Source organism: Cyrtonyx montezumae, unplaced genomic scaffold, assembly GCF_038088225.1.
Source record: "Cyrtonyx montezumae isolate F1298 unplaced genomic scaffold, pur_monq_1.0 scaffold_29, whole genome shotgun sequence".
Lineage (NCBI taxonomy): Eukaryota > Metazoa > Chordata > Aves > Galliformes > Odontophoridae > Cyrtonyx > Cyrtonyx montezumae.
Window position 1 is genome coordinate 6,487,878 of NW_027072033.1, and position 62,342 is coordinate 6,550,219.

The 62,342-nt window shown below is 47.3% G+C and overlaps 4 protein-coding genes across 7 annotated transcripts; 1 reads left to right on the forward strand and 3 right to left on the reverse strand.

Moving 5' to 3' along the window:
* Positions 1-3,179: 3,179 nt before the first annotated feature.
* SLC25A51 (solute carrier family 25 member 51) lies at positions 3,180-9,086 on the reverse strand. 2 transcript variants are annotated; one of them, XM_065740631.1, is made up of 3 exons: positions 8,999-9,086; positions 6,933-7,024; positions 3,180-5,846 (listed from the first exon to the last, which is right to left on the reverse strand). In XM_065740631.1, exons 2-3 carry the CDS (start codon positions 6,972-6,974, stop codon positions 4,932-4,934), a joined length of 957 nt encoding a protein of 318 aa, XP_065596703.1. In that variant the 5' UTR covers positions 6,975-7,024; positions 8,999-9,086; the 3' UTR covers positions 3,180-4,931. The 2 variants fall into 2 exon arrangements, with proteins under 2 accessions (XP_065596703.1, XP_065596705.1); XM_065740633.1 differs by lacking the exon at positions 6,933-7,024 and having other exon boundaries at positions 8,999-9,066.
* An 11,866-nt stretch (positions 9,087-20,952) lies between these two features.
* On the reverse strand, positions 20,953-32,046 carry POLR1E (RNA polymerase I subunit E). Its single transcript, XM_065740634.1, has 12 exons — positions 31,961-32,046; positions 31,778-31,881; positions 30,561-30,637; positions 30,376-30,461; positions 29,590-29,645; positions 29,055-29,199; positions 27,137-27,244; positions 26,566-26,662; positions 25,671-25,804; positions 25,075-25,156; positions 23,477-23,608; positions 20,953-21,141 (listed from the first exon to the last, which is right to left on the reverse strand). The coding sequence occupies exons 1-12, from the start codon at positions 32,019-32,021 to the stop codon at positions 20,982-20,984; spliced, it is 1,242 nt and encodes a 413-aa protein (XP_065596706.1). The 5' UTR covers positions 32,022-32,046; the 3' UTR covers positions 20,953-20,981.
* Positions 32,047-32,254: 208 nt separating this feature from the next.
* On the forward strand, positions 32,255-47,753 carry ZBTB5 (zinc finger and BTB domain containing 5). 3 transcript variants are annotated; one of them, XR_010622455.1, is made up of 3 exons: positions 32,255-32,333; positions 39,686-46,405; positions 47,484-47,753. XR_010622455.1 is itself a non-coding variant. In XM_065740635.1 (2 exons), exon 2 carries the CDS (start codon positions 39,690-39,692, stop codon positions 41,712-41,714), a length of 2,025 nt encoding a protein of 674 aa, XP_065596707.1. In that variant the 5' UTR covers positions 32,255-32,333; positions 39,686-39,689; the 3' UTR covers positions 41,715-46,546. The 3 variants fall into 3 exon arrangements, 1 of the variants encoding a protein (XP_065596707.1); XR_010622456.1 differs by lacking the exon at positions 47,484-47,753 and having other exon boundaries at positions 39,686-45,974; positions 46,327-46,546; XM_065740635.1 differs by lacking the exon at positions 47,484-47,753 and having other exon boundaries at positions 39,686-46,546.
* Positions 47,754-52,755: 5,002 nt separating this feature from the next.
* Positions 52,756-58,960, reverse strand: GRHPR (glyoxylate and hydroxypyruvate reductase). The gene is made up of 9 exons (XM_065740636.1): positions 58,881-58,960; positions 58,671-58,801; positions 58,512-58,584; positions 58,043-58,159; positions 57,397-57,485; positions 56,705-56,809; positions 55,680-55,815; positions 55,270-55,400; positions 52,756-53,041 (listed from the first exon to the last, which is right to left on the reverse strand). The coding sequence occupies exons 1-9, from the start codon at positions 58,955-58,957 to the stop codon at positions 52,920-52,922; spliced, it is 981 nt and encodes a 326-aa protein (XP_065596708.1). The 5' UTR covers positions 58,958-58,960; the 3' UTR covers positions 52,756-52,919.
* Between the last annotated feature and the right edge of the window lie 3,382 nt (positions 58,961-62,342).

The following is a 62,342-nucleotide window of genomic DNA, read 5'->3' on the forward strand; positions in this document are numbered from 1 at the left end:
ATCATTGTAGCTCTGTTACGCGTTAGTGGAGAAGAAAAAGGAAACCATTAACGGGACTATGAAATGACATCTGTGTCTGTGTACTTTTCCTGTGAGGTACATGTGTGTATTTCAGTATATCTGCAGCCACTGGGCATCATCAGTCCAACACAGGTAGTTCAGGGAAAATTGTAACCTCCATCAGAATTACTGGGGATAAAGCACAGCGATACTGACACACATCTGTTTGCACTCTTTGAGACTTGGTAAGGACAATTTGCCTACTACCAGAATTGGAATGTAAGCATCAGGTTCTTCTGGTTTCTTTTGGGGTTTTTTTTGTTTGTTTTGTTTTTTGGTTGTTGTTATTTTTAATTTGGGCAACAGTGATGGGTAATAGGTCCCAATATCATGAAAAACGGACCTGTTGCTCTCTGACTTGCCCTACTGAAAGCTTTGAAGAATTCTAGTTTACAAGATTCTAAGAAGTTGAAGTAAAAGAAGGTTGAGAACCCTAATATTTTTGTCCTGCAAGAAAAAGAAACTTCTAATTTCCTGATCTTAGTCGACGGTGCATTTTCTTAGGCACCTAGGTATCTTCATTTAAGTGTAAAGTTTTTAATACTAGAACAAATTGTGCATGTAAATATTTTGAAATACCTGAGATTTCGTAGTATCAAGTGTAGCCTTTTCATACAGTATAAAGGTATCAGAACTGCTCTGAATATATTGTACTTACAGCCGTACGGTAACTTACTATTTGTGGAACGTTTTTCTTGCTTGCATAATAAATTAAACATTTAATAACTCAGTGAATTAAAATCTATTTTAATGCATTTGTCTTCCACAGGGCTGTGTTCTGTAATGCTCACTGCTTCTTGCTACTCACTGGAACAGAGGGGGCACAAGCCATGTTTGGAGTGACATCTGCCTGTCTGTGTTTCCTTCTAGTATTCTGTTCTAGCTTGAGCAGGGGTGTGGGATGAAATGTGTGCCTCTTAAAGCCTAGAAAGCCAGGTGTACATGCAGCTACAATGGCAATTACAAAACTGTGTTGCTGATCAATCCAGTGCCCCTCAGTGAGGGAGCTCGTTTTCTGTATGCCTCAAAGGCAGTGCTCGCAACAGCGCAGCTGTGTGTACAGAACGTACAGGAGTCAGAGACCACTGTCTGCATTCATGGTACAGCACTGAAACATGCTTCACCCACCTCTGCAAGGGAGAGGGGTTCATGAGCAAGGCATTCCTGGACAGGTGCTTACAAAAACTGCAGTTGCATGAGATGTCACCAATCTTGCCTCAGCATCGCTCCAGGTATGGGTTGCCCCTTGAGTGTCTGCTGTACCACGGCAGAGCAATGGTGCCTTAGCTAGACATGATGTGGATTTATTTAAGGCTAAAGGTGGAATGGGGTTGAGCATGAAGGACTAGAAGACCATGTAGAATTATAGTAAAGATGTGAACATTTGGAAGACACCATGGGGGAAGTCCTGATTGGAGGTACTGTCCCTGCAGGACTGGAGACACAGGAAGGTACTGACTGAAATGACAGGGAGAACTGTTAATCGACCTAAGAGTCACCCAGAGAGATGAGCAATGGGGGGCAGTAGGGGGGCGAGTGCGTTTGCAGAAGCAGCAGCAATTAGCAAATCGCTCCTGCATATTCTCCCCAAGAGCACACACACTTTCTGATGAGAGAGGGTCTCTCTTCTCTACAAGAGGGCAAAAAGTTAATGATGCCACCTTAAAAAGACTTGCAATGGTGTAATTGAGGCTTAATAAAAGTCAGCAAGGCTGTTCTTAGCTACAGGCTGGGAGCGCCATTCACACAGGGATTGTTGAATATCTTCGGGGCACAGCTATTAACACCATATGATTGTGACCAATTAGCCAGTCTGTTGTAGAAGCCCGCGCAAAGGTTGCTATGGAAAGAAAGATCGTTGGCAGCGCTTGTGTGAAGAAGTGCTTAGGAATTTGGAGCAGCCTCAGACAGATCCCTTATGTGGGATAGGTACAGCCCCATTGACTAGAGCCGCTGCCTTTAATAAATCCTCAGCTTCAAGCGTGACTACCAGTAGATGCTCTGCAGCACTTGAGTGCAGTTTGCCTTGAAGGCGCTGTTAACCCTTCCTGAGGGTGGACATCACTCACACAAGTTAGGCAGGGACCATAAGAATCCTACATGCAATGTATCGATAGGTTACATGATTTGCTTAATAAGCAGGTGGCAGATGAGGATGCGAAAAGTGCCATTATAATGAAACTGGCTGTAAATAGGGACTGTCCTAAGATTGTGCTCACATTACCATGACAAGGTACCCTGGTCAATACGATAGAGGTTTGCAATAGAGGGGGATCTACAGAGTTCTTAATGCCTGTGGTAGTGGAGGCTTTTGCCACTGTGTTATGGACAAAAGATGTTACAATTGTGGGAACAGCTGAAGGTTCCAAGTCATCATGAGAGCAGAGGGGCAGAACCACCTCACTTCAGTTACTGGACTTCAGAGGAGGCATCACAGAATGCCTTGAGTTGTAACAGTTCCATAGACAGAGGGGTTTGGGTTGGAAAGGACCTTAAGCGATCATCTAGTTCCAAGCACCCTGAACAGCACACGGAAGTGCTGACAGCTGGCAGTGTTTGGGGATGTGCTCTTTCCTGGCCTCTGGACAGCAGCCTTTGCATCAAAACTTTTCTGCTCTTGAATGTCAGCGTGGTGTAATTAGTCCTGGCTGTAATCAGTTTGTTATTACTGGAAAACGGCCTTAGACCCAGTGTGAAGTAGCTGAAGCAACACAGCTGGCTCTGCTGTCTGCCAGGACAGCAGCACAGTCTATTCAATGTGCTGTGTTTCCCACATCACTCTTAACATGTCGCCTTGCTGCGACAGAGCACTCAGCTCTTCCTCTTTGCTCCGTACACATATGTTCTTTGACACACAAAACACCTGTAATTTGTTAAACAGACAATTACAGTCATTGTGCTATAAAACTATCCATAGTTATAAAGCAAAACAAAGACTATACTAGAACAACATTCTATTATGACACACTTCCCCTGTTTTCCATCTGACTTCTGCATAACCAGACAGCCACAGGTAAGGATTGCAACTGTCATTTTTCCAACTGTAATTAACACCACCCATTAGTGACAGCTTATGTCAAACTCTGTGTAAAACTCTTCAAATTATATCTTCCACAGGAGAAATAGAATCCACTTCTTTTATTCCATCAAGGAGAGATTAAAAAACAAACAAGCATTACACTGGTAAAAATCAGATTTTGCCAGTAACAAACATTCAATGAACATTTTATTTCAATGTAGATAACCACAACATTCAGATATAGCAACGCTCATTTGTGCTGGGCCCTTTCACACTGTGAAGCTAGGGACCTCATTAGAATCATAATCATGACACACTGATTAGAGCAAGTATTTTGTGACAGTTTAGCAAAAAAAAAAAAAACAACCACCACTACAAAGCTTATGAAAAGAGCAACTTGGTAAAAGTTTATCCCCATCTTTCAGAATAGTTGGTGAGGTTGTTTTGTTTTCTTTGTGTTTTGGTTTGTTTGGTTTTGTCTGTTTTTTTAAATATAGCATAAAGACATAAAGTTCCCAGGACTACCAAGTGTTTCTCATTAAGATCCTCTCCTGGTTTAGTTATGCCTATTTCCCTCTTGTTCCAAGGTCTACAGCCTCACCCCTCTCAACGTTCACGTCAGTAGGACACAGAACACCACACATTTCAGTACATCTTCATCCGCACGTGCCCACAGAAGTCCATCAAATCTTCTCCAAGTGCTGCATCCTTCCAAAGGTCATCTCTGCCTCCTGCTACTACAATTGCAGACTTCACCGCAGTGGGTATTACCCAGGAATTTAATTACGATAGTGCTACAGTACAGTTCTGTCTTACAGAACTGTTAAACATACACATCAAAGAGACAGAACTTTCCTGTAAAAAATCTTGTGATCAATGACATCACAGCTCAGGTGAAACGCAAGCAGTCTGCAAAAGACAAGATACCTCTGTAGAAAAGAGCTGTCCAGGAACTACCTTCATAACAGGAAAATACAGGAAAAAGCTATTTTATAATAAGCATTACAAAAAGAAACATCATCTTTCTGGCCTCGCAGCTGTAGAACAATAGAAAAAGAAGTAATAATAATTAAAAAAAAAAGGCAGAAGCTCCACATTTACAAGTAGAAGGATTTTAACAAGGAAGGACACTTTAAAGCTTTCATATGTTTCTCTCCTTCCACTTTTCCCTTTTCTTGTTAAACTGTGTGTGTACATGTGTGCACACACAAATCCCACTCTGAGCCAGGTTACACTGAAGGCAACATTCACTAACTGCTTTTATGCTGCCGAACAAGACATTCTGCTTGAAGCATCCAGTGGTCAACAGGAGAGTTGGTGTAGGCTTAGTTTAAGCACAGAATTCAGGAACTCAGTCATCCTCCTCTGGATTTGTCCATTCAGCTATGAGCAACAGTGAGCACCCAGGAGCCTAGAACATCTGAGAATGTAATCTTATGTCAACATTCTGAAGTTCATCAAATACGGGAATGAATTTCCATCAGCCTCTCCCTGATTTTCATGTTCTAAAATGTACACGGTGGAGCGTACTTAGTCATGGAGTGTTAGGAACTTTTAGGAGTGATACTGAATAAGCCACTGGACTGAAGCACAAATTTGAGGGGGTTTTTTTGGTGTTGTTTTTATCTATTTCTCTAGTAGTTTCATTATGGGTAAATTCATCTGCCAGCAAATAAATAATTTAAGAAGCTAGTTGTAATTACACCGTGGTGTAGATGCACCACCATCCACCCTAAATGCTGTGAAGGCCAAAACGAAATACCTTTCACGCCATGTAGGCGCTGCTCCCATGGATTAAGCATCATCAAACATGGCAGATACTAACAGAAGGGACAAAGTAAATAGGTGTTGTTCATAACAGCTTTAGCAAGAACTCGTAAGTTGCATTGATTATGCCCCAGGACAGGACTGAACGGTGGTAATTAAGATGGGCTCCCCTGAAAAGATTGATCAACTTTCTGTCACGCTCCAGCCAGATCTTCACAAAAACTGTCGAGAAGGACTGAAATTCACCACCAATCTGAGCTTGCATGCGAGCTTTTACAACATTCATTGGGAAAAACAAGAATCCCAGCATGGCACCCAACAGCCCTCCACAAATGAAGTCATTGACCAAATGAGTGCTGTAAGAGGTTGCTTCAGGCAGACACTGTTTAATAGGTCCTCTCAGGCCAAAGAAGAGTACATTACTGGGCCCATTTCGGAGCAGAATAGGCACCAATCCCCGATAGTACTCTCTCATCCCATAGACTTTCAGTACCTTGAAAGCCTGGTACGTGTTTGTGAACTTATCGTGGTGTTTGTAGTCCTGAAGCAAAGTCTGCACTCGCTCAAATGGCGTAAGAACAGCTTCTGTGGTCCCTGCAAGCACTGCTGCCATGCTACGTGTGAGGAGTTCAGGAGCAGTCGTGTGGCTGTGGAGCAAGGAAGAGAAATCTTCATACAAGCCGAACATGAGAGCCAGCGTGGTCGTTTTCTGCATTAATGGTGGAAGGATGCCACGGTACAGATTCCGGATTCCATCCTTCTGCAGCTGATGTATCGCATCCTTTGTTTTCAGACCATACAGCTGCTGGCGAAAGAGGACTTTCTGGATGGGAAAAGTAACTGCTATGTTTGTGAACGCAGCACAGTAGCCACACAGGTAATGTTTGCTAGAGGTAGCCGTGATGTCACTGCTTGGATCTTCCCCCAGAATTCCTGGGGAAAAGCCTCCTGAACCCATGATACTGTTTTTCTTACTGCTGTATAACTCAGTCCTCTCTTCCTACATCAAAAAACAGAGAACAAACATGAGCAGAGCTGCAGATGGCACAGCTTCTTTCTCTCGCGCTTGTACCCAGCACTGCACATCTGAGAAGAGCCCTTAAGACACTAAGAACAGTAAATGCCAGAGCTTTCAGATGTTGCACCCTTTTCTACAGGAGTCTCATAAGTGCAGGTTTTCCAATTGATACAGAAACAGGCAAACAAGCTGACATGTGAATTTCTTGTGTGCTACATTACGGCTGACAATGGCCAAGCTCACCCATTCAACTTCCCAGGAGGCATGCCACAGAATCCAAATAGCAAAGAGCCTGCTCTCAGCCTGTAAACACTGAAAACACCACACTGAGAGTAGAGGCAGAAGAGAATCAAAGGAGAAACAAACAAATCCACCAACACACATAGATTTTCTACAGGCTGATCTGTAATCATGGGATTAATTTAAAGGATAGGAAACTTTTAACACAATCCAGAAAATTTCTAACAGTCCCAGGTAGTTAACCTGCAGGCTTATCTGCAGAGGAATGTGCACCTGCTTGATTTTAATGAACTGCAGAGAAGGCCTCAAGCTATGACGGCTCTGAGCTCTTAGGGACCCCTGAACAATGACTACCTCACTACACTGAGCAGAGAAGCTCCGTAGCAACCCTTAGCAGGCAATATGTGAGCTTCATTTAAACGGGGATCACTGATTCAACAATTACAAAGTGCTGGCAGCCCCTGGAAACAAAGTGCATGCAATTTCAGAGTCCTTAAAACCATACAGGGAGCCAGTGCTCCAGCTAGGCAAGAGGTGCCATTTCTCTCAGTAAAGGCTTCTGACTGAAGCATGCACTGCAGAGGCTGAAGAGAAACAAGGTGGATTGCTTGAAGTCACAATACATTACTTTGATCATGTATGCAACTCCCTTTCAAAAGAAAATGCACATCTTCTTGTATTTACTTTTCTTCTGCTGTTTTACACTATGTAACGCTTTACAGTCTGACAGATGTCATTTACAAAAACATAGTGTTTGTGTTGATATGAAAGCTCACACCAGAGAAGGAATTTAGTTTAGGTGGCTTGTGCACCACAACATATACATACCAGCTGAGAACACCATTCAGATGACAGCAGTTCTGTCTGCATGCACTGACGCAGCCACACCCACAGGTACACCGGTCTCAGTCACTCCTCCACTGGAAGGGGAACAGTGGGACACGTGAGCTCAGCTAACAGTTTGGAAGTGACACCAGTTAGAAAGAGCATTCAGAGGCCCGCAGCTAGCTGCTCCTACAGATGGCAGTCACCTGTGTCCAGGACATCAATCCATCCCCGCAAAATAAACTAATAAGAGAGATGCTTGGTTCACTTTCATGGGCCCTCTGGTGGAGCTGTTGGATGCAGAACAACATGACACCCCCAAAGATGATCCATAGCGTTCTGAGCTGGGGAGCAGCAGATGCCAGGCACTGTCAGTCTGCTCAACAGTGCTGGGGACAGAACCCTGGCTGCAGAGACAGCGCGCAAGCACAACGCAGAAGCCACTTCATTAGAAGCTGATATCAGCTCTCAAAAAAAGTGAGAGCTTTGGATCCATTGCACTGCCTCTACATAGACAAGTGAAGCTGCTACAACATTCAGTTTCCACATGGGATGCTCTCTCCCACATTTCAGTGCACTGTGTGGGGGACACACAGTCCTTTCTGACTGCTCAACCCCCACTCCCCTGGCATGCACACATGGCTCCCCCCCAGGATGGAGGCCCACCTGCACTGCAGCCCACTGGTTCAGAAAGGCACAGGGGAAAGAAAAAACAAAAACAAACAAACAAACAAAAAAAAAACACAGCACTTTTTGTATCTGGTACTGTTTTTTCTCTGAACCATAAAGTCACTTATGTTGAAAAAGATCAAAAATGATATTTTAATTTTTAAATTGAGAAGATTCATAAGATCACAGAATTCTAAGTGTAAGGAGGGACCTCAGAAGATTAAGTCCAGCTCCCCTGCTGAAGGTTTCCTACAGCAGGCCACCCAAGAAAACATCCAGGCACGTCTGAATATCTCAGAAGGAGTCTCCACAACTTCCCTGGGCACCATCACTCTCAAAGTTAAGTGCCTCCTGTGCTCCAGTCTCTGCCTGTTGCCCTTTGTTCTATCACAGCACACAACTGAGAAGGGTCTACGTTTTAGGCTATTACTCCTCGTCCTACTGCTACACACCTCTTCATCCATTTGCCTCCCACCTCTCTTCAAATATTTATAAATGTTCATCAGATTCCCTCTCAGTCTTCTTTTCCACAGGCTGAACAGGTCCAAGCTACTCAGCCTTTCCTCACACAGGAGATGCTTCTGGACATTCATCACCTGTGGTCCTCTGCTACATGTGTTCTAGGAGATCCCTGTGTTTTTTGAACTGGAGAACCCAGAACTGGACACAGTATTTTAAATCCCGCCTCAGCACAGCAGAGCAGAGGGTTAGGATCACCTCTCCCTTGACCTGTTGGCCATGCTCTCTTAATGCACCCCAGACAGCCCACAACCTGTACAGGTGCATATGCTAGTTATCACCCAGGTGTAGGACCCCACACTTGTTCTTGCTGAAGAGCATCAAGTTCCTCTCTGCTCCACAATCCAGCCTGTCCAGGTCTTACAGAATGCAGAACAGCCCTCTGGTATGCCAGCCACTCCTCCCAGCATCTTACCGTCAGCAAACTTGCTGAGGGTGCACTCCATCCCTTCATCCAGGTAAATGATCAAGATACTGAATGAGACCAGCCCACCCCCACCGTGCCCAATGAACCACGTCCTTTGGTGCCGCACCTCCACGGTTTTGGAACAGCTCCAGAGATGGTGACACTCCCTGCACAACCTGTGCCAGAAGTTGTTCTTCCTAATACCCAACCCGACCCTGCCTCGATGCAACTTGAGCCTAGCACCTCCCATCCTACTGCTGCCGCCCTGAGCAGAGGCCGACCCCCACCTCACCAGGAACTCCTTTCAGGGAGCTGTAGAGAGCAGCATGAGCCTCCCCTTCTCCAGACGGAGCCACCCCAATTCCCTCGGCCGATCCCCAGAGGACCTTCCCTCCATTCCCCCCATCGCTCCACTGCCCCACGCCAATCTGCGGCTCTCGGCGCAGGGGCCACCCTTTCCCGCCGGGCTCCTCACCGCATGTCCCGCAGCGTGGCTGTCCGTCAGGCGGCGGTCGGGGCGGACCCCGCGCCCCGGGGGAAGGCCTCGGCGAAGGCGTGAACCTGCAGCGGGCGGTGTGCGGCTCCCGCGCTGCCGGACGGGCGACGACCTGCGGGCAGAGCGGACACGGCGTTACCGGGGAGCGGAGGCCGCACGCCGCCTCCCGGGCCCGCCCTCAAGGTCAGGCGGCGGCGCGCCGGGCCCGGACCCCGAAACGAGCCACCCTGCCCCAACGCCGCGCCGCACCCTCCTCTGAGCCGGGCCGGACCGAGCCGGGCCAGGCATAGCACCCCCGGCCCCGGGACGAACCCGTAGCTGCGGCCATGGCGGGGCGGGACCGGCCCGACCCCGCGTTCCGCCGCCGCCGGACGTCCGACGCTACGTGATGACGTCATGGGCGGGGGGGGGAGGGAGCCCGCCCCTCCTGCAGCCAATCAGGGCGCGGGGACGGGGTGTACCCGCCGTGTCCGTGAACATGGGCGCGTTCCCGCGCGAGTAGTGGCTGTTGTGTCTGTTTGGTATGGCCCGGCTTAGATTGCCGCAGCTAACCGCTGTGCCGCGCGTGGCGGGAGCTCGTGCCCGGTCTGGACCGCGACTTCGGCTTCAGGGGCTGCACTACGGGATAGCCAGATGTCCTTCCCAACGATTCTGTGATGGAGCTTCGGTTTCATAGGTTCATCTTCGGTTTCATAGGTTCATAAGGTTGGAAAGGACCTACAAGATCATCTAGTCCAATCATCCTCTTATCACCATCCCTACCCAACTACTAAATCAAATCCTTTAACACCTCATCTAAACGCTTCTTGAACAGCGCTAGGGATGGTGCCTCAACCACCTCCCTAGGCAGGCCATTCCAGTGCCTGACCACTCTTTCAGAGACAAAACTTTTCCCTCAAATCTAATCTAAATCTTCCCCGGCACAACTTGTGGCCATTCCCTCTCGTCCTGTCATTAGTTATCAGGGAGAAGAGGCCCACCCCTTCCTCACCACAACCCCTCTTCAGGAAGTGGTAGAGTGCAATAAGGTCTCCTCTGAGCCTCCTCTTCTCCAGACTAAACAATCCCAGCTCCCTCAGCCGCTCCTCATAAGACTTGTGCTCCAGACCCCTCACCAGTTTTGTTGCCCTTCTCTGAACACGCTCCAGGGCCTCAATGTCCTTCTTGTAGTGAGGGGCCCAAAACTGAACACAGTACTCGAGGTGCGGCCGCACCAGTGCTGAACAAAGGGGGATGATCACCTCCCTGCTCCTGCTGGCTACACTATTTCTAATACAGGCCAGGATGCTGTTGGCCTTCTTGGCCACCTGGGCACACTGCCAGCTCATGTTAAGCCGAGCATCAACCAACACCCCCAGCTCCTTTTCCTCTCTACATTCTTCAAGCCATTCTGCCCCAAGCCTATAGCATTGCATGGGGTTATTGTGGCCAAAGTGCAGGACCCGGCACTTGGTCTTATTGAACCTCATCCCATTTAGCTCAGCCCAGCTGTTTAGCCTATCCAAATCCCTCTGAAGGGCCTCCCTACCCTCAGGCAGTTTGACACATCCTCCCAGCTTTGTGTCATCTGCAAACTTACTGAGGGTACACTCAATTCCCTCGTCTAGGTCATCAATAAAGATATTAAACAAGATGGGCCCCAAAACTGACCCTTGGGGGACACCACTCGTTACAGGACGCCAGCTGGACTTAACTCCATTAACCACTACCCTCTGGGCACGGCCCTCCAGCCAGTTCTCCACCCAGAGAAGAGTGAACCTGTCCACACCACGGGCTGCCAGTTTCCTCAGGAGAATACTGTGGGAGACCGTGTCAAAGGCCTTGCTGAAGTCCAGGTAGATTACATCAACAGCCTTTCCCTCATCTACCTGTCTGGTCACCCAGTCATAGAAGGAGATGACGTTGGACAAGCATGACCTGCCCCTGGTGAACCCGTGCTGGCTGGGTCTGATCCCTTTATTGCCATGGACGTGTCGTGTGATTTCCCTCAAGATCATCTGCTCCATAACTTTCCCTGATACCGAGGTCAGGCTGACAGGCCTGTAGTTCCCCGGGTCTTCCTTACGGTCTTTCTTGTAGATGGGAGTCACATCGGCAAGCCTCCAATCTTGTGGGACCTCTCCAGATAACCAGGAATGCTGATAGATGGCAGAAAGTGGCTCAGCAATCACCTCTGCTAGCGGTGGTTTCAAAGCGGTTGATTTAACTATGCCCCTCTTAATTAGCTCTCTCTCACTAAGGAAAGAGATGAGTTATTCAGCAGGAGTCTCGTGGTCCGAAGGGCTTTCTCTGTGGGTCTCTGGAAGTGGCTCCCAGGATGAGCCATGCCATCACCTTTCCAGGGATGGAAGTGGAGCTGAGCAGCCTGTAGTTTCTCAGATATTCCTTTTTGCCTCTCTTGAAGATAAAAGAGACATTTGCATCCGTACATGGCAACACGTGTCACCTGGTGAAGCAGGAAGGCCATAGCAGGGATGGCTCAGAAATGCCATCAAGTCAGATAAAAAGCCACAACCCAGGAATGAGAAATTGTCAGTGCTTCTGCAATACCACAGCATAACGTGCAGCATATAGCACAAACATGTTTTCCTCTGCACCTGATATACATTGAATGCAGCAACTTTCTACCAAGTGTGCTAACAGCTCCAGGGATGATTGCAAGTCTCCAGACCAACTTGCTAGATGTCTTTTTACACGCTGCTTCATTCAGAGACCCTTGGATCCATTAATGATGCCAGCTTGAAAATACACTGAAGGCTTCAAGCTCTTCCCTACAGGGAATGTTGCTAAGGTACATCCTCTTAAGTTCTGGCTGCTCCCACAGGTGACTTCTGGCCCCTGCAAAGATTGCAAAAGTGTCTTGGCAAGGAGACTAGAAGTAACATTGCCAGCAGGGAGGAAAGTCAGCAGATGTAACTCATTTCAGATGTGATACGTAGAATCATAGAATTGCTAAGGTTCTAAGAAAAGACCACGAAGAATTGAGTTTAACCCCAGCTGACTGTGTCTGTCTGTGCCACTTTTCTTGAACACTTCTAGGGATGGTGACTCCACCACTTCCCTGTGCCAGTGCAAGAATTTGCCAGAAGGAAATTTTCCTAATATCAGCCTGAATGTCCCCTGACTTGTTAGCACTTGTTAATTCTTGTTAATTCGGCTTGCAGCAGTGTGTCTCTGATGCCAGCTGCCTCTTCTGTGTGTGAATGTGAGCTTGTTTGAATCCTGGAGATGCTCAAAGCCAGGCTGGATGAGCCCTGGACAGCCCAAGGTAGGGGTGATAAGCCACTGCACAAATCCCTTCCAACCCAACCATTCTGTCATTCCAAGGTGACAGCCTAATTAACTGGCAAGAGTTGCAGACTGGCACGGCATCATGAAACATGGGACTTTGTTTAAAACCTGCATTATACTATCCTGAAACCTGTCTTCTCCAACAGAGCACATCTGGTGGGATTAAGCCAGGTCAGGACTGAGGCTGTTGCAAGTATTTTGCTCTTCTGCACTGCAAGGCTCTGTTCATAAGTTCATAAGTTCATAAGTTCATAAGGTTGGAAAGGACCTATAAGATCATCTAGTCCAACCATCCTCCTATCACTATCTCTACCCAACTACTAAATTAAGTCCTTTAGCACCTCATCTAAACGCTTCTTGAACAGCGCTAGGGATGGTGCCTCAACCACCTCCCTAGGCAGGCCATTCCAGTGCCTGACCACTCTTTCAGAAAAGAAATGCTTCCTGAGGTCTAATCTAAATCTTCCCTGGCGCAACTTGTGGCCATTCCCTCTCGTCCTGTCATTACTTATCAGGGAGAAGAGGCCTACCCCCTCCTCACCACAACCCCCCTTCAGGAAGTGGTAGAGTGCAATAAGGTCTCCTCTGAGCCTCCTCTTCTCCAGACTAAACAATCCCAGCTCCCTCAGCCGCTCCTCATAAGACTTGTGCTCCAGACCCCTCACCAGTTTTGTTGCCCTTCTCTGAACACGCTCCAGGGCCTCAATGTCCTTCTTGTAGTGAGGGGCCCAAAACTGAACACAGTACTCGAGGTGCGGCCGTACCAGAGCTGAGTACAGGGGGATGATCACCTCCCTGCTCCTGCTGGCTACACTATTTCTAATACAGGCCAGGATGCTGTTGGCCTTCTTGGCCACCTGGGCACACTGCCGGCTCATGTTGAGCCGAGCATCAACCAACACCCCCAGGTCCTTTTCCTCTCTACATTCTTCAAGCCATTCTGCCCCAAGCCTATAGCATTGCATGGGGTTATTGTGGCCAAAGTGCAGGACCCGGCACTTGGTCTTATTGAACCTCATCCCATTTTGCTCAGCCCAGCTGTTCAGCCTATCCAAATCCCTCTGAAGGGCCTCCCTACCCTCAGGCAGTTTGACACATCCTCCCAGCTTTGTGTCATCTGCAAACTTACTGAGGGTACACTCAATTCCCTCGTCTAGGTCATCAATAAAGATATTAAACAAGATGGGCCCCAAAACTGACCCTTGGGGGACACCACTCGTAACAGGACGCCAGCTGGACTTAACTCCATTAACCACTACCCTCTGGGCACGGCCCTCCAGCCAAAAATGATTAATGTTAAAATGTTAAAATGTTAAAATGAAGTGTTTTGCTTTGGGTCCAGGATGCCTCAGCTTTAAAAAATACAAATAAATATTCTCTGCAAGGAGAGAAAGAGATTGTATTCTTCTACCTGGTTCTGATTTTGCTGTAACAGTGCTAATTCTTTCTCTGGGGTTTTGGTCCCTGGAGAAGGACTGCAGGATGCAGCTGCTAAAGCTGTACAGGAGTGAGCAGGCACTTCCAGGTTGTGCCCCACTGAAATGATAGGATTTGTAGGGCAAAGAGGTTAACTTTGTTCTGACTGTGCAATGTCAAGTGTAGAAACAGAACCATAAAATCATTAAGATTTGAAAAGATCTCCAAGATGGTGCAGTCTGACCACCAGCCCACCTACACCATGCCCACTGACCATATCCCTTAGTGCCACATCTCTGTGGTTCTTGAGCGCCTCCAAGGATGGTGACTCCACCACATCCCTGTGCAGTATGTGGGTTCTCATCCCCAAGCAGAGCTGTTTGAGTGAATAATGGCCACCAGCCATGGCTGAGCTGCTGTTATCTACCTGTCTGGCACTCCAGATTGTGGTGGAGGCAGAGAGGTTTCAGAGGTGTGACAGTGGCAGCCAGGATAGCTGTGCTGCTTGGTCAACTTCTCTTCCTGATCCTTCTAGCTACAGCTACCGGTGTTTCTCCTTTTCCCTGCACGTGGTCACACTGAGGAATGGCATCCACCATTGCAAAGTTTTGGGGGTCTTTCTGTGCCTTTTAGCAGGTCACCTGACAGCAGACAACAGCAGCCATTCAAACTGTGAGGCTGCAGTGGACATTTATTAAGGGAGGCAATTCCTTGTTCTGGTACCATGGTGGGAGACAGGTTTCTTTGCACCATTCTGTGATGAGTGAACTTATGCAAGCAAGGTAATAAATCAGCACCATGCAGTAAGATGTTTGCCCCACACCAGGCATTGTGTTCTTTGCCCCATAGATTCACAGATTCATAGATACATTAGGTTGGAAAGGACCTACAGGATCATCTAGTCCAACCATCCTCCTATCACCATCCCTACCCACTGAACTACTAAATCAAATCCCTTAGCACCTCATCTAAACGCTTCTTGAACAGCGCTAGGGATGGTGCCTCAACCAGTACTAGGGCAGGGGCTGGTCTCTTGCTCAGTGGGCTGCAGTTCCTGTTGGGGCCATCCAGGTCTTCCTGGTGGTGGCCGTGAGGAGGAGTGGCCTTCAGCACCACCACAGGCTCACAGTGCTCCCAGCCCTGTCCCATGTCAGACAGGCCCTGGAGAGCAAGGCATCGTCTTCTGGTCCCAGGCAACACTTTGATCTGCACCAGGAGCTTTGGGATGTAGAGGCTGCAGGCATGGTGGGAAGGGAGAGGTGTTACTGAGTACCAGAGCCCTACAGAAAAGTAGAATTCCAGTATGCCTCAGCCCTTTGAGAGTGATTTCTTGGCTTCTGAATTAATGAGTTGCCCACTCTTTTCTCCAGCAGAGCTGGGAGGTGTTGTGTTTCCCTGTGGTCATTGTCTCCTCTTGCTGACTTGTGTGAGTGACCTTCCTTTGCACATGTGCACATGCACACTTCTCTCCACATGTGCACTGCAGAGCAGTAAGATACACAGTCGCTTTTGCTCAGGTATTGTGGTCACATGCAGAGGAAAAGGCATCATCCACAGTAATCAGATCTATGGGAATAAAGAAGCTGGCATTTACACTCTCCATTGTGCAAAGCCTGCTGTGAGGTATCTTAGCTGGTACACTCTTGCCATCATCTGCTGATTCCTCCCACTGTGTACAGTTTTGCTTGGTATCAGTTGCAGATGTTAAAAGTTTATTATTTTTTTGCTGCCTCTTCTGCTCTCACCATTCTGTAACTGGTAAGAAACAAGAATAGGACAACTCACTGCAGTACTGTAGAACAGTGTAGCATAAAGAGAAGAAACAGGTTGCTCTGGATCATCCCTGTATCTGGGACATCAGTATTTGTGCCTGGATTGGATAACTGATAGTGGTTCATCCCCAAGTCCCACAGTCCCTATGTAGGTGACTTGTGGTAGGTGTGTGATCCATGTAAGGAGATGGTGGGATTTAGACAAGCTACCTGTGCTGATGTGCTGATGCTTGAAAGCAGATTACAAAGACAGTTCTTTAAGGCTGGGAGCTGAAGAGAAGTCTGGGCCAGCTTTACTATACTAGAAAACACAGGGGCTCAAGATAGGTTTTCTGAGAAGGGTTTGTGAAAGTGCTGTGTCAGAGGTACTGATTTCTGAGACAAAGCTGTCTTGTCATAGCAGGGCCCACAGAGCAGAGGAAACACACTGAGGGATGGAGAGGTTCATCAGATGTCCTTCTCTCTCTTTTCTTTGGAAGTCCAGTTTGTGCCTCATGACAACTCATATGACCATCCCTGTTTGATGAAAGGAGGAAGGCTACAGGAAGGAAGGCAGGGAAGCTCAGTGGGAATACGCCTCACTTCTCCTGGCCTGCTGCTCTGCATACATGTGCTGCTCTGTGCTGCTTTTTGGTGGTGATGGCTAGGCAGAGCAGGTGTGCACAGCCTCTGTACTGAGCGTGTGGATTTGTGTGCTCTGATGATGGGGTGAAGTCTCCTGGGCTTCATTCCTCCTTGTTCATAGTGCTGTCCCTTGCCCAGGAAACCTGGGGACAGCACTTGGTGATTTTGCTGCAGCATGGGGCTTGATGCATGCTCCTTGGCTGCTCTTCCCAGTGTGGCACTTCCTGTGCTTGTTTTCCTGTTCAGTGTTTACACCATTGCTGCCTGCCTGTTTTGCAGCTTCTCTATCCAATGTGGAGCTCCAGCTGCTATACTCCCTGCAGCTCCAGCGCATTTCTGTGGGGGCACGTACCTCTGCCCCATGCTGCTGCCCACTGAAGCATGCACACAAGGTTGCTGCAGGTGACCTGCGACTTGCTGAGTCTTCTCAGAGCACAGCCTTGCTGTGGGATGCTGGAAAGCTAAGCATATAGGACAGCCTAAAGTAGGAGGTAGTTTAATTCGAATGAGATGCAGAGTCTATCAGGGCAGATGTAAGCAGGAGGTTGGGGAGGAGATCGAGCAGAGAGGCCACGTTGCAGCAGGCAGCACTGGGTACCCCGTGTCCTTACATTCCGTGTGTGTGCAAATGCAGCTGCTCACCACAGTAGACAGGGTACTGAGCGGGCATACAGCTTGTCCAACCTGATCACATGCCCTTTTGCTTTTCCAGTGGCTCTTATTATGTGTGTTTCTCCATGCCTCTTCTGTGCTTTTACTCCCTTGGAAGTGGTCCAGTTGTCAATGGCTCTTCTGTGCTTTGCCTTCACCCATCCTGCAGTTTCCCTCTATTGTTCCACATTGCTGTGTGGCTCTCTCAGTGCCCAGCTGGTGTTGCTGACAACAGGCAACAAACTGTGACAAAGTTTCCGCTCTGGCATCTGTACAAACTGTGCACAGGGAGGCATCACTTCTAGTGGTGGCTTTCTTTTTTTCTCTTACCTAGAGGGAACCATATTTTGCAGGGACTGGCTACTGGAATTGCAGTGAATGAGAACAAAAGAGAGCAAATCACAGATACAGAAATAAAAACGGCTTCATTATGCTAGTTCATTTCTCTCAAGCATTCTGTTTATTTGATTATTGGATTTATCTTGTTGTGTTTCTTGAGTGATGTCTCCCAGTTTATATTTCCTACTTACCATTTCTGTTGCTGATGGAGAAAGCTTAACCTTCACAGATGTATAGAATCACTGCATGGTTGGGTTGGAAGGGACCTCACAGCCCCCAGCCCCACCCCAGCTGTGGGCTGGGTGACTCCCACCAGCTCAGGTTCCCAGTGCCCAGCCATGGCCTGGGACACCTCCAGAGATGGGGCACCCACACTTCCCTGGGAGTATTGCCAGAGCCTCACCACTCTGGGCAAAAATATTTCTTACTAACACCTAATCTAAACTTCCCCTTTTAGTTTAGAGCCATTTCCCCTTGTCCCATGACCATCAGATAACGGAAGAAGTTGTTCATCATTCTTATCAGCTCACTCTAGGTACTGGCAGGCCACAGTGAGGTCTCCCCATTCTCCAGCATGACTGTTCCCTTCATGGCCAAGCGTGAATCTCTATCCATTTCCCAGGTTCAATCTGGAGTGCATGCTGATCAACCTCCCGGCATGACCTCACATCAGAGTTGCCTAGCAGTCCTGCATGGCAGCTGGTGGCCAGGTTTCCAGCATCAGCGCCAGGGTGGATGAAGACTACCCCAACCAGAACAGTATTTTATGCACTCTTCTTTGACTTCAGAAGATTTGTCACTCCCAGACTGCCTTTTCTCCAGAGGTGACACTGGGAAGCAGCAGCAGCTTGGAGAACACGAATGGATGGTCACACTGAGAGCCTCAGCTCTCACACCACTTAACCTCCTTGTTGCTAGCAGCCACAGGCAGATGCAGATCCTAGAAACATGTGGACCTCTTGTGTGCTGGCACCCACACTGAATGGAGAGCACTCAGACAGAGAAGTGCTGTAAATGTCGTTTGATAGACAATGTGCTCACCAGGCATAGCTGGATCAGCATCTGCCATTGGCCACCAGCTACATACAGCAAGTCAGCTTTTACTCCCCTGTAGAGTTTTTGCAGGCACGTTCTGCCCAGGCCACTTCTCTGTCTTTCCCCACATTTGGCTTCTGCCCTCAGCATTCCTCTACCAGCCCCAAGTGATCCTGAACCTTGTAGCACATTCCACATCTTCATCAGGGCCTCCTGACTCTGGTGCTTGGAGAGCATAGGTGTCCCACGACCCAAGCAGCCAAGTTCCCTGAGACAGTTCCCCAAGGAAGAGGGCAGGGGTTCCCACCTCCAAAAACATACAGCCAAGGAGTGCTTCACCTTGTAATACACCAGGTTGGCTTGACAGTAGTGGCTGCCATTCCTAGTGAGTTCCTGAGGTATTTATCAGAGATTTTGTATAAGTATTACCCTTCCTGTGCTTCATCCTTGACAACAGTTGCTCACAAATATACACACTGCCAAAAAGCAATGACATGAATAAGGTATGACTGTGAAGTGAGGGATTTTTCTCCCTAGTGAGAAAGAGCTTATGAAATTCTGGCGAAGAGACACGACCACATTTTTCTTTGAGTTGAATGTCTGATTACAAATCCTATGCATTCCATGTGAAAATTTGCAAGTGATGTATTTACATCAACTGCAAATGGCGTCCCAAATATATAAAAAAAAAATTTTTTCAAAATCTTAAAACTTGTACTCAAATTTATTGAAACAGAAAGCAAAGCTACATGTTTTTCACTGTTCACAGGCCTGTGTTTAGCCAACATATCAAAATGTATGAAATTATTTACCATAACTTGAGTTTACCATAGTTTAAGTTCAATTTCAGATGCTGTTGTCTGAAACACAGTGCAGATAAGGTGATTTTGACCTTGAAGATCAAGTTTAACTCATTTAAATGAGCAGTCAAATCCACCAAAAATGCTGTACATGTGAGCCATGTTTAATCTTAAGTTCTGGCACCAGTTTTCCTTTTGATTCCCTCAAGGACTTAATTTCCCTTGGCAAATCATAGTCTTCTAAGCTTTTCTGAGGAAGGTAGCTGAGTCAAAGTAAAATGCTAACGATGACCCCATAGTCAGCAATCACACTTTTAAGGAACTCCTAAAACTGGTGATGATTGGACTTTATGAAGTTCACAGCTTTGATACAGCATGACAGCAACCATTTTTAAAGCTTTTGCACATGCATTTTCTTGGTGCCTGATGCAGTGATATTTCATCAAACACAAGTTACTAGCGGTAACTGCATCATCTTCTACCAATTCTATACATCCCTCTTTTATACCCTGAGGACCACCTCAGGGTATAAAAAAAAAAAAAAAAAAGGTGAAACATGTAAAAAAAAAAAAAAGGTACAACATGTAGCTCTACCACATGTTGGCAAGAATTACAGAAAATCATGTTCATGTATTTTTTTTACTGCTTCTTACAAATCAAAGATATTTGGTTGTGTCTTTCAGTAGCATCAAAGAAGCCATTTCTTCAGTGACACCATAACTGTTATCAATACCTCTAATGAAAATGTCCAGTAGAACCATAAATGTAGCATCAGTACTTTCATCTGTCACCAAAGCATGAAATTTAAAATTAGCAGCTTTACCTTCCAATTTTCTTTTTCCAATAGATTTTCCTGTTGCTTCAACCGTCTGGTGAGACAAAGTGATTTTAGAGAAGTCTTTTTTTTCGTTCTGTTTTTGAATCAGGACACGTTATATCTGTTGCGCTTTCCACATACTGCTTAAGAAACTCACCATCAGGAAATGGTTTTGATTTTTCTGCTGTCATGTAAGAAGCTTTTACAGCAGAATCCATCTGAATTTTAGCTTTCTAAAAATATTTTGTTGGGGTGACTTTTTCAGTTCCGCTATACTGTCTTCCTTGACACGCACCAAATGTGGCAGTATGTTCAGTATGTTTCTGCATATAACGTCTTTTGAAATCATAATCTTTGAAAACTGATACTGATTTCCTTGCAAATGAAGCAGAGTGCCATATTATTTGTCCACACTCCACTGCACACTCCCTGCAGTGCAAGGCCAGCATGGGACGCAGAGTGCACTGTGAGCAGTGTTGGGCTGCAGGTTGGTCATGGTTGGAGTGCCTGACTCAGCACTATGTCCCTCTAGGCTAGCTATTTCTTGTTGTGGTTCTCAACTGACAAGAATCCCCATGGCAGGACTGCCCTGTGCCTAGGAGCACCTGTCTCAACCAAAAACAGAATCACAGAAGCATTAAGGTTGGAAAAGATCTCTAAGATCACCAAGTCCAACTGCCAACCCATCACCCGTGCCCACTGACCCATGCCCTCAGTGCCACACTTCCATGATTCTTGAGCACCTCCAAGGATGGTGACTGCCATCTCCCCAGGCAGCCTGCTCCAGTGCCTGACCACTCTCTTTCTGAGAAGAAATTCTGCTTGATAACAATCTTGCTGGCACAACTCTCCAATATACACTCGTGGTCTCCTTTCCACTTTCCCTGGTTCCCTCTCTGCTCTCTACTCTGCATTTGTGTCAAGAAGGGGTAAAACTCGCCTAACTATGCAGTGAGTGCAGAGGCTGCAATTCCAAGCAGTGTTATTTCATTCTGACACATCTTTCCTCATACAGACAGGACGAAAGACAAAGGGCTTATACTTTTTCTAAATACACAGAAAACTTAAAACAGTTTAATGAAATAAACATCTGTTCTCATAAACATACACTTCAACCTAGCTGATGCTGGAAAACCAAATCCAACAGACACAAGCAACCTCATCATGCTGTGTGTGCAGAATGACCGATTTCACCCCTGCTCACATCTCCAAGAGTTTTAGTTCATCTTTTTGCGCTTCCTCTGGCTCCCTGGTGCTTTCTGCACAGGCAAGGGGAGAGACAGGGTACCAAGCCTGTGACTTTGATCATTTTCAAGTCCTGGCAGCCCCTTTGCCTTGGAGACCTTCAACCTCATGGCCCTTGCAATGTCTATCATCCTGGAAAACACAAGAGAAACACTGCATCAGTGAGGCAGAGAGGTCCTCTGAGGAAGATGAGGCACAAAAGAGCAATAGTTTTTTCACCACAGGGGAAAAGCTAGGAGGCAGAAGCAAGTGGGATTTCTGCTCTGGATCTCAACATCACCACAAGAACATAAGCTGAAAGTATTTAAAGACTAGAAAGCAGAACCTTGTTGGAGAGGCTAGAATGCTACCAAACTGTACACAAGCACCACCCATGGTGCCTGACTCAATGTACAGCAGTCTTGGGGGAAAAACAAACAAATAAACAAACAAATAAATAAACAAATAAATCAGCAAGCAGCCCATATCAGTTTCCCAATAGAATCCTATTCTATTGGGAGCGGCAGGATGGAGAACCTAGTAAAGAGAAAGCATCTCCTACTAATTACTGAAATACAGGAGCCCTAGATGTAATGGGAGGGTCTTGGCTGAGATCTGTACTGAGCAGGACTTGGTCAAGATGTCACACGTCAGAACACACCTGGAGACTTGTCAAACACAACAAAGCCTTTTTGAGGCAAATATAACAGGGAAATCAAAGTCCTGCCTCATCTGGGACCATGAGAACACACTTATCTCAGTATCCTCTAAGCTGACTTTACATCTTTGAAAGACAAACAGATTCAGATGGGAGGAGATATCTGGTGTTCTCTGAACAAACCTCCCACTCCAAGCAATGATCATTCCACGGTTAAGTCAAATGGCTTAAAGCCAGGTGCTTCATCTTTGTTTTTCCAAGTGGTTGCTGCTTCCCCCATCCTTCTCTTATCAGCATCCTACAATCTATGCTCCAGTATAGCATTTAAAAGCAAAAACTTTTGTGTTAGTTGCAGAAAAAGAGCGTGTCTTTTAATAAAAGGCTTACTTCCAAAGCAATAAAATAAAAAAAAACAAACAGGAAACCAACATCAGATCATGTTGTTCAAGCCACTATTAGTCAACTAAGAGCAGAACTGGAGGCAAAACCCAGTAATCTTTGCATCAAGTCTGACTACAGAACTTACAAAACAAAGAGGTGGTTAACAGCTCTTATAATTTTTCAGAATCTTGAGAATAAATAATTCCAGGAGAAGCCCAAGCAAATTCTACAATGTTTTTTACAGTAGTACTGAAGGGTTTTTGTCTTTTACAGTTCCTTTCCAGAAGCATCACCTCTACGCAACCCTGGTGGGAAAGATCAATGCAATGGAGTTAGGCAGCAAATGTCTTTAGAGTCACCACAACTCACAGAACAGGACAGTCTGGGACAGCTATCATACACAGCTGAGCAGCTACTAACAGGGCCACCTGACCCACTCCCAGACAGTAATAACAAGCTGACTGATGAGCTAATGTCTGTTGAGAGATTTCCCAGCAAGCTCAGCACACTAGCTGATTAGTTCTGATCAATTTCTGATTTATTCTATAGGAGCCAGAGAGAAATTAGAGCAAACTGCAGTGGAAGAGTTCTCAGTGCCAGAGGAGCTGTGGGAGGCTCTGTCTGACATCTGCTGGTTTAAGCATGTCTTGCAGCTAACAGTAGAAACACAGCACTTGGCAGGAGAAAGGTTATTTCTCCATAAAAATAAGTAAGGCAAGGGAGAAATTTCCCAAAATATCTAACACGTTGAGCATTATTTGCCTGGATGCTTACACTGCAAGCTACCATCTACTCTTTCATCTTCATTGAGTTGACACTGGGAGGTACTACCAGTGGTCCATGCTGGCATCCAGACAGACTTTGACAAAATGAAGAGGTAAGGTGACCAGAATCTTATTAAGTTCAAGTGTGAAGTCCTGCACGTGGGGAGGAAGAGCAACTACATACTTGCAATCTGCCTGTGAAACAAAAAAATCTGTTTCTAGTTTTCCAGTTACTGTCAGATACAAATCTATACTTGCATCCAAACTGGCACCCAGCTGAAAGCATGTCTCTGCAGAAAGAAGGGGTACAAAGGACAAGACAGTGAGGAGTAACATGACTTGGCAGGCATGAAACAACATTGGGTAGCACCTGGATAGGTTTTCTGCCATTTTGATGCTGCCTGCCTCAAGTTTTCCTGTTCTCAAATAGATGAAAAGCCTCATGATGCACCCAAGAAGCTTCCTGAAAAGCACCGTTTCAAAGCTCTGAGATGTATAACCGTCCCATTAGATGTATGAGGGCTTGAAAATAAAGCTTCAACATACTCAGAGTCCGTAACACAGGGAACTCACAGCAGGTGTTGTACTATTTGGGTGCAGAAGAGACTCCACAGCTCTCATCCCCAGGAAGTGCCTACACAAGGACCACAGGTATCTTAACAGGCATTAAGCAAACATGACTCACCTGCTTTCATGAAGTTTCATGTCATTCTGCAGGATGGTGAGGTCTACTTGGAAGTTTTTAATGTGCAGAGCCAATGCAATGACATATGCTGCAATTTTAGTCTTCAGTGATGCAGAGATTAAATTCTGAACCCTGAACAGCAAGAGTGAGAACGTATGAAATGCAGAGTTAGCAGACCCAAAACACAACCAACCCACAAGTTAAAGACAGAACTGGAGCCCCAGTTAGCTACAATATACATTCCCTAGATCTGAAAAAAAAAAAAAAAAAAAAAAAAAAAAAAAAAAAAAGAGCTTTATAAAGAGCTCTGATCACAGGGGCATTTAAGGTCTTCCTCACCAACAGTCTCCATTTCTGTTCCAAAGCGCAGGCCTCTGGAGATGTTTACTTGTTTACAGACTTGACTAGATCACTATCCACTGACACTTCTGTCTCTTTGGCATACTAGCAAGAGGACAACTAAGTGAAGCGGTTCTGAAGGTATTCACTACAACCATTAATGGCTCCTCAAATGAACAACACATAGAGCAGATCAAGCGTTTACTTTGACTGTTCACCACTGGTCTGAGTCTCTATAGATAAATGCTCCCTCATCCATTTGGACTCAAACTCACTGTCAACCTCAGATGCACAGCAAACAGTAGCTGTACACTGGCTCAGCAATGGCAGTTAGGCTTGTTCTGTGCACAGGCTGTCAAATCCTTGAGGAAAGGCATTGGGCAACAGTTATAATTCTTCTCACTCCTGCTGATTAAATCAACCTAAAACAGCTGCCTCAGGCCCCACCACCTGAAATGCAACAGCATTCTGCACCAGACATATCTCTGACACCGCTGGAAAGAAGCAGCTTGCAGGAGTTTCCTAGCTTCTAAGACTTCTTCAGTCATGAGGTGGTGGCTTGTCCTGGCTGACATCCATGGCAGAATGAGACTGTCTTATCACAGGTAACTTTGTCACTGCTGGCTGGGTATGCCACAGCAAAACTTAAGCAGAACTCTTCAATCTGTGTATGCAAGGCTGCAACAACACGGGACTCTGCACACAGACCTGCACTGGCCTCAGACCAGTGATTTAATTCAATGCAAAATTTCACATGGGCTCTGCATAGACTTGTAGAATCTAAATAAGTCAGATCAGGTCTAGATTCATGCATGCAAGTCTAAAAGAAGCGCCATTTTCTGCCACTGCACTGCCTCTGTCCCAGACCTGTTCTGGGATGTCAGAAGAGCTGGCACAGACAACTGTCATACAGTAAAAATGTACTAGTAGATGGTTGCCTATTTTCCCTGCACAGGAGAGTTGGCTACTAAGAAACCACACACTTTCCATTCAGGGAGCAAACTCCAGAAACACTCAGGCACTCCAAGCGGTGAGGCTGGCTAAACTCACAGGCACAGGCTTGCCTAAGCACACATAATTCTGCCTTCTCACATTTATACATGGATGAACACCAGTCATATCAGAATATGGCCTGGGATGCTACTCAAGAGAAGCTCCCGCTGTTTCCATTTTGGTACAGTGTTATTTCATAATGATTCTGTGGCCCTGTATTCTATGCCATCTCAACATCTAACATCAAAGCAACCACAGTTCCTTACCCGCCATTGTTGTAGGTCAGTGAAGTGAAGTTTTTCATAAGTTTCCTGCTAATGATGTGCGGGCATTCAGAACCCATTGGATCTAGGACAGAAAGGGGTTTCACAGCAGGCACAAAGACTAGTTATTTTCACATCCATTTCAAGCCTACTACCGTGTGCCTCTTTCAGCTGAAATATGCAGGCTAGGTGAGGGGGAGCACTGATAGTTTCCTGCCTCCTGGCTTAGGAGTAGAAGAACGTCTTATATTGTCAAGCTCTAAGTACAGAAACCACGAACTATCAGGAAGCAACAAAAGAATCACAGAATTCAGATCTAAGCTACAAATAGGATCTCACAGCACCACCCTGACGTATGACAATTAGAAAGGGACTGAAAAGAATGAGACACGTATCTCCCAGTAGTTGCAGAACTACAACTCCACAACATGGAAATACTCGACCTCATCATGAAAGAAGCTGAACAGCAACTGCAACTGCTGCAAGTAGCTGTTTATCAAATGGGTAATTCTGGGCTGCTTCAGTGTTTGCTAATATAATAACTACAAACCAAGTTCCAGCAGGTAGCTGAAAAGGGTAAAAGCTGAAAATTGTCTTACGCTTCTTCTTGATTATTTTCAGGAAGCTGAACTTAATAAGGATGTCCAGGAACCAGAGGCATCGAGCTTTGCGATCCCTGCTCTTCTCATCAGTAGGAAGAAACTTCAGCTCCTCTAAGACAAAGGAGCAATGGCTGAGGAGGAAAGAGAGTGAGCATGAGGACCAAACAATCAGGAAGGGACTACGTTACTTATTAGAACTGTACCTAACACACCATTAAAATTTAGTGCACAGCCCTTATAGGTTAGAATAGCTCCTTGGATGCTAACACAGCAAAACTCGCAATGTTGGTCTATGAGCACATTTTCTTTGTGCATCACAGTCAGCACATTTCTGCACGTGGCACTTCGCAGGCCCCTGCACTACAGGAACCATGTTTTCCATGGAGAACACACACACACTTCTGCTTAGGCACAGGGAGTGAGCTGTGGCTTGTGCTTTACCAGCTTACTTCAGCACCAGGGCTTAACACAAGTCCATGTAAGACTACAAAGCCAAAGCACCTTCCAGTTATGACAGTACATGGAGGGGATGGTGCTCAGCCACAGGTATGTCATTCTTAGCACAGCTCTGTGGTGCCATATGTAGGCACACGCCTGCAATCCATGCTTTGGATTTACTCACTCTCCTCCTCTGTAATCAGCTCCCAAAAGGACAACTGCACTGTTGTGCACAGCACCTTTTCTTTCAAAACAGCTCCACACTTCCCAAACGTAAGCACTGCTCAGACATGGATGGATCTATGTCTTCTCTTTAGTCTGGAGAGATGAGACTATCACTACTCATATTGCAGAGCTGGTAACACTGATAACAGCTGCCATCCTGCCTGTCACAAGAATTACAATTTCACAAGGCCATCCTTAGCTATTAAAAGGCTACTTGTGGGAATATTACCTTTTCTCTTCTGTTTTCTTGGTGATTTCTTCTGCGGTGATGTTAATAAAGGCCGCTGCTGGACTCTTCAATGCTTCATATTCTGCTGGGGACAGAACTGGATGGACTTTAAAGAAAAGAACACGGGGACTCTTTCTCCTTTTTGATTCTGAAAAGCCCAAAGGGAGATATGGTCTATCCACTCTTGCTATAGGAGGTGGGGCAGGGAAGAGGGGAAAAAAATTATAAATAAGCAAGATTTAGCAACAGAACTTGTAACCAAAATCAAATGTCTCTGAAGTACAGTGGCTCAACAAATTATTTCTCATATTCTTTTGACCTCATTGCTATTCTTCAATGAATGGGTCCCAACAGGCAAGTATAGTATCTCCCTCTGTGTGGAAAGGAGAAAGATACAGAACTAGCAACCTCAAACCCTCAACATACTAAGTTCCTCTCTCAGCTTTTGGCTTGTGAGGGGAGAAGGCTCAGCTCCACATTCACATCCCTAGCATCGCTATCTCCCACATGCCAGACCAGCAACAAGAAGGTTTACAGGCACTGGAAACCACACTGCCACTGAAAAAGATACTGTCTTCAAACTTGTAAACATTTTCTGGTTTGTCAGCATCTTCATGGCATGGCGGTAGGAAAACAGACAAGTTCTGTTCATCATCTTGGGCCACATCCTGGATCAAAGCTTTGGAGGGAAGAAGGAAAGAAGTCAGCATTTGGACCATACAAAGCGACAAAGAATGCAATCACAGCCCATTTCTTCTTTTAAGTACAAGCAAACTCAATGGGGATTTTGGATCAACACGAGTCTAGTTACAATACGAAACAGAAACTGAACTGGATTTTTAAACACTTAATTCACAGGGAACAGTGTAAGGAAAGGCCACAATTCTCTCTGATTTTGTAATTGTCGTTTACAATCACAGAAAGCATTCCAGGAGGCACTGAAAGGCTAATAGCCTCTGATGTGCCTGTAACGTCCTAAGCATGCTCAATTTTACACTGTCATCACAGAATCATAGAACATAGAACAGGTAACTGTTTAGTTTGGAGATGAGGAGGCTCAGGGAAGATCTTATTGCTTTCTACAAATCTCTAAGAGGAGGCTGTGGTGAAGCTGGAGCTGGCCTCTTCTCTGAGGTATCCAGCAATAGGATGAGTAGTGGCCTCAAGTTGCACCAGGGGAGGTTCACGCTGGATGCCAGGAAAAGTTTCTCCTCCCAGAGAGCAGTCAGGCACTGGAACAGGCTGCCATGAAGGTGACAGAGTCATCACCTCTTGGACTTTTCGATAAAAGGATAGATATAACACTAAGGGACATAATTTAGCAGGCATGGTGGTGATGGACTGACAGTTGGGCCAGACAATCTTAAAAGACCTTTTCCACCCTTAACTGATTCTGTGATCTTGAGTTGGAAGGGACGCACAGGAACCATCAACTCCAACTCCTGGCTCCACACAGTATCACACAAATCTCATACTGTATTTCTCAGTGATCATTCCAGACACTACTTGAATCACTTGTGTGAACTTTCTGCTACTAAAGATTCAGAAATGATGCCCTAGACTAGAAAAATCTCAAGACAAGAAGCACACCAAGACAAAGTAAGTGGTACTACAGCCTCTCTTATCTCTACAGTGGGTAGAACATTGTTTTGACACCCTGTGTCCCATTAGACATCCATTTGTCCCAGAGCACAGCAAACACCGAGTATGGAACATAAGGGATGAGACTTCTAACACTGATGAGAGCTCATAGTCAGATCTCTCCCATTCATAGCTAAAGCAGGCTGGAATCCCACAAGTGCTGATGGAAGGGAGGAACTCTAGAGGTCTCAAGTCCAATTACCTGCTTGACTAGGACTGTCTCCAGCACTAGATCAGAGGAGCCCTGGCTTTGTATAGGGGTTGGAGGTCACCTAAAGAATGGTGTCCCTAAACCTCCCTGTAATCTGTCCCAGGGCTGTACTACCCTTCAATGCAAGAAGTCTCTCACTCCCACACTCTGGAGATCATTGCAACTTCTGCTGCTAACCTGCTGTAAAGCCTTACAGTGATGGGAATGGTTAGGCTCTGACTGCCCTTTCAGGTAGCTGTGGACTGTTGTTAACTTCCATGTGGCCTCCTCTTTATCAGACTAACCAAACTCAAAGTGCTGTGATACTGGTTAAGTCAGAGGTCATTTTCCAGACACTGTGAAGACAGAGTACACCTTTTATGTTCTAGCATATTGCCAAAAATCAGCAGACATGGACACTGATAACATAGGAACCTTCCCTTACCCATGCAACTCCCACACTAAGCCTAGGAGGATCAGAGAGCAGCTCTTCTTCCAATAAAAGGATTGGCAAGTTCCTTAAAATAAGCCCATCTCAGCAGTTAAACCAACCACTTCCTTTATTACTCCAAGAAAAACTGCTCTTCCTCTTCTTGCCACTTGGCAAGGAAAAAGTAACTTTGATTGCTTTCATCAGTATCTCAGACAACACTCTTACCTGTTACCCCCTTTGCATCTATAACATCTGCTGCTGCTTTTGTCACAGCTGTATTGAGAATATCATTGCCCACTGCATTCATTCGACGAGAGTTCAGAGCTCGCTTCTGCTTGCTGGTACCAAATGCCTCAATGCACAAATCCACCTGTGCACAACAGAGAAGCATGACAAGAATGACAACACACTCCTGAATTCAAGATACTTTACACGCAGGAGAAATGCCCAGATAACCACTGTTTGCTCTACATCTACATTTTTAATGTAATTTCAAACATATCACTAGGTACAACTCAAGCATATTGTAAAAAATGAAAATGGCAGGTTATACCAGAGATAGTAAACAAGTCCAAAGTAACTATGAAAATACTGCTAAGCTAGACAATAATAACATGCTGCCTCAAAGGCCTTCCGTACATAAAAAAAGTGCTGACCTTGCACAGGGTTGGCTTGGAATAAATCAAAGATCACAGCCTCAGATAAGTAACTACCACTGTCATCTGGATAATTATAGCATAATATCAGGTTTCAACTTTACCTTCTCCCTGTAGGATTTATTCTGATAATCCTTTGTGTCATCAGGAATTAAATTATCTAAAAAAGAAAAGAATTAGTATGCTTTGCTTGCAGTAGGCAGGAAAGCACATGTGTTTGGTACTTCTCTAGCTCTAATACATAAAAGGACTAGGCACACCCCTTCAGGGTCTTCTCTACAGGATTTGTTAATAAAAGGATACATAGAATACAAAAGATTATGTACCTGGAATAGAAGGAAAAGGTGGGACAATTTTTGCTACAAAATCTGTAAGCATAACGCACAGATTGCAGCAATACCAGACTTCTGTTGCTCACAAAAGAAAACAGTTCCTTAAAGATCATAGTCTTAGGGTTATTTCTACTACGTTCAGTAATAAAAAGCAGTTCTGCTGAGGAAAAGATTTTTCTTCTCCAGTGAATGATTCAGTCCCTTGACCTGATTCTTTCCAAGCTTCCCTCAGCAGGCTAAGGGCTGCAATTATTCTAAGCAGTGACAACTTTGTTTCTAACTTTGATACTTTCACCCTCCCACCCCTGAGCTCTCTGCTTAATATCTTCCTTGAATTTCAGCTACGATCTTGCTTCCTTCTCCCTTTTTTCATGCCACGCTGTTTCTCAGGCATAGAGAGTGATGAATTTTCCTTCCCTCCCACAGAGATGAGGAAATAAGAGTAGGAGGAAACAGAAATGCAATGCTGTCAGCAGCTAATTAGTCAACTGCTGAATGCATACATATTTCCAGGATACTGTGACTTTGGCACAAGAGTTAAATACAGGGTTGTCCTACCTGACAGTAAGGGTTGCATGTTGAATATTTCAGCATTATAGACTTTCATTTGCCCAGAAGCCTTGTCTAACACACCAAGAAAATACCTGGGGAAAACAGATGCAAATGATTACCAGTGACTGTCTCAGAGCTAAGAAAAATGAGTTTTCTGTCTCTAAAACAGGTTAATTTCTATCAACTCATACCTGCATAGGGAGTTACATTTCATAACTCCACTGCTGAAGTTATTCCCCACGTATGAAAGCCTTTCAGTTTCTGAAACCTGAAAAACAAGGAAAAAATACTTGAATAGCGCAATATTTGAAAGTGTATATTTTCCTGAATTTATTCTCTGGTGACACAAAGCTCAACACTGCCACAATCACCATACTTTACACCAGAAGTAGCAGTCTGTGAAAAGAGTCAGTAGAGAAAAGTGATGTCTACCAGACAGCTTCAGATTATACTTGCAATACTATAGGTTGCTTCACACAGCAACTTAAAGCTTCTCTAAGCCTACAAAACAAACCTTACAGAAGTCAAAGTGAGACAAAGAACAGTGTAAAGGCATCATTAAAGTCAGGGGAACTCAGTTTGCAGTGCATTTAAAATGATGCATTTAAAACTTTTGTACTGTCAGGCTGCTGTGATTAACCATCTGAAGACAGAGCTAGCACAAACGGCTCAGACGTACACATACTTTTATGCATTTGCATCTCTACTCCAGTATAGGATACTTTCCCTGAGAATTTTGGCTGATAGATCATCTATTCCTTCAGGGGGTATCACATGTGGGCAGCGACAGAAACTAACAAAGCCTGCAGAAAGCTTTCAGACTGTAAGCTTGTTTCTTTACTCACTGAGAAGAAATATATATATATCCTTATAGCGTAACTAAGCCACTTAAAAAAACAGAAAAAGCCCCCAGTAAGGTCATTCAGGCCAAGTGCATAAAGGCAATAAGATTCTCTGACTACACATGACCCTCCCCAGATGTTCAGTTGCAGATTTTAATTTTTAACTCTCCCTTTCCTGTCAGTTACTAAAATGAATGAAGCATTACTTCATAAAATCATAGAATGGCCTGGGCTGAAAAGGACCACAATGATCATCTAGTTTCAACCCCCCTGCTATGTGCAGGGTCACTACAGGAGGCTGCACAGAGCCACATCCAGCTTGGCCTGGAACGCCTCCAGGGATGGGGTATCCACAACCTCCTTAGACCACCTGTTTCAGAGTGTCACCACCCTCTGTGTGAATAACTTCCTCCTAAGCTCTAACCTACACCTCTCCTGTCTCAGTTTAAGAGCACTTGATCAACAAATCAACGTTATATTTTAGAATACGCTGCGGCGCACAGGTCATTTTCTGTAAGCAGGCACACGGTGCTGCCGACAGGGCCGCCCAGGCCGCCAGGCCTTACCAGGATCCTCCGCCGCCTCTTCCGTGGGTTGGCCACCTCGTTGCTCCGGTACAGGGAGAAACGCACGGCGTCGGGCCGCTGCAGCTGCCCATTGGAGAATGTTACTGCGGGAGGAAGAAAAGGCCATGAGACCCGTCCCGTCGCTTGCCCCGCCGCCCGGCCCTGCCCCGCCGCCCGCCTCACCCAGCAGCGCCGGCTGCTCCGCCTCGGGGTCCCCGCAGTAGCACCAGGTGGCGGCGGCCATCGCGCAGTACGCGCGGGAGCACGAGCAGCCCGCCCGCCTTATCACGGAGTACGACGTGCCACCCAGTATCGGCGCTGTCCATTGGCTGCCGCTACGGTGACGTCACGTCATTTCCGGTCGATGCGGCGCCCTGGCGCTATTTCCGGTCGACGCGGCGCAAGGGTGGGTGTAGGGGTGGGGCCACGGGAGCGAGCTGTGCGGCCGCAGGGCCGAAGGAACAGGGCCGCGCCCGGCCCTCCCCGCCGCCCGGCGCGCCGCCGCTCCCCTTCCCACCCGCCGTGCGGAAGCGACGGCTGGGGGTGGGGACCGCGGGTGAGCGGGGTGCCGGCGAGATGAGGGGTGGGGGGGCAAATGGGGGCTCCCGTGGCGGTGGCGCGCGGGGCGGGGCCCACGCGCGTGCGCCGGGATCGGCTCCACCCCCGGAGGGAGCGTCGGCGCACGGCGGGCTTGGGGCGCTTGGGGCCCGCGCTGACGGTGAGCTGGGGGCGGGCTCGGGGCTGCCGTCCGTGGGAATTCCCGCCGGTGGGGCCTTCCGCGGGCTGCCGTGTCCGGCGCGGCCTCGCTTACCGCATCGCGTTACCGGCGCTGGAGGAGGAGCCTGGAGCGAGGCTGTTCGGGTCTGTAACGGCGGCGGTGTTCAGGAGCGGTCTCCTGAGGGAGGGACGCAGCGCTGGGCCACTTAAACTGGTGTGTGGGGGGGGGCGTAAGGGTCTCCTGGCGTGCAGCCTCGGCGTGTACGGGAGCCACCTGCAAACAGCAGCCTTTCCCCGCCCGGAGTTCATGTAACGGCTTGGAGATTGTAGGGAAAGGTATTCTGAGGTGGCATGCAAGAGGGCAGGCCTTCCTGCCACACGTTTGTGTAGTCACTGCATTGCTTGTCATCTTGTGTGGGGAGGTGTTAGCTGCACTGCCAGCACACAGCAGCTCCATCCCTACCTGCTGCCTCTTGCTGACTGCAGGGTATTGGACTCACCTTGCTGCTGATGGTTTGTCTTGTGGTGACAGACCCATGCAGTGGGTATGCTGGGAATCGGTCTTCTGCTTTGCCACTGTGCTGTAAGCCTGTTACAGTGCTGGCGTCTGTATTAAGCACAGAATGCAGTTCTGTCTTGGAGCTGACTGGATCTACTTTCTCCCTCTACTCTTTCAGAGTTGCTCAGAAGGAGTTTAATTCAGCATCCACAGATAAAAATCGTGGAAATCGTTATTTAATAAAATATTTCTGTTTCACATCATTCTGTGTGCTACTTAGGTTGCTCTGAAAGTAATGCCTCCTGCTTATTTCCATGGAAGCTAGGACAGATAGATCATTTGACAGAGCAAATGCTTCCCTACCAAACACCTTTTTTCTACTTGGTCACCACCATTGGCAATGCATTCTCAGCAGTGATGAACGAGAGCCTACATGCCACACCCTCATACAAATCTGCACCACTGCTGAAACATGCCACTCACTGCGCTCACATCCACTATTTGCTTGCCATAAAAGTTCAGCAAGCGTTGAATGTCACTGGGTGCTGTTTTTTCTGTTTGTAGGGATTCAGTTATATACTTCTGTTCTTTATGCACTTCCACGTCAGGTGCCATTTTATCAGTCTACCCCACTGCTGCCATTTGTCACAGGGGTGTAGCAGAATGTTGGTGCCATCTCACCAACATTCATCTCTGACATTGTGGGCCAACCTAATACAATAGAAGGCATTACTTTTGGAACAGTAGTCATAGAATACATGGGGCCTTGTAAGTCATTCGTGTAGACTTACTTTTTTCTGTATGTGGTTTATTCAGTGAGTTTTGGAAAACCATAAGCAGATAATTCAGCCGTTCTCAAATACAGCGGAGGTCGGTTGACTCAATTATGTGGATATGTTTATTCCCTAGGTTGAAGAGAAGGTAGTAATGCAGCCTTTGTGGATGTGACAAGTAGTCTTTGTTACTTAGAGTTGTTTGCACCTCCTCTTATGTTTGGTGCTTGCATGTGGCTATTTGGTTCTGCCTGTTATTTGTGATTTCCATGGATTGAACTGAGAGTGATTTCCTGCGTGGAGAAGCTGGCAACTGAGTTCAGTTTTCAGTGGCCATTCTTCTGAGAGGAAGATGGTTCCTGGTGCATGGTGCCACGGTGTCATGAACCAGAAGGAAGGCTACCTGAGCCAGTAGCTGTAAATTCAGACTCTCACTGATGGCATTTTATCTTTCCATACCTTTACCTGGCATTGTTGCCAGTTCTGTGTAGCAGTCTTCCCTGTTGTCTCCTGTGTGAAAAAAAAATCAACTAATGATATTAATAATACAGATTTGTTAAGGTGTCATGCCTACAAAGCCTTTCTGTTTTGGGGAACAGTTGTTTTCTTGTATCTTGATACAGTTTTCTAGCTTCGTAGACCAAAGACCAAAAGTAGAACCCATGATCTTTTCCTCCTCATACTGATCTCCTGGAAAACAGCTTGTTTTTCTAACTTTTATAGAAACTGATGTCTCATTCTGTGGTACTGACCTTGTAGCTCAAGCAGTAATTTGCAGGAAGCAGGGTTTAGTCTGTTGAGAATGTGTAGCAGTGTACGTGTGCTTAGGAGTTGAATTACAGCAGAGACACAGCCCTGGTGACAAGCTGAGATGGCACAAACAAGCATGTCCGTGCCGTGTTTTAGTCTTTGACTGTTTTGTACTGAAGAGTGATACTGTGCTTGCTATAGGATCTAGAGACTACTGCATGCATCACAGGGCTGGGATGTGGTGAAGAAAACCTTGAGGAAGCAGCTTTATGTGTCCTACTATCAAGATGCTGTTTTTCCAGATGATCAAAGCTGCCTAAGAAATATCCAGCTTTTTTGAGAAAGCTTCCAATTGTTCCATTCAGAGTTGCTCTTTGCAGCTGACAGAGCTAGGCTATTACTGCTTATTGATAAGTGAGTATTGTTATAGGTCGCAGTATGTGTTTTTAATACTTTTCAAATGATGAGAGAAGAAAACATCATAAAGTACTCTTTCCTATGGAAGGCGTTGCAATCAGCAGCAACTTTTGCAGTGCAGTTTTTCTTATTCTTACGCAAGTGATAACTCATCTTCCCTGATTGTATGGAGACAAATGCTGTGAGAGAATGATATAAAATACCTGGCAAAGCAAAAAGCTCAAATGACCTTCCGTAAGTTAAGTTGTCAATCATCAAGTTGCTAATTGCTGATGTTTTTCTGTGCTGTTTTCAGGCACACAGAAAGAATGCCTTTCACAGCTGGCATTTGACATATTAGTGCATATGTGAAGGCAGCGTAACACTGTTGTCTACTTTAGTCATAGGGGACAAATCCAGAATTCATTTAAACTACTGCTAACTAAAATTCCACCATTTACACAGTTTGAAAATGCCATTAGGTCAGAGAGTGAGTCAGCCTTCAAAGTGATCAGACTTGCTAGAAATGTTGAAGAAAGTCTGGGTTTCCATCTCCTTCTGTCTCTAATTTACTACTGTCTAGCTAGCCTGATGTTCTTATTTTTATTCAAAAAGCATAACTGCCTTTGGAAGAGTAGCTGCTGTTACTATTTATTCCTGTGTAAATTTAGATTTGTTTTCTTGACTCCACGGAAAGTTTTTCAGAGGCTTTAATTCTAACGCAAAAGTTAAATACAGTGAAAGTCTTTGGTAATGTTTTGTAAAACGTTATTTAAGCTAATTGGTCAGCAGTTATTAATGCTGTATTGGCACACTTTCAAGTATTGGCTTTTTTTCCAGGGTCCTACAGGCTTGGTGAATAGCAAAAGCACTTAAATACATATTTTGGTGGATAGGCTCTGAGATGCAAATATCCTTTGTTTACCTGATGAAACAAACAAACAAACAATCTCTTGGTCTAAATTGTGTATTTTAAGTATATATATCAAAGCAGTGCCCCTGGATCAGGGTAGTCACAAGCATGAGTACAGTCTAGGCAGTTAACTGGTTGGTTGGGTGTTCTGATGGGCAGGAAGTGGAGCATGAGGACAGCAGCATGTGTGTGCAGTCCAGACAGCCAGCTGTATCCTTGGTTGTATCAGCAGGGGGTGGCAGCAGGGCGGGGAGGGGACTGTCCCATCTGCTCCACCCTCATGAGGCCCCAACTGGAGCATTGCATTCAGGCCTGGGGACCCCAGCACAGGGGTGGTGTGGAGTTGGCCCAGAGGAGGGCCATGAAGATGATCAGACGGCTGAGCACCTATCCTGTGAAGAAAGGCTGAATTAGCTGCGTTTGTTCAGCCTGGAGAACACTTGGGGAGACTTCACTGTTACCTTCCAGTTCTTAGATGGCCCTACAAGAAGGCTGACATTGATTCCTCTGCAGAGAGTGTAATGGTAGGACAAGAAGTAATGGCTTTAAGCTTAAAGAGTGGAGACCTAGGTTATATATTAGGAGAAAATTTTTTACTCATAGGGTGGTGAGGCCCTGGCTCAGGCTGCCCAGAAAAACTGCGGGTGCCCCATTGCTGGAGGTATCCAGGCCAGGCTGAATGAGCCCCTGGACAGCCTGATGTGGTGGGGCATAAGCAGCCCACAGCAGGGAGGTTGGAAACACCTCAGCTGCCCTGAGCATATCTTGGCTGCCTGAGCCAGACAGGACTGGTGAGACACAGGCAGTGCTGCAGGGATGGGCATTGAAACCATCTGCCAGAGGCACATGGCACAACCCAGGAAAGCCTCAGTAGGTCTGTATGCCTCACAAACACACTTAGCCAGAGGCCAGCTTTGAACTCAGCTGGGCTAGGCTCTGCCATGACTCAGTACATGCAGTGGAGGGCCATGAGGTCACACACTGCTGCATCAAAAATTCTTGCTGGGTGCTACCACTCAAGAAAGCTAGAGAGGGACGCTATCAGGAGGGAATTGTAGGACAAGGAACAGTGGTTTAAAGAGAGTAGATTAAGCATAGATGTTTGGAAGAAATTCTTTCCCGTGAGGGTGGTGAACCACTGGAACAGGCTGACCAGGGGAGTCTGGTAGGCCCTGCCTATAGCAGGAGGGTTGGAACTAGATGATCTTAAAGGTTCCTTCCAACTGAAACCATTCTGTGATTCTATGATATGATTCTAGGAATGTGATTCAGCAGAAACATTTATCTAATGTCCCCTCGGTGCCTGGAAAGTGAACTGGAAGTTGTGAGCTTCATGAAGGCTGCAGAAACTGTCTGCCAAATCCACTCTTCACAGTCAGAAGCACCCATGTCCTTCTGTGTATTCTATGGGTATGGGATCTGTGTTTGTTGATTTTGGTTTAAGGACTTCAGCTCTTATGGTGTGTTAAAAAAATCAGGAAGCTAGATTAGCACTCCTTGAAGCTGAACTGGTGGTTACCTTGTTCCAGGTACACAGAGGGCTCAGTCATTTCTTGGTGACTTTAAGTGAGCACGTTTTCTGATTCTGAAATCCCATTTTTAAACATTGGTCAAAAACAGCAGCTGTTGCCTATCATCTCTGGCTCAAATGTAATACTTTTCTTTCCAACTGCACATCGGTTTGGAAGCATTATTGCACACTCTGGAGAAGGTCACTGTTTCCTCAGACTTGTTTGTTACGGGTAATGTGTGAGTTCTCAGTATTTCATATCTATTGCAGTGCCTGAAGCACTGTAAAATGACTTGAAGTAATGTACAGAGACCAGGGAGTGCTTGACTCCCTGTGCTGCTTTGCTCATGATGACCCTGGAAGCTGAAGCAAGTGTTGCTGGGTCCTGCACTTCTGTGTGTCTGCAATGAAGATGCAAACAAGAACAACATTTTCAGTTGTAGATGCAGCATATTGTAGCTCTCCTGCCTTGGCTGCTTTTGCAGGAGGTGGTGGTTATGGTTCAGCTCTTACACGTCTTGTAAGGTTGTTGTAGCTAAAAAGCAGTGCTCATTCCAACCCTGTGGAAGAGAAGCTTCCATGCCAGTGGGTTCCTGGTATTCTTCGGGGTCTCTTGTCTACAGACCACAGCACTGTACACTGTCCAGATCATCCTTGAATGGTTCCTTGGTGCTCTCACTCCTGACTGGAGGGAAGAGTGAGTTGAAAGGAAGCTGACCAACATCCAGGTCCAGCATAAGCAGATACTGCAGAGATGGTAGTCTAAAAGGAGAGGGAGAAATAATTTCTTTGGTGCTCAGGAAACTGCAGGGCCTCCCTGTGTGCTTCTCCTCCTCTTCCTAAACTCCCAAGATCTTCTTTTTAACTCCTGTGAAGCCTTGGACAGAGTATTATCTGGTGTAACACCTGGCCCATCTTTGAAGCAAGCAAAGAGGACAGATGATGTTTAGCAGTCCTTTTTCCACTTTCCAGAGAAGCCTGCCTCGAGGTTACAGAGGAGGAACTGATTGCTTGGTGGTGGGTGGAACAAAGTAGGTCATTAGTTTAGCCTGACATGGGAAGGCAGACAGCTGTGTAGCAGCATTGGTCACAGAGCAGCAGCATCTTCTGTGAAATCTCAGATTCTTCCTAATGGAGCTTGTAGTTCTTTTTGCAGTCTCCCTGTGATCCTTTTGTCCTGTTGCCTGAAATTACTGAGTTTCAGGGTCTGCTGCCCTGTTCCTCTGTTAATCAGAAAGAATGCAGAAAGGATTTCCTCACTTTCCCTTGCATTACACTTAGAGAACATGTGCAGAAAAAACATGTGCAGGAAAAAAAAGCTGTGCAATTCTAAAATCCTTCTGCCCTGACACCATTTTTGTTTGAAGATGCCCTGTTTTACTTTCAAACATACGTTTGTAGTGAGGGATAAATAAAATCACTTGTTATCTGTATTCTTGTGTCTTAAAAAATATAGTTTTGTTTCAGACTCTTCTGTTCTATTACATATCTTGATCTACAGGAATAAGGGAGATTGACAAAGGACTTATTAAATCTCTTTACGCTGGTTATTTCAGGCATTCAGATGTAGCCTTTATGTTGCTGAATAAAGGGATTTTTGATGCCTCAGTAAGACTGGACCCTCAGCATTGCTGGAAGGCATAAAATGCAATTTCCTACAGCTTTTAAAATACTTAGGAACCAATTGCAGTCTGAGGCAAATGTGTCTTGACCATCTCTGACTTCTGCTGGCAGAAATTTTTGCTTTTCTTTGTTTACATAAAACCCCTATTTTTTGTGAGTCTGCATCCTATGGACAGTATACAGTGAAATCTTCCTCAAGCTAATACCTATGAAATATGTGTTGTGTGACTTGGAGAAGTTGTAGGCAGGTGAGTACAGCTGCATCATTGGCTTGGGAACAGCAGCTTGCTTCTCTTCTCCAGTGTGACATGTGAAGGAAGCAGGGAGTGCTTTGATGGATTTTGCATGACCTAATGATTATATTTACGTATATATATTTAATTAAACCAGGATTAAATGTTTTATTTAAGAATATCTTACAGCTTGGACAGACGTTAACAGGAGACTGACCTGCATTATTACACTGCTTGCAGTGGAGCTGCCCATGACAAGTCTGGCAGTGGGGTAGCAGTTGTGCTATGTTAGCTCCATGACAGTCTTGTTTTTCTCTCCCATGTGTTCTTTTCGAAAGATTTCTAGATCTGGATACAGCAGCAACATGGCAGTTGAATTGGTTATTGTTCATCTGCCTTTCGGCCATCTTTCATTTTTTAACCTAGTCCCACTGTGATTTAAATAGAGCCTCAGCCATTTTTAATATTATAGTCTCTTCTCTTCTGTTTTATAGGATCATGGATTTTCCGGGACACTTCGAGCAAATCTTTCAGCAGCTCAACTACCAGAGGCTTCACGGCCAACTCTGTGACTGCGTCATAGTGGTGGGAAACAGGCATTTCAAAGCCCATCGCTCTGTCTTAGCAGCATGTAGTACACATTTCCGAGCTCTCTTTACTGTCGCAGAAGGAGACCAAACCATGAATATGATTCAGCTGGATAGTGAAGTGGTGACAGCAGAAGCTTTTGCTGCTCTCATAGACATGATGTACACTTCCACACTTATGCTCGGAGAGAGCAATGTTATGGATATCTTGCTGGCTGCATCTCACTTGCATTTGAACTCTGTTGTTAAAGCATGCAAGCACTACCTTACTACCAGGACACTGCCGATGTCTCCACCAAGCGATAGGGTTCAAGAGCAGAATGCGCGCATTCAAAGGTCTTTCATGCTTCAGCAGCTTGGGCTGAGCATTGTCAGCTCTGCATTAAATTCCACTCAGAGCTCAGAGGAACAGCCGAGCACTATGAGTTCCACGATGAGAAGCAGCATCGAGCAGCGCACCACTTTTCCTATTCGCCGTCTCCACAAGCGTAAGCAGTCTTCTGAAGATAGGGCCAGACAGCGAATGAGGCCTGCCATAGACGAGGCAGTTTCTGACGTGGCTCCGGAGAGCGGGCAGTCCGTTGTCCATTCACGGGAGGATTTCTTTTCACCAGATTCACTGAAGATAGTGGACAACTCTAAGGCTGATGCTGTCACCGATAACCAGGAGGATAATAATATTATGTTTGATCAGTCTTTCAGTGCTCAGGAAGATACTCAAGTGCCCAGCCAGTCTGACAACAGTGGAGGAAACATTTCACAGATGTCCATGGCGTCACAGGCAACACAAGTGGAAACCAGCTTTGACCAGGAGGCTACGTCTGAGAAAAACAACTTCCCATGTGACAATCCAGAGGTCAGCATCAATGAAAAAGAGCACATGAGGGTGGTGGTTAAATCTGAGCCCTTGAGTTCCCCGGAGCCTCAGGATGAGGTGAGTGATGTCACTTCCCAAGCAGAAGGCAGCGAATCTGTTGAAGTGGAAGGGGGAGTTGTGAGTGCAGAGAAGATAGAGCTGAGTCCTGAGAGCAGCGACCGTAGCTTTTCTGATCCGCAGTCTACTACGGATAGGGTGGGAGATATCCATATCATGGAGGTGTCAAATAACCTGGAACACAAGTCTACTTTCAGTATCGCAAATTTTCTGAATAAAGGCAGAGGTGGCAGCTACGGTGCTAGTCAGACTACTGATGACAACATTCCAAACACGACGAGTGACTGCAGAATGGACAGCGATGCTTCTTTCCTGATGAGTCCTGAGTCAGGGCCTGCTGGTGGACACTCATCTGCCACGGTCTCTCATGTTGAGAATCCCTTCAGTGAGCCTGCAGAATCGCATTTTGTTAGACCAATGCAGGATGTGATGGGTCTTCCCTGTGTACAGACTTCTGGGTACCGGGCTGCAGAACAGTTTGGTATGGACTTTCCAAGGTCAGGCTTGGGCCTGCATTCTTTGTCAAGGGCAATGATAGGCTCTGTAAGAGGGGGAGCCAGTAGCTTTCCTGGCTACCGCCGCATAGCCCCCAAAATGCCTGTTGTAACCTCTGTCAGGAGCTCCCAGCTGCAGGATAACTCACCTAGCTCCCAGCTGATCATCAATGGGACCACTTCTTTTGAAAATGGGCATTCTTCACAACCTGGTCCTCCACAGTTGACACGGGCATCTGCAGATGTTCTTTCGAAATGTAAGAAAGCCTTATCTGAGCACAATGTCTTGGTTGTAGAAGGTGCACGCAAATATGCATGTAAGATCTGCTGCAAGACTTTTTTGACCTTAACAGACTGTAAGAAACACATCCGTGTGCACACAGGAGAAAAGCCTTACGCCTGTCTGAAGTGTGGCAAACGGTTCAGCCAGTCCAGCCACCTTTATAAACATTCCAAAACAACCTGCCTGAGGTGGCAGAGTAGCAACCTACCTAGCACTTTGCTTTAACTGCTAGCACCTCCCCGCCTGAATGAGAGTGCCAGTAAAAACTCTTAACTCTCTGAAGCACTGCAGGAGCATTAACAGTATTTTGCTCAAGCTAAGAAGCTGCTTTCGTAGGTCTGTGAACAGTTGTGTGTGGTTGTGCCACACACTAAAGTCTTGATTCTATAAATTGGGGATAATACCATACCTACCTCACAGGGGTGTTGTGAGGATTAGACAACTGTTAGCAAATAACTTTGAGGTCCTCAGAAGTCTGTAGATATGTAAAACATTATTGTTATGTACTTGCAGGGCTGGGGCTCAATGGGGATATGGTCCCTACAACAAATTTCCTTTGCAAAACAGAAGGGTGGGGATTGAGTGAGAGAGTAATTGTCTCACAGAATCATAGAATGGCATGGGTTGGAAGGGACCTTAAAGATCATCAAGTTCCAACCTCCCTGTCTTGGGCAGGGTTGCCACGCACTTGATCAGGTTGCCTAGGGCCCCATCCAGCCTCCAGGAATGGGGCATCCAGAACTTCTGTGGGCAGCCTGTTCCTGTGCCTCACCACCTTCAATAGAGAAAATTTTCTTTGTAACATCTTATCTAAACTTTTAGTATAAAGCCATTGCTCCATGTCCTACCGTTACACTCCATGAAGGAAAGTCCCCCCCAAGGTTTCCTGTAGGGCTGCAATGAGATCTCTCTGGAGCCTTCTCCAGGCTGAATAAGCCGAGCTCTCAGCAGCTAGTCTTTGTAGGAGAGGTGCTCCAGCCCTCTGATCATCTTTGTGGCCTTCTCTGGGCCTGCTCCAACTGTTCTATCTCTTTCTTGTGCTGGGGGCCCCTGGTCTGAGTGCATTACTCTGTCTGGAACCTCACGATGGCAGAGCAGAAGGGGACAGTCCCAACCCTGCCCTGCCCTGCTGCCACCCCTTTGTTGATGCAGCACAGGGTGCAGCTGGCCATCTGGGCTGCAAGCATACACTGCTGCCTCATGCCCAACTTTCCACCTGCCAGGAGCCCAAGTCTTCTGTAGAGCTGTTCTGGAGGAGTTCTCCCAGTCCGTACATGTCTCTGGGATTGCCTCTACCAACATGCAGCATCTTGCACTTGACCTTGTTGAACCTTATTATGTTCACATGGGCCCCATTCTCAAGCTTGTTCAGGTCCTTTTGGATGGCATCTCTTCCTTCTGTTGTGCCAACTGCACCACTCAGCTTGGTGTCATCTGCACTCGTGCTGAGGGTATTCTCAATTGCAGTATCTGGGTTGTGGAAAAAAATGTTAAAGAGCACTGGTCCGAAGATGGATCTCTGTGGGACACCACTCAAGACTGGCCTCCACCTGGACACAGACCAGTGGACTGCAACTATCTATCTGACTGTGACCATTTAGCCAATTCCTTGTCCATTATGTAGTCCACCCTTCAATATCTAATTTAGAGATAAGGATGTGGTTAAGGACCATGTCAGAGGCATTCCAGAAGTCCAGACATAGGTCTTTCCATGTTCCCTGTTGCTGTTGCTCTGTCATGAAAGCCACCAGCTTGGTCAGGCACAGTCTGCCCTTGTTGAAGCCATGCTGGCTGTCTCAGATTACCACCTTGTCTGGCGTATGCCTTAACATAGCTTCCAGGAGGATCTGTTGCATAATCTTCCCAGACACAGCTATGAGGCTCACCAGCTTCTAATTCCCCAGTCTTCCTTTCTGTCCTTAAAAAATGGGTCACTGAGGATTTCACCTGACAGCATTGACTTTTCAGATACGAAGAGTGGCTCAGCAACCACATCAGCCAGCTCCTTTAGGACCCTGGGATGCTTATCATCCAGCCACGTGGACCTGTACGTGTTCAGCGTCATCACATGGTCTTGAACTTGCTCTTCTCTTACAGTGGGAGGGATTTTACACCCCACCCCCAGCTGCTGTCCAGAGGTTCAGGAATGTGGATGTTCACAGAATTGAAAGATATAGGAAGCCTGGCTGCCAGTGAAGACAGGCCATGAACTCACTGAGTGCCTCAGCATTTTCCATCTCTGTTGTAACCAGTTCATTCCCTTCTCATTGTGCAGAGGAGGTGCCCTCTCTTTGGCCTGTCTCTTCAGGCCTATGTACCCCTGCTGTTAATTTTCACATCCCTTGCCAAGTGCAGTTCCATCCATGCCTTGGCTTTCCTAATTCCCATCTCTGCACATCCTGATGGCATGTCTGTATTCTACCCAGGCCACACATCCCTGCTTCCACTGCCTTTGAATTCCCTTCCTTTCTTCCAGTTTGACCAGCAGGTCCTTGCACATCCACTCCAGTTTTCTGCCTCCTCTGCTTGATTTCTTATATTTGGGGATGGAGAGATCTTGTGCTCTCAGAAATCTATTCTTAAAGAGCTGACAGCTCTTGTTTGTTCATTTGCCCCCCAGGACAGCTTCCCAGGGGATCTCATCCAGTAATTCCTCAATTAGCTGGGAGTTCACACTCCTGAAGGTCAGAGACCTGCGCTCCGTGCTTGTTGAGATCACAAACTCAACCAGGGCACGATCACTACAGCCCAGGCTGCCTCCAGTCTTAACCTCTTGAAGGAGCTCCTCTGCATTAGGGAGCACAAGCTCCAGTAAAGCTTCACTTCTGTGTTTGCCTAATGCCTGGACTGGGAAGTTGTCCTCCACACATTCATGAAGTAATATATTTAGAGAATGAGAAAATGAAGTGCAAATTTCCTATTTCTTTTTTTTTTTTCTAAAATATTTTGTAAAAGTGAAAGCATTTAAATAAATAACCTCCAAAAATCAAGTTGTTGCATTAGGTGTGAACAGTGATGCAAAGAGGCGTTTGCTACAGCTAACGCAGGTTGCATATCTTGAAAAGAAAACCAACTTTGGATGCATCTGTCTGACATAGAATGCTTTAAAATATGCTAATTATGAACATAGTTTAGGGTTCTGAATGTATGTTTGCTTGTTTTGTAGTAAAAAAAAAAACACTGTGTAATGAAGGTGCTTAAATTAAATCCAAGAAAAGTAAATTTTGGACTACCAGATGTATATATACTTGGGATACTGCAAGATCTGGATGTTTCACCGATATTTTTCTGTAGAAACTTGTATTAAGTGATGAGTGAAGTATGTTTCTTGTTTGTGCTATTCTTAGCAGTATTTTAACCAATTTGTATTTCTTATCTTAAAATTCCATATACACAAAAGTCTGAAAAGAGCTCGTCTTCGTCTGCTTTGTTGTTTCCAATGAGAGGGACTGAGTTTGTGGTGGCATTTTTTTAGTATGTAAGGTAGTCTGTTGCTGCTTCCAGACATGCCGGTAGTCAGCCCAATCCACGCTATTGCCCAAGCAAGCACACTGTTCCTTTTTTGGCACTCTTTAGCTTCAGGCATTAATTTCCTCTCCTGTACACTTACTTCCCCTCGCAGCTGCAGGTTGTCCCTCAGAGCAGTGGGGAAGGAGCCTCTTTTTCCATGTTTACTTACATCTCTATGTGAAGTGTAGTTATCAAATCCGGTCCTTCTGTTTAAAGTAGTGTCATGAATGTACTTTTCTACAAAATAAAAGAGAAAATAACAACCTAGCATTCATTTAATTAAAAAAAAATAGCACTGTACACTTTGCAAAGCAGGAATTCAGTGATCTTTGCTCTTCAAGAGAACTACGTTAAGTCTTGTTATAATTTCCTCCTCTCTGATGACATTGTAAATAATAGCACTTGCAGTCTCTCTTCTTTGTCAAAGGTGCACATGAACTGCCAGCTCTCAAATCCTGGGTTTCTGCAAGACTTTGTGGAGCACTTCTGCTGATAAATGCTGCTCTACCATTAAGGAGGTGGATCAGGGCTTCAGCACATCCATTCTACTCAGGAGAGACAGATGTTGGACATTTCCTGACAGTCACAGAGCAACTGATTCCTATTAATATAAAAATATTCGCCAACTTTTTCCTTTTTTTTTAATTCTGTGGGTAGTAGATGTATCCTATGTGATGGTACTCAGCAGTTTTAAGGAGTTTGTGCTCCATAGTAGATAACCTTCTTAAACATCTTGGACTTCCATTTGAGTAAACAGAATAAAACCCTCTTCCAGAGTCCCGTCAGTCATTTAACAGGATGAGCTGTGAACGTTACCGAGGCTTCCGAACCACTGTCAGACCAAAGGAAGCATTTTGTTTGTGGCTTGTATGCGGAACAGCAGTAAGCTGATGAATAAGTGGGTACACCTCTCTGTGTGGGAAGGAAGATGGCCAAATGTCTGTCAATGTGTCTTTGGCACCTTGAGCATCCAAGGTAAGGAGGAGCATGGAAACGTCATGAATGATCAATGGGGCGAACTCCTTTCCTTAGTGGCTGAATCCCTAGCTCATGATTTTTAAAGACGTTCAGAAATGTGCCACGTTTTTTAAAAGCAGCAGGTTGTGCCACATTTAGTTTGATAACCATTCTGGTATTGAGGGACCAAAAGCATTGAGGTATACTAACCAGCTCACTGAAACATCAATAAAATGTAGGCCTCTGTACTTCAGTATTTTCTTAGTGTTGTCACGCCTCGTCAATAGCATTCTGGCTGATTATTGATCCTCCTTGCATTCCTACCAGCTTGTTGAGGGGTTTTTCTATTTTTTTTCACTGTTTCCTACAGTGCTTCTGAAATCCTACAATGGATAGGAGTAAAGAAGCTCTGTGAGTAAGGAGATTAATTATGAACTAATGTTGAGCAGGTAAACATATCAAACGGAAATGGTATTTTTGTCAGTAATTATAAATGTTCACATTATGAAATATCAGACCTCATGTGGGAGGGCTTCTTTCTTAAATAAAGAACTATATTTGGAGCATCCTTGAAAGCAGGATCCTCAAAATTTTGTTTGTCCATCACCATCCAGTGCTACTGGAGGAGCATACTGCAAGTGCAGGAATGCGGCTGGCTTGCTGCTGTCCCCATCTTCCTGTATGGAGCAGTACCTCAGTATGACAGCTCTGCTTCACTATCCAGGACTGTAAAATGAGCAGTGTCTCACCTCAATGCCTGATGAAATTGCCAAATAGCTTCTCACCCTGACTCTTGTTCAAAACGAACCTGTCCAGATGCTCCAGTGAGGTCTTGCCTGAAGATGTCGGCATGTTAGCATTCTGAAACTCCTGAAAACCATTTTTGTGCTGCTGTGTTTTGCTCACTTTGCTTGTTATCCTGGTGTATTTGCCAAGAGATTGACTAAACAAGTAACGTTTAAGTGCTAGCAGATTGGGTTCTTTTCTTACTGCAACACGTAGCAGTGCAGAATCAGAATGCAAGCAAACAGGCATTTTTTATATATGAGGCACAGTGCGGAGCTCTGCTCGTGGCAGGCCTGCTTTTGCCACTGTTGCAAGGGTATGTTTTTCATCAACAAGAAGTGGGGTGGTAACCAAGCAGGTAGGGGTCCTGCAGGGTGGTGGTGACCCATCAACAAACACATTGTGAGCTGGTCTCACTGGCTGACATGGCTGCACTTTACCCTCTGCCTGGTCAAAGCTGCTTTGGTGGCTGATTCAATGCTGCTGCCTGGTGGGTTGTCTTCTGGTTACCTCTGTGCTCTGGAGGTAAAATTAAGGATGTTCCCTGCAGCCTGTTTTAGATGCCTTAATATCAGCTGGTGAACTTCCAGGGCTTCTTGCTCCTGCCACAGCACTGATGGGAGGAGGTGCATTGCCTGGATCTCCTCCCTCATATGTAGGCTGGCCAAGGGATCACTGGAAAGCTTTTGGACTCTGCAAGTATCCCTGCCTTTCCATGAAATCTTTCGCATTTTTTTTCAGCTGGATCATATCCCTGATGGAGTCCCCTCTTGGCAATGGACCAAGAATAAGTGGCTGGGTAACAGCAGGATTATTTTTGGTAACAGCATTTGAGCACCCCCCTATGACCTTCCTGGTTTACAGCAGAAGGCAGCTGAGATATATGCTCCAACAAGACTGAAGGCTGGCCTGCTAGCTTGCTTTATGAAATCTATGAATGCTCAGGAGACTTAAACTTGTGTGTGATATGATAGTGCAATTCATGTCTTGAGTAGACATTGGTGTAGTGAAACAGACTTAAATTAAGCACAAAAGCAGCGTAATTTAATACTGTTCTCATGTTTTCCTCATAATGCTTATAAAAAAAGAAGAAAAAATGTTCAGGCTAAAGCTCACCTCAACACTATGCCTGTCTCTGCTGGCAGCATCTGCAGCACTGGTGTGTAACTGTGTGCCTTATCTTGAAGAGTTCCACAGGGTACCTTGATGCCACTTCATCTGTCCACCAGTCTGTTGCTTTAACTTCATCTCATGGGCAGATTGGCATTGGATAGAATGCAGCTGTCAGGCAAGAGCGTTCTGGGCAGCAAGCTGGCTGGTCTGAGCTTCAATGTAGGTTTGATGGGGGAAGGAAATGTACTGCTGAAGAGGACCAGGGAACACCATCACCTAAGGAAGTAGCATTTGGAAACCTTGTCCCAGAAGAGGTTGGGAGGGCCTTTTCAAGGTAGCACAGTTGAAAGCCCAGCTGAGATGCCTTCCCTCTATGGCCTAATTGCAATTGCAGAAATGTCACAGAAATTTCATGAGGAAAGTGGAACACAGCAACCAAGGGCTACAAGCTTTTTAGAAGGGGTGGGCAGGGCAGGAGGGGCAGGAAGTTTCCCCTGAAAAGGTGTGGGTAGATGGCCCAGAATAGCTGCCTCTAAGAAACAGCAGGTGGAGACATTGGTGGTCAGGGTCTGTTACAGGCCTGCCAACTAATGGAAGCCTGCTAATGAGGCTTTCTTCCTTGACCTACAAGGGGCATCATGCACACAGAATCACATCCTTATTAGGGATCTCAACTGCCCAAAATTCTGCTGGGAAAGAAATATAGTGAGCTGATAGTGATCCAGGAGATTTCTGGAGTGCACTGATGACATCTTCCAGGTTCAGGTGTTAGGCAAACACAGCAGAAGCGAAGCATTTCTGGAATTTGTGCTCCCTTACACAGAGGAGCTCCTTCAAGAGGTTAAGACTGAAGGCAGCCTGTAGTGACCATGCCTTGGTTGAGTTTGTGATCTTGACAAACACAGACCTGGGAAAGAGCAGGCCTCTGAACTTCAGGAGTGTGAATTCCCAGCTAATTGAGGAATTACTAGATGGGAATTACCCCTGGGAAAGAAGCACCCAGCCAGGCAGGGGAAGGGTGGAGGGCTGCGAGGTCCCTTCTAACCCAACCATGCTGGATCCATGAAATCTAAGAAACACTGAGATGCTAAAACATGAAATGCCTCTGTTACAGGAATCCAATACAAGGATCTGCTCCTGGCAGGGGTTATTGAAACATCAGCATGTATTTCAGGCATTCAGTATTACAGTGCATGCTCTCACCTGTGCAGTTTCACCACCTTTACCCCCTGTATAGTGCACGGTCAGAGCTGACCCCTACAGAAGGAACAAACATAACGACCAGCTGTGCAGCCATCAACTGCTTGTGCAGCAACTGCTTCCCTGTGCTTGTTTTGTGCTGTGCTCTGGTAGTTAAGGACTCTGTTCCTCCATCTGCCAGCATGTGATGAATGAGGAAATCGCTATGCTAGTGTGAAATCCTATTTTCTCCACAGCAAAGCTAGTGGGAGTTTCCTTGTTCTATAAGACCAAAGCAGGTCACATAAAAGTACCGCAAACACGAGTGCCTACCCTTCGTGCTGGCCTTTAAAATGATACTTGTTCTTTTCCAGAATAAATAAATGTAAATTTAAAGGCCTTTGCTTTACTCACTCACCATCTTCTTCCTAGTCTTCATTAGTTTGTAATTATGGCTGTTACTGAAACAACAGTGATATCATCAGAGTGAGTGAGACGGTCTGCAGAGCTGCCGTTTGGAGAGTTTGCTGGAAGGTGCTGGTTTTCTTCAGAGAAATGCAGGCAAAACCTGATTGTTTTTTTGTTTGTTTGTTTGTTTGTTTTTTAACAGAGCTGTAGCAATTGCTGAAAAGGCTCCATCTGGCACTTCAACAAGCCCTTTGGTCAACCAGTTACTCTGAAGAAATGGAATTCTTCGCTCTGGTATCGTTGAGTCCAGAAGAATTAGGTATGCATGTAGGAAAAGAACACAGAAAAACAATGTTTGATGTAAAATGCCAAGTTTCTTGGGTGGACAGGTGAGGAATTGGACTTTCATTTTAAGGAGTGCATTGGATTTGTGAAATCAATGATATCAGTGGAATGTCTTAACCCGAAGCCATTGCTATCTTCCAGATACTGTCTACTCACCAAAGAACCAGAAACATTTCCTTTCTGTTTTCCACCACAGCAACAGTTCCCTGTTGGGCAGAGGTTTGGGTTAGAGGACTCCCTGCACCTCACTGTGATTTGGTGTGCAGTACCAAGCCAGATGTGGGGCTCGTGGATCCAGCCATTAACCTGAAACCTTTACCAAACGCAGGCAAATTTACAGCTTCTGCAGCCTTTGCCTTATTTGTGCACACAAACCACACTTCTTCAGAAATTCAGAGTCTTCAGCAAACTGCCTTTCTGTCTAGGGAACTCTGCTGGCAGCCACAGCTTGAGCTGCCCCTGCTGCCCTGTGGGGCACAGTGGTGATGGACAGCACCTGGAAATTTGAAATGGGCATTGTGATCCCACCACCATCACCATCACCGTGTTGTGTGGGTACAGCAATTTCAGTGCATACAAAATCCTGGGAGTTACAGTCCTGTGATGTGCCATGACAAACGGTGACTGCATCCCCATCTGGACTTAGTGATCTTAGAGGTCTACTCCTACATTACTGATTCTGTGATGCTATAATTCTGCTGCAGAACCCACACAGCTATTGTCTTCTGGGGCCCAGGCTCATGCTGCTCTCTTCCCAAAGCATCCAGTGGTTGCCTGCTGCAGCATAAGGCTGCTTATGCTCTTCCTTAGCCATATGGTCTACAAATTAAAACGTGCATAACACAGCACCAGAAAACAAGACCTCTTTATTCAAAGCTGCACGTGGCATGTTGGGAAACCAAACGATCTTTCACTGTAGATAGTTCACATTATTTCACTGTTACCTGCCTCCATGTCATGGGTTTGGCTGGTATGGAATTAAGCTTCTTTGCGGAGGCTTGTATGATGCTGTGTTTTCAGTTTTTGATGACAACAATGTTGACATCACAGTGATGCTACAGCAATTGCAGCGCAGTGCTGCACAAAGCCAAGGACGTTTCAGCTTCCCATACTGCCCTGCCAGTGAGGGTCTGTGGGGCACAAGGAACTGGGAGGGAACAGAGCCAGGACAACTGACCCAAACTAGCCAAAGGGGTATTCCATTCCCTATGGCACTGTGCTTAGCAAGGAGAGTTGGGGGAAGGGAGGAGGAAGCTGTGGGATGCTTAGAGCCATGAGATTTGTCTGCCCAAGTTCCCATTCGGCATGATGAGACCTGCTCTCCTGGAGACAGCTGATCATCTGCCTGCCAACAGCTAGGAGTGAAGGAATTCTTTGTCTTGCTCTGCTTGTAGTCATGGCTTTTTGCCTTCCCCGTCATCACCCCATTCCTGCTGGGGGAGTGGATGTGCAGCTGGGTAGTACTAAGCTGAATGACAGGGTTAAACTGCAGCACTTCTTTGCCACAAACTCAGTTTGTCATACAGGCGTTTAAAGTGAAGCTTTGTCGACTCCCATTTCCCTGGAACTAGAGGCTTCAAAAAATGCTAAGACTCAAAAAAGCTGAGCTCTGTCAGCATCTGGCTGCCCTGCAGCCAAGCTGTGAGGCAAGCACACTCACTGACACTCCATGAGCTCCTGTGATGAGGTCGTGGAAGAGATGCAGAACAGTTCTGCCATCCTTTTTGGGGTGCCAGCAGCAGTTCTCCTACAAGACACTTATGCACTTCCTTCAAAGCTCACTAGAGCAGTTTGACACCTGCCGGGCACACTGGCAAGCATGCTGCCTGCCATGCAGCCCTGTGCTGCACCACAGCTCTAACAGCAGCTGGCAAAGGAGGAATGCCCCTACAGACACCCAACACACATATGTTCAGTGCCAGATTTCTGATGAACTGTTCTAAAATGTGTGCTAAAATCCTCCTTCCAGTGCCACACAATTGACACAGTGTCTCAGGCACCATCTGCTTTTCTAAAGGAAACAGCATCATCTTGGTACACGCCCCTCACATAGGTCAGGGTGCTGCTGAGGGCATGAGAGTGGCACTCCAGTCCCCATGTATGGGTGGAACAGACTATAGCAGAATGAACTCCACAAATCATTGAAATGTGCTCATCAGTGCTTCTTCTGAGACTTGGGACCTGCTCACTTCTTCTGTTGCACAAACACATGCTATCATAGGTCTGGACAAAAACAGAGGCAGGAATTACAGGGAGCAGGAGAACTTCCCCCACCCTCCTCCTCCTGAAGGAGGCTCTGGAGAAACATTATTGTTCCCAATAAACACCAATTGAGATTATGCTCATAGGTTCATAGGTACATTAGGTTGGAAAGGACCTACAAGATCTAGTCCAACCATCCTCCTATCAACTGCTGTCAACCCTACCCACTGAACCACTAAATCAAACCCCTTAGCACCTCATCTAAACACTTCTTGAACAGCGCTAGGGATGGTGCCTCAACCACCTCCCTAGGCAGGCCATTCCAGTGCCTGACCACTCTTTCAGAGAAAAAATGTTGAGGTGGGGGTTGGCTTTTGCTTGCAGGTAACAGTGATGGGATGAAAACCAGTGGCCTCAAGTTGAGCCGGGGGAGGTTCAAGTTGCATGCTTCTCAAAAGAAGTGATCTAGCAGCGGCACAGGCTGAAAGGGGAGGTGGAGGAGTCACCATCACATCAAGAAATGTGTAGATGTGTCACTGAGGAACATGGTCAGTGGGCACGGTAGGGCTTGGGTAACTTAGGGTTGTTTCCAACCTTACCTATTCTGTGATGCTATGGTTCTGGATAAGAGCTGAGAGCTCCAGTACAGAGCTGAGGGGCCATCTCATGCCCACCTGAAGCACCAGGATTTATCTTCCCCACTTACAAGCATTTGTGGTACCAACACCCAGAGGCATCTCCTTCCCAAGTGAAAAGCACACACCGCTGTCACAGCTTCTCTTTAATAGCAACAATGCAGTTCTTTTGTTGCAGATGCTGCTGACTCTTCAGCTGCAGAGTAGGGGCACAGGACCCATCTGCCTGCTCCCCCAGGTGGAGCATGATGCCGTGTCCCACGTGGTGACCCTGTGTAGATGTGGGCTTCAGCCCTCACAGCAGCAGCTCATGGGGCATACGCTCGCCTCGCAGGCCAGCCAGCAGGTTGTCAGCAGCCAGTACTGCCATGGTGCTCCGTGTAGCATAGTTGGCACTCCCAATGTGTGGCAGGATAACTGTGGGCACAGAAAGGTAACGGTGTAGCCCAATGCCCACTGCCCTCACACTGCTTCCCATGGCCCCAGGCTCCCAGGGGTCTTCCAAAGGGGTGCAAGCAGGGCCCTCCATCAGCTGCCTTGATGCAAGGAGCTGACGATGAGAATGCTGCTGCCACACAATCTGACTAACGATCAAAACTAACTCATCTGTGAGTGAAGGCTGGCAGGCAGCAGTGCTCCTCCTCTCTGTATTCAGACTTGGTACTTAGCTTCCTGCACGGACATAGTTGGTGGCAGATGACAGAGAAACATGCAGAAATTCTCACACCACAGCCTCATTACTGCACACCTGAGAGTGGACATTCCACTTTCCTACAGGCACAAACCAATGCATATTGGGGGCAAGACCCTGAGAACCGCTCAGAATATCAGGATTCACAGGCTCCTTGGTGTGCTGGAAAGGTACACAGGATGGCAAGCAGCCACTACAGACTGCAGAGCTATGGCACTGTCAGGGCAGGGATTTTTGTCCTCCTGTGACAAAGCTCACAGAAACAGAGTGATGAAGACAGCAGAGAGATCTAAGCCATCTGTCCGAACCCCTGCTCCAGCAGCGACACCCAGGGCAGGCTGCTCTGGCTCACACCCAAGTGGCATTTGGTTATCTCTGAGGATGGAGATCTCCACAACCTCTCTGGGCAACCTGTGCCAGTGCTCTGTCACCGGCAAAATGCAACCCACTCCTTTTAGGTAATGTTAAGAAACATGCCAGTGCTGCTTTAATGGTACATGACTAGAACATGAGCAATGACTGGGTACTTGCCCATGTTATTGAGAAAAGCCCGCAATGCAGTCTCTGTCCATATTACAGCAGACAGCACCTACGAGGAGTGCAGAAACACAAACACCTCACATACTGCTGACTGTGGGAAGAAGCTTCCATCACAAACTGTGGGGACGTGTAAGTCATTTCTTCCACAACAACTGAGAACCATGCACAAGTTCTCTGCTCATTGTGGAAGTAATATCACCACTCCCTCCTGCGCTTTTCCTATCCTGTTCCAGATACTGAAGTTCTCTGGTAGGGGAGAATTCTTTCTCTGGGAAAATTCCTTCTCTTACAGGCGGCTTGATCTGAGGAGGCTTAGGGGAGACCTCATTGCTGTCTACAGCCCCCTGAACAGAACTTTTAACAAGGTGGGAGTTGGCCTCTGCTCCCAGGAAACAATGACAGGACGAGGGGTGATGGCCTCAAGTTGTGCCAGGGGTGGTTCAGGTAGGATACTAAGATAAACTTCTCACAAATGAAGTGGAACATGTTGCCAAGGGAGGTGGCAGATTCAGATTCACCTTCCCTGGAAGTGCTCAAAAAGCATGGAGATGTGGGACTGAGTGATGTGGTTTGGTAGGGATAGCAGTGGGTTGATGACTGGACACAGTAATCTTACAGGTCTTTTCTAACCTTAATGATTCTACTATTTCAGAAACGGACACTCAGTCATGGGCAAGTCCACATTTTCATCCTGAAAATTGTTTACTGAAGAGATTTTCCTTAATCAAAAATGTCCCCCCTTTACAGAGGCATCTTGCTGCCTTCTGTACCCCTACACCAAATTCTGGTCCTTCAGTTGAAGGCATATTACATAGGGTTTCACTCTTATGCCACAGCACAACCAAACTAAGCATCCGGGTGTACAAGAGGATGCTCTTCACTGGCTCCAGAGCAGGCTGCATGGATGAAGCATGGACAGCTATTTAGGCACAGGTATCCTTCCATGTTAACAGCAATGAAGCTAAAGACAATCCAAATTACTTTTTTTGCTTAGAAACCAGTGTTTCCTCTGTGCTACATTTCTGCTTGCTTTCTGACTCCAGGTCTGCAGTGCTCGTAACTGAGAGTAGCACCTTCTTGTATTAAATTCCTCCATGAACTACAGCCCAGCTTATGGAATGCAGATCCATCTGAAAGATGTTAAAAGACAAGCCAATCTTAACTGCTTTCTGGACTATTAAAATATCTCCCACACATTTTAGATTGCATTGATAAGGTCTTTTTATAGCGCTCCACACTGCACAACTATTACCTAGAAGCTGCTTAAATACACTATTTTCCTTTCAAGCTCTTGTTCACTATCTGCAGGCCCCTATGGAAATCAGCCCGTGGGTCCTCTGCCTTGACAGCAGAAGTGGCTGCCCAAGCAGGAGGCAGCACGAGAGGGACAGGGGAACATAAACACACCACTTACCACAGTTCCTGAGTTTGAGCAGAGGGTGGTCAGTGGGCAATGGCTCTGGTGTGGTGACATCCAGGCCTGCAGCTGCAATCTGGCCACTAACTAATGCATCATATAAATCTTCCTGGTTCACTACAGCCCCTCTGGGAAAAAAAAGAAAAAAAAAGAAAAAAAAACCAAAAAAAAACAGGGAGATGGGCTTGTACAACTTGCATGTGGTCAAGCAAGTCATTCACGCATCCATCACATTGGGGCTGGACACAGGGCCTTGTTGGGGGGACAACAACTGTACCCCCCAGTCAACTTGTCCTGACTCTGTCTGGATGCCAGGAGCCCTCATGATGGAAGGGGTGGGCTGCAGGGTGGGCAAATGGCTGCCACCACAGCCATAGCAGGCTGCCGCAGGACTGGGCTGCTGTCACCTGCTCGTGTTGATGAACACAGAAGTCTTCTTCATCCTGCTGAAGAAATTCTTGTTGCACATTCCCTGGGTGTCAGGAGTCAAAGCACATGTCACAACGATGAAGTCCGACTCCTGGGCCAGCTTTGTGAGTGGGACTGGGAGGAGAAACACAGGTCACACAGCTCTGCTCACAGGCATCACCAGGATGCCTCTGCAGCCCTTCTAAAACATAAGGAGTACCAGCAAGTGAAAAAGCTTTGCCAACCTTTTTCTACAAATGGAGAGACAGAAGGTCAGGCAAATATCAAATGAACTGCACTCTGTATCTGCTACAGATACAATTATAGTGCTTTGCTTTCACATTAAAATTTATCCAAAGTGGAATCTAGGAATGCTTCAGTCATCTGCCCCAGAATGGGGCTTAGATTGTTTTTCGTGTCTGGACAACAAAATACTGCAATGACAGTTTACACCAAAACTAAATCTGTTTCTCTAGCGCAAGTACTGACTCATGCAACTTCCACTCTTGGACCAGAGGAAAACAGCTTCCTCTGAGCAGTGGAAAACACAAGGAGCAGAACAAAGTCTAGCAATGACTATGCAACAGGGTGCAAACTAGAAATGTGCAGGCTTTGGAAAGAAAAATTAGCACTTGCTGCACAACTTGGGACTCCAGCAGGCCTGTGGAGTAGTCCTATGTGTTAGCTGAGATACTCTCAGGCTCTGCTGGACTGCAATGTCTGCTTTAGAGCAGCAGGTTAAAGCCTTTGTTTCCAGCAACCAACAGCAACCATCAGCAATCAACAACTGATCAGTCCCAGCCCATCCCTACTCTGCTGGGTCACACTGCAGTATCTCATGGGGTCAACCATCAGACTCTTCTGGTACCTCTGCAGTGTTCAGCCCAGATATACGGAGCATCCTGCTCAGCACCTACACCCCGAGACTCACACACTCCAGGTGGGATCTCCTACAGCTACACCAGACATGCTGCTTCTGCCCTGCAATCAAGGACAGACTGTTTGCCTTATTCATTTTTCTTACCAAACTCGGCTTGAAACTCTGCAGCATTCTCTGGTTTTGGGCGACTTCCAGTGTACAAAAAGTTCTTGACTCCAAATGGCTTCAGACGCCGGGCAACTGCCTGCCCTAGAAATGAGAAAGAAGATGCTGCGCACCTTGCAGCAGGGAGGTGGTTTAGCTGGAAGCCCAGCAGCGCACAGAATGTTTATCTTGCCCAAGGGTCCCTGCAGTGACCCTTGCCAGGACTGCTCCAGTGAGGCTGCTTTGCGTGTACTTATCATACGTGGGGTGGCTGCCTTCTGCAGGTCTTTAAGGGAGCGAATGCTCAGCCCTGGGATATCAAACCTGAAGCCACTCTAGGCAGCAAGCCAAAACATTGAGAAAGAAAAAGCAGCCTGCTGACAAAGTCAATAGCTGAACAGGTGCCAAGTAGGTTGTCTTGTACTTTGTCATGCTTTCTGTTTGTTTAACTGAAAACCAAGAGACCAATGTCCAGTTTGCTGCAGCACTTGGATATGGTGGATGCATGCATATCAGTAAGAAGTTTTAAGGGTTACACCTGAATCAAAAGCTCAAGAGAGGCTCCACCAAGCTTTCCTGGCTGTTCTAATAGATTCTAAATAAGTGAGCACAAGGGAAAAACCTTGACTAAAGCTTTGGAAGCAGACCACTGTCAGTAGGGGCAACACACCTGGTGCAGGACACGCACTTACCTATTCTCCCCAGACCTATGATGCCCACTGTACTACCAGACAGCCCATATCCACACATCCACAAGGGCTTCCAGGTTGTCCAGCCACCACTAGCAGAGAGAGTGAGAAGGAAACTGACGTTAAGAAACCAGCAGGGGAAGGCCTGCCTCAAAACCCAGGGCTTGGGCAAGAAAATCACAGACCACAACACTGCAGAAGGCAAACTCTTTTGCCACTGGTGGGAGAAGTGCACCCTGCTTCAGGCCAACTCTGTGGTCTGCAAGGGACTGTTCTGACTGCAGGTATGCAGCAGCAGCCTCAAGGCTGGCTGAACTGACATGCTGATGACTGCAGGCCTGAGACAGTGAATTCTAGTGAATTCTAGCCATGTCCCCCAGGAGGATACACAGTGGCTCTCATCTACTCATTATCTATCTACAGCGTGCACAGAGGTGCTTGGAGGAGGATTCTGCCCCTTTGGCAGCCCTTTAACAGTTTGTCTCCACACCACAGGACTGCTGTGGACTCCGCGTTAGCCTGCAGGATTTTCAGTGCCAGCCTGATGAAACTCTGGCTTCAGACCCATGTCATTTGTTGAGCATTAGGTGCATTCTCCTGAAGAGTCCAGCTCTCTGGAGCCCCAGCTTCAGCAGCTGCACATACTCACGTCTTCACCTCCGCGGCCGCCTCCAGCAGCCGCCGGCATGTGGCGAGGAGCAGGGCCACGGTGAGCTCTGCGGTGGCATCGGTCAGGACGTCAGGAGTGTACCCCACACGTATCCCTCTGGAAGGAAAGCACAGGGCTCAGCTCCCCGAGCTCAGTGCTGCTACAAACTCTAGCAGTGAAACCTCTGCGCTTCTACGACAGCCGCCGGGGCGAGGCCCACCCCCCACCCCCACCCCCCAAAAAAAAAAAAAAAAAAGAGGCGTACGTTGCCTGTCTGCCATCCCCCTGTCCCGAGCTGTTCCAGCCAGGGACTCACTCCAACACGAGGGCACAAGCTTCTTTCGGCTCCGATCTCTGGGGTCCAGGGGACGGAGCGCAGCCCCCCGCCCTCCCCTCCCTTTCCCTCCCGTCCAGGCCGGACAGCCGCAGCCCGCGGCGCGACCCCGAGCCCGCACGGCACAGACGTTACCGCTTCTTGATCTCGTCCAGGGCGAGATGGTCGAACCCCACGGACATGGTGCTGATGACTTTCAGGCTGGGCCCTGCAAAACACCGCCCCCACCCCCCTCGTCAGCTTCGCACGGACCCACTGCCCCTCTCCACTCCCGGCCCGGGGCCGCGCACCCACCCGCGGCGTCCAGCACCTCGCCGTCGATGCGGTCGGACAGGAGGCACAGCAGCCCCTCCTTCCCCGCTACCCCCGCCAGCAGCTCGCGGCGCGGCACGGGCTCCTCGGAGTCCCACTGCTGCACTCTGCACCTGCGGGACAAGGCCGTCAGCGGGGTCGGGCTCCATCCCGCACACCCCCCCCTCCCGCCCCACCCCAGACGGCGCGTACCCCGCCGCCTCCGAGAGGACCCGCAGCCCCTCGGCCGGGATCCGCCGCGTCACGAACACCGCCATCGCCCGGCGCATAGCCGCCCCGCCCCGCCCCGCAGCGCCCTCGCACGGCTCGGGGAGCGCGACGAGCGTCGGCAGGCAGCGATGGGAGCGGGGTGAACGGACGGGCTCCTCCCTGGGGGGGAATGCAGGCTCCTCCCTTGGGGGGGGATGCGTGACGTGAGAGAGCCGAAGCGGCTGGATTTGGTTAAGAAGGCTGTCGCTGGAGTTTTCTGCGGAAAACAGTGCCCGGGGCGGCGGAAACGTCGGAGGTTCCGTTTCTGTAGCGTTTGCAAACGCAAACGTGCGGGAGATCTCAGCTCCCGACTGATTGCACAGCCCGCAGAAAGGAGCGGAGATAACTCTTGCAAACCGTCCGACCGTCCACGCGATCACATCACAAAAGGTCACCGCAAAACCTGGCTGCCTGCGGAGCGCACACGGAGGGGCTGCAGCATGCCGAGGGACGCAGCAGTGCCGGATGAGACGGCTCCGTTAGACTCTCCTGTAGTCCCCTGCTGCCTCCGTGAACCTTAGTGTCCTCCCCGGAAGTTCTGAGGCTGCCACCAGCTTCTGCCCACTACCACGCTGACCCCACAGCCGTGGTGACGATGTCCTTCACGCAGGAAGGACTCCTGGAACTGCTGCACCATGTGCAGTGTCACCCAACAGCACAGCTGGATGCTGCGCTGGTGTTGGCGGGCCCTGAGTGTGACCCTGACCCCACCACGTGGGTGCTGGATCCCACCACGCTACTTTGCTGTGCTCACCCAGCCTGCTCCCGTAGCCAGGTTGCCTGCTGGGCTGCAGCCTCTGCCACTTCCAGTTCCTGAGAGCACAGCTCTGCAGAACAGGAGTCACAGCAGAGCCCTGTGGTGCACCCGTCTGCTGCCTATGTCTGCTGGCAGAGCACACCCAGATCACAGCAGGACTGCAGGTACTGGCTGAGCGAAACAGACGGCTCCACCTGCAGCTCCAGCATTCATCTCCTCCTGCAAGTCCTCCTGCCCAGATGCCTGATGGACTCAGAAGATGCCAGTGTGACACACGGCCTGCAGAGCAGGGCTGACCTGCTGCCTGCTGTCTGCATGGAGGAGGACTGCTGCCACAGTCAGGGCTTCTCCCCTCCATCACCACCTCAGAGATGCGGGCTGTCACTGCCTGATGGCTTAGCAAGAGAGCTGGAGAGAGCCGGAGCGTGCAGCTGTCTGATCTCAATGGCTTTTCTGTAGTAAACCCAGAGCGCAGAGACTCAGAGTGCTTTTCTGTGGCACAAATCATCTGTACTGTGTGAGCTATCAGCTTATCTAACAAGTCTGTATTCTGCCGGTGGGATTTTCCTTTATCATGATGCAAGCCTGCTCCTGCCGTCAGCACGCTGTCAGATTAGGCCAGCAGAGGCCATTGTACTTTTCCATAATTGCTTGAAATTTCACTGCACTACGAGGAGCTGAGTTATCGTTAGCACTGACATCTCCCTCTCTTATAAGGTGAGAATTCATGTCAGGATCGTGCGCTGTCCAGCATATCCCTGCTCTGCTGGTGCAGCAGGGTGCTGCCTCCTTTCCTCTTCCCCTCTAGCCTCCCCTTTCTGCTCATGGATGTGGTGCACCTGTGTGCTTTGGGTGCTGCAGACGTCCCTGCCCCCACCAGCAGAGAGATATTACACTCAGGTGTATGTGTGTGCACACACCACCTGGAGCCAGCACCCTGCCTGCACCTGGCTGCCTGACCTGTTCACTCCGCTCTCACTGCCCATCCTGTGTTGGTCAGACGGTTGCACCTCAGGGAAGCTCTGAAGCAAAACCTTTCTGGGAGCTGAGGTGAGAGGGAGGGGCAGATATCAAGTCGTCCTCTGAGCTGTGCTGGCGGGCAGCGAGGTCTGTGCAGCACAGCCCTCCTGCAGCAGGACACATGATATTGCCCTGCTCTGCCTCACCACAGGGCTTGAGCTGTTGCTTACAGGGCTGCACCATCCACCTTCCCTGGTAGCAAAGGGGAATGAGCTCAGGATGCCAGCAGCTTGCTCTGCAAGCTATGAGCAGGAGCAGGGACACCAGGACTGCTCCTCTTGAGGCATCAGCTGTGAGAAGGGTCAGATAATCAAAGCCTGTGGGTTAATTTGCTATGCAGCTGCCTCAGCTCCTGCTAGCCCTTTGTCCTTTGGGTTGCCAGGTAGGCTGAGGGCTGCTTTGCAGAGCCCTCCAGGGCGCTTCAGGCCTTGCAGGCACGCTGGGGTGAGGCGCTGGGTGAAGGCCCAATGAGCTGAGCTGGGAGAAAGAGTTCTTCATGCTGTCACTCCTTCCTGACACTGTCATCATCTCTGGTGGTGGGAAAAGGGGTCCACAACACACACTGCTGTGCCCCACAGACAGACACAGCCCTCACTGGGTCGCTCCACCGAATGGCTCCTGACTCCCAGGACCAGGATGCCCATGTCACAGTGCGGGAGAGCAGGAACTGCACATGGGAGCCCCCCACCTCCTCACCAGGCCAAGGCTGGGCTTCACCTCCCCTGCAAGCCCATCCCATCCCTCTCTTCTCGGAGCATTCCCTGCTGCTGTCCCGACCCCTGGCACTCAGCAGAGGGGATCCTCTCCTCCACTGGTAAGGATCCATCCACGTGTCAGGGCAGTTACCTGCAGTGGGGCAGGGGAGAGGGACTCCACACCACACAGGAAACAAGCTGCAGCTGACAATGGAGCGTTCAGAGCAAAGAGAGAGCAGCAGGCAGATGGCATGAATATTAGTGCATGGAAATGACGAACACTCTGAGAATTTCCCAGCGCACTCCTGGCTGGCTTGGGCCCGCTTTTATAATTAATTTATGGAAAGCACCTAAGTTGGGAATAAACACCATCTCACAAATCCCTCCTAATCTCTGCCTGTATTTTGGAGCGATACCCTGAAGGTATAGTTTCTTACAATGATTAAACTGTTTTCTTTTTCAGAATTAAAAAGGGCTTTTTTCATGCGATTGAACAGAGCATTAGTGGTCAGGACCAAACACAGACCTGTTTTAGATGCAATCCATTGTTGTGAATGCCCTGATGGGGCATTTCTCCCCAAGGCTGCCGGATGCCAAATCTGTCACTGTTTCCATTTTGGGTTCATGTATTTTAAAGCAAAATGTGATTTGATGCGTTGTCAGTCACCTGATGGCTCAGAAGCATTCGGGCATTAGCATAAATCTGGGAACTTCCTTTAAAAAAGAGATGTAATTTTCATCGAGCTGTTGCTTCTCGTTGGTGATGGAAGCAAAACCCCCTCCCTGGGGCAGGATGTGCAGATCATGCCTGGGAAGGTGTGTGCAATGAGGATGTGGGATGCGTGAGTGCCACCAGGTCTCTGGGCTCATGCAGGCACTGCAGCACGCTGCTCAGCACAGCTCTGCATGCCAGAGGAAGCCTGTAAGACCTGG

Coding starts and splice junctions, on each gene's coding strand:
- SLC25A51 (XM_065740631.1), bottom strand. CDS start 6,974: ATGCAGACAGAACTGCTGTCATCTGAATGGTGTTCTCAGCTG. Junction 5,847..6,932: donor CTGAATGGTGTTCTCAGCTG/GTATGTATATGT, acceptor TTTTTGATGTAG/GAAGAGAGGACTGAGTTATA.
- POLR1E (XM_065740634.1), bottom strand. CDS start 32,021: ATGGCCGCCGCCACCTGGTGCTACTGCGGGGACCCCGAGGCGGAGCAG. Junction 30,638..31,777: donor AGAGGCGGCGGAGGATCCTG/GTAAGGCCTGGC, acceptor CTTGTTTTTCAG/GTTTCAGAAACTGAAAGGCT. Junction 29,646..30,375: donor CATGCAACCCTTACTGTCAG/GTAGGACAACCC, acceptor TTTCTTTTTTAG/ATAATTTAATTCCTGATGAC.
- ZBTB5 (XM_065740635.1), top strand. CDS start 39,690: ATGGATTTTCCGGGACACTTCGAGCAAATCTTTCAGCAGCTCAACTAC.
- GRHPR (XM_065740636.1), bottom strand. CDS start 58,957: ATGCGCCGGGCGATGGCGGTGTTCGTGACGCGGCGGATCCCGGCCGAG. Junction 58,160..58,511: donor CTGGACGAGATCAAGAAGCG/GTAACGTCTGTG, acceptor CTTTCCTTCCAG/AGGGATACGTGTGGGGTACA. Junction 53,042..55,269: donor GCTCAAACTCAGGAACTGTG/GTAAGTGGTGTG, acceptor CTGTGCCCACAG/TTATCCTGCCACACATTGGG.